This window comes from Lepisosteus platostomus, chromosome 5, assembly GCF_059453375.1.
Source record: "Lepisosteus platostomus isolate fLepPlt1 chromosome 5, fLepPlt1.hap1, whole genome shotgun sequence".
Lineage (NCBI taxonomy): Eukaryota > Metazoa > Chordata > Actinopteri > Semionotiformes > Lepisosteidae > Lepisosteus > Lepisosteus platostomus.
The window spans coordinates 19,921,762-19,992,866 of NC_142615.1; the positions used below are offsets into that span (position 1 = coordinate 19,921,762).

The 71,105-nt window shown below is 45.4% G+C and overlaps 1 protein-coding gene, 9 non-coding genes and 1 pseudogene across 10 annotated transcripts; 5 read left to right on the forward strand and 6 right to left on the reverse strand.

The window, feature by feature from the left end:
* The first annotated feature begins 5,285 nt into the window (after positions 1–5,285).
* trnal-uaa (transfer RNA leucine (anticodon UAA)) lies at positions 5,286–5,368 on the forward strand. Its single transcript has one exon. It is a non-coding gene; the product is annotated as a tRNA-Leu (tRNA).
* A 4,936-nt stretch (positions 5,369–10,304) lies between these two features.
* trnav-cac (transfer RNA valine (anticodon CAC)) lies at positions 10,305–10,377 on the forward strand. The gene has a single exon. It is a non-coding gene; the product is annotated as a tRNA-Val (tRNA).
* A 1,643-nt stretch (positions 10,378–12,020) lies between these two features.
* On the forward strand, positions 12,021–12,093 carry trnaf-gaa (transfer RNA phenylalanine (anticodon GAA)). Its single transcript has one exon. It is a non-coding gene; the product is annotated as a tRNA-Phe (tRNA).
* Positions 12,094–12,849: 756 nt separating this feature from the next.
* trnah-gug (transfer RNA histidin (anticodon GUG)) lies at positions 12,850–12,921 on the reverse strand. Its single transcript has one exon. It is a non-coding gene; the product is annotated as a tRNA-His (tRNA).
* A 1,345-nt stretch (positions 12,922–14,266) lies between these two features.
* On the reverse strand, positions 14,267–14,340 carry trnan-guu (transfer RNA asparagine (anticodon GUU)). The gene has a single exon. It is a non-coding gene; the product is annotated as a tRNA-Asn (tRNA).
* A 918-nt stretch (positions 14,341–15,258) lies between these two features.
* Positions 15,259–15,330, reverse strand: trnaw-cca (transfer RNA tryptophan (anticodon CCA)). The gene has a single exon. It is a non-coding gene; the product is annotated as a tRNA-Trp (tRNA).
* Positions 15,331–19,689: 4,359 nt separating this feature from the next.
* trnal-uag (transfer RNA leucine (anticodon UAG)) lies at positions 19,690–19,771 on the reverse strand. The gene has a single exon. It is a non-coding gene; the product is annotated as a tRNA-Leu (tRNA).
* A 3,676-nt stretch (positions 19,772–23,447) lies between these two features.
* On the reverse strand, positions 23,448–23,535 carry trnay-gua (transfer RNA tyrosine (anticodon GUA)). Its single transcript is given in 2 exon segments — positions 23,448–23,483; positions 23,499–23,535. It is a non-coding gene; the product is annotated as a tRNA-Tyr (tRNA).
* Positions 23,536–24,290: 755 nt separating this feature from the next.
* Positions 24,291–24,596, forward strand: LOC148664600 (histone H4-like; annotated as a pseudogene).
* A 306-nt stretch (positions 24,597–24,902) lies between these two features.
* LOC148664601 (U7 small nuclear RNA) lies at positions 24,903–24,958 on the reverse strand. Its single transcript, XR_015939036.1, has one exon. It is a non-coding gene; the product is annotated as a U7 small nuclear RNA (small nuclear RNA).
* Positions 24,959–51,269: 26,311 nt separating this feature from the next.
* Positions 51,270–60,420, forward strand: LOC148664602 (uncharacterized). The gene is made up of 4 exons (XM_088631511.1): positions 51,270–51,384; positions 51,989–54,319; positions 55,510–57,498; positions 59,471–60,420. Exons 1-4 carry the CDS (start codon positions 51,354–51,356, stop codon positions 59,869–59,871), a joined length of 4,752 nt encoding a protein of 1,583 aa, XP_088487637.1. The 5' UTR covers positions 51,270–51,353; the 3' UTR covers positions 59,872–60,420.
* Positions 60,421–71,105: the final 10,685 nt, after the last annotated feature.

Consider the following 71,105-nt stretch of genomic DNA (forward strand, 5'->3'; position numbering starts at 1 on the left):
CCACAGGAGCGGTGCTCCGAGCAGCCGCCTGATCCACCAGGTAAAGCAAACCCCATTCACATCCCTAAAGAGGAGCGGATCTCCCCACTTGGTGATGAAAAGGAGCTTTCCCTGTGCACCCTGGCACCCAAGAGGGGTCAGGACCACCACCCCGCAGGGGTGGAAGGGATCCAGATGGCAAGAGAGCAGGTTGGTGATGTAGCCCTCACCCTTAGCCCTGAGAGGTCCTCTATTAGTGAGGATCTGCTTGAGCAGCTGTCACAGGGCCACCGCCAGGTGCCCCTGGTGCAACATTCACAGGTTAGACAGGAGGTCCAGCTGCACACTGGGACTACTGCGCTGTAGCTTACCGCTGTGGATGCCGATTCCCTCTGCTGTGATCCAGGGAACCTGCAGTCAGGTAACATTATTTCTCACAACTACCAGGTAGTGAGAGAGACCGACCTGATTGTTCCTGCCTCAACGGCAGGGTTTCCAACACATCCAGTCCCCAAGAAGGGACAGGGAATGAAAGCCGAGCCGGTTTTCTTACAGCCACCAGCTCAGTCTGTCAGTCTGAGTCTCACCAACAGTGGTTCAGCCATACTGGAGCTGGATGCTCAAGCCACCTGCCTGCCAGCGCAGGACATCGCAAAGAGGGGTGTCAGAATCCCCGCCTGCACTGACATGGGCCTGGTGGGTGATAGCGAGTTCAAAGACAGTGAACTAGCTATCCCAGTGCTGGGGCAGCTCCCTGAACCCCTAGCGAGGGAAGGGGGGAGTGAGCAGGTGTCCTACACCCACGCCCAGCGAACGATTGTAAACATGCCGATAGAGGGATTCCTCAATCAGGAGGGGTGCAGGGTGGACCTGAACAGTGAGAATGGGGTAACAATCCCAGATCACTCAGGTGCTCCAGATGACCACTCAGCCGAGGGTCAGGCATGCTCCACCGCTGCACCGCCCCCTGCAACGTTCCTAGAGCACAGGCATGAACAAATCAAAAAAGCAGATGCCCTGGAAATGGAGGAGCAGCATCAGCAGCTGCGTCAGATCTCCCCAGATTTCCAGGATGTTGGTGCCCAGGATGCCACATGGCATACTGAGAAAGACACCATGTACACGCTGCGCCAGCTTAGAAAGGCGACAGTCACTCAGAAGGAGATGACTGGGATCAGCCACCCTTAAAAACTTTTGGGAGGACTGATTGCTGCCGCCACTGTTGTGCATTTGCTCTTTTTGATAGGTTTGTTTGTTACCGGCACTCTCACCCTGACTGCCCCAAGAAGGCAGGTGTCAGAAATGCCAGAGGGTAGTGAAAGACTATATCAACAGAAGCAGCGGCTGGAAAGCCTAGGGAAAACCTTACAGGGCACAATATTAGCAGTAAACCTTCATGCAGCAGTGTTAAATAACACCCTCCACACCGTGGGCAGGATTGTCGACGTGTTACAGTGGGATTATGCTTACGTGCAACAGGTCAGAATGCTGATGCAGGATTTGCTTAGGGAGCTTAGTGCCATGGTAACTAGCCTAGCCATGGGACAGATTCCAACCTACTTGGTTCCACTGTCCTTGGTAGAAGAAGTACTGAGGATCACCACTTCTGAGATGGTGCAGCCAGTGCAAGTACATCTTGCATACAGTCTAGGCAGTGCCATTCCCATACATGTCAACCCCGAAGCCAAGGAAATAGGTTTCCTGTTGAACCTTCCCATCGTGAGTAGCAAGGATATCTATAGACTCAAGTCTATATCGAACGTTGGCTTCTGGAGGGGGGACATGCATGTGAAGTTGACCACCCCATCGCTCGGAGCTTACCAGGAGGATGATCCAAATTTGTACCTTGTTCCAAACCTGGAACTGTGTATGTCAACCAAGGATATCCACTGGGTATGCCCAAGTAAGCCATTCCTTAGGGACACAACTCAGAGGTTGTGTGGTATCAGAAAGGGGGCTGCCACTGAAAAGTGTAAAGCCACAGTGACGAGCAAAAGTGAGGTTAATGAACCCCAGGTTGAGCAGGTGGGAAAGATATGGCTGGTCAGCACACCACAGTTAACTGTTACAAGAACCTATGACAGACATGACATAGCTACCGAAGTGCAGCTACCCAACCAAACAGTTTTTCTACAAGTTTCTGAAGGAGCTATAGTGCATCTCAACGATTTAGCACTATATCACCTGGAGTCAGAACTGTATGAAACGGAACTCGAGATTGAGGACGCTTTCAGAGGACACAGCGTTGACTTGGATGAGAGAATCCAAGAGACAGTAAGCCTTGAGGGTGTACAGTTACTCGAATTTGTTCTCAACAAACACAAACTTAAAAACTACTTTGGTAGGTCCCAAGCACAGTCGTTGTGGATCCCCTGGGGCGCTGGGAACAGTAAACACTGCTGCTGGGTAGCTGGATCATGGCTGGGGTAATGTGTTGGATGCTGTTCTCTTGTATCAAAGCCTTGCGGGGTAGTTTGAATGAGACAAAGGGAGCAATGGTGTATCACCGAAATCAGGTAACCACTCCCAAACGTCTGCCTGCTGCAGAGCTATCCGATACTGATAGTGAACTGCCGGAAGTTTAAGGTCTAGGGCTAATGATGACGCCCGATGCCTCATTTCTATGTACCTTATAACTGAGAGCAGGTATACGCAATGTTCTTTCCAACACTATTTCCTGTACAAATTCTCGAGAGGTAATGTGAATATTGGGTGGTAGAATCCACCGTGGTACAACAGACATCACTTAACTCTGTTTTTGTTTTGAAGGCAACAACGCCTCAGGACCTCGTGACCTTCAAAAAGGGGGGATATGTAGCAGCAATGCTTGTTAATAAGACAGCATTAAGCGTTGGTATGCTGTCCTAAAGGAGGCCCCATCTCACCCTCCATCTCTGTGGTGCTGCCACAGAGAAAGTATTTATGCAGGCTGATTTAAGATGTTTTCTTTTGATAAGGAACAAGTTCCCAGACGGGGATGCACTTAGCTAAGCCTGGCTATCATGATCAATGGTCATTCATTGGCGCCTATCAGTCTAGGGAGTGCCGAATGGACATCTGGACTGCATTCCTAAGTGTCAAGAGTAAGTGACTTATATCTCATCTTGACCAACCAATCAGGGACTGGCAGGGCGTGGTAATACCACGTGGGTCTCCAATGCCCGCCAAACTCTCAACCAATCAGCACACATCTGGGTCTTGGTCAAAAAGGGAGCGCAAGCTCAGATCGGGGCTCTCCTTGGCCATTTTCGCGCATCCTCAGAGACAATCACGTGACAACTGCTGTTGTCTGCAAAAGGACTTGGACTTTGTTCTAAGCGTGAGGCCGAGGATCCCGTACGTACTCAGAATTCTACCAACGTGAATGCTCCGCTTGATCAACGGCAGCCTACAGTTGGACCCTCGTCGACAACCTGAATAGCTTATTCAGAAGCAGCGCTGGACCGGGAACGAACCAGCTTCTTCCCAGGCAAAAGAGTGACTTGTGAGGACTCGCGGTCACACTCTGTGCATAGAGACTTTCTACTAGCCAGCAGGACTCCTGGTAGATCCCCTAGGAGCAACGACTTCCCTGCGCGCCGCAGACAGATTCCTCCGCCCGTCCTACTCCGAGCTGCACCTTGACTGGTTGGCCGGTAGCCAGAGGACGCCGACACAATGCCCATTGGACAACCGCTGCAACAGAGGCTGCAACAGAGCCTGTCAGCTGGTTTGGTGTTCATGCCGGGAGATTCCAAATCCATACACAGTGGATAAGTAAACCCCATGTTCTACATTGCGTCTCGAGAATTCAATTGTACCTCAACACAAGTTGTTATCAATTTAATTCATGAGTAATGTATTTACTTCCGAGTTTAGAGTAACAGTGGGTAATAACACTGGTTAGCGATTTGGTAACCGAACGATATATATTGACATATATTCTCTGTTGTGTATCTCTTTGTGTTTGCATCTCTTCGAGATTATATACCTTGTATATTGATAACCCTCACAGTAAGGTCTGCCGCTCGTATCCAGGCAGACTAGTATATCTTTGGTGCACAATTTATATTAATAAATGTATCTCGTGTATTGAACCCGTGTGTGTGCGTTGTTAGTTGTTCTGACGATTGATTTTCTAAAAGCTACAACGAACAACCTCGTGATTACTGTTACAATTAATAATTGTCTCAGTAAACCCATCAAACCACTACACTATTGAGCCATGAAGAAGACCCACCTGTCCCAGTGTATTATTACCTGTTGTGTTACTTTCAGAAAATCATAAAAAAATAAAGAAAGAGGCCACAGCCACAGCAATGTTGTATGAGGTTAGGGGCCCTGTCTGGTGTGTAAAACATATGGTTTCAGCAGTGTGGCTGTTGTATTTGAATTACTATTGAGCCATGAAAAAGACCCATCTATCCCAGTGTATACCTGTAGTGTTATCTTCAGAAATTCATAAAAAATAAAGGTTCCACAACCCAAAACAAAGCTGGGAAAAGTCAGAAGACCTGCTTAGTGTGCAAAACACTTACTTGCAGCATTGTGGGTGCTGTGATTTAAATGCTATTGGTTTGTGAACAGAATACCCCTATCCCAGTGCATTGTGCCATATTAAATAAAAGCATGAGAAAAAGAGATTCAGAACGCAAAGCTGTGTCAGTGTTCTGTGTAAAAAATCGGTTTGAACATCATGGGAGCTGTTTTTAATGAGCTGCTGAGTAAAGAATATTTTAATCTTCCTGCTGTCAGTAGTATTGTCAATATAGTTGACCCTTACCTGAATGAAAACAGGGCGTAAAGGAAGGGTTTCAGAAATCAAACAAAGCTTTATTCCTGTGCTTACAGTCTGGGTAATTGGAGACTGCGCTGTTCTGCTTCCTATGGTCATATACGGGTTATTCGCACAAAACCGTATTGAACAGTATTTCTCGCGTTGTGAACGTCTGTACACAGCGGTCCTCCGGGTTCCAGTAAGTGCGTAATTACGCATTGATGAAAAACCGGAGGTTTAAAAAAAGATAATTAGCCCACTGATAGTTTGATGTAGAGGCTGTGGAAATATCCACAAGTCTCGGTCTTTAAAATGCATTTGGTTTGACGGCGTTCTGTGCTTCCATTGTGAAGATATGGACAAAAGAATATTCGTGCTCGGTCAAAAAAATGTCATAAAAACTAAAAAGTAAAGGCTGAGAAAGCATTCACAATGTATTTTATACACAAAGGAAGTATTCTCGCAACTCTAAGAGGTTTCGTGGTTTATATTTTTTTTAATTGTTGAATCATATTTAAATGTTAAACAACTGAAGAGCCTATTGCTATAGACCAGGATGGCCGAGTGGTTAAGGCGTTGGACTTAAGATCCAATGGACAAATGTCCACGTGGGTTTAATCCCCACTCCTGGTAGTGTTGTAATAAGTTTTAAGTGACAGAACACTTTGATGATTTACACTCTATTTAAATATGAATTTACTAAATTTCAGTTCAGTTCTCTTCACTCCCACTCCCTGGCATAACTGAGCTCTCACTATCGCATACTGAAGGCTTTACATGCATTAGCTGTGATACAGCTCCCAATAAAGACGGAATCAAACAGTTTGTTCTGTCTCTCATGGTGATCCTCTTCTCGATCCAAATGAAATGTTTAATATGATGCCTCGAGAAAAAAAAGGAGTGAATTTCCGCCTGTAATTATTGATGCCCCATCAAATATTTTGTAACATCCCCGGAAGATTATACAGTAGAATCCTGGTTTGTGGCTTAAATTCAAGGTAAACAAGACTAAAGAAACGAGTTGGAAACTTGATGTCGAACTGGAATTTAAGTACCCGGAATATTTCACTACATTGGGCAATATGTGCCAGAGAGGAGCACTTGAAATCCCTTCGATAGCTCAGTTGGTAGCGCGGCTGACTGTATTAGAAACAGTTAGGAATCCTTAAGTCGCTGTTTCGACTACAGCTCGAAGAAAGGTGCTTTTGTGAACTTTAATTAAATAGTTAAAATAGCGAATCTTTTTCACTCAGACGTTGATCAAAAGCTCAATAAACGATGAAGCAGAGGCTCTTGTTCCGAATTCAGCTAACATCTGGTTGTCTTGTTTTGGCAAATATCTTATCTTTGAATTAAGGGACTATGCTGTCTGATTTGTAATTCAAAAGTAGATACAAATGTCACTGTTTTCAAAGGATAGGTACTTAATTGGCTTTATGATTTGGTATTGATTTTGTATCATTATATTATTACGTTTGTGCTTTCTGTGTTTTTTATCGTATTGTGAACTTATTTTTTAAACAAATGCTTACAAAGGCAAACACAGCACACATCTGTTTATACCAGCGGTGAATTGTACATTTTTATTAAGTACAATCTACTGTATTTTTAGAAATAAATGGCATACTGTGCACGATATGTTGCAGAAACACAACCTGATATTTTCATAATTATTATTTTAATCATTTGACAAGTATGAGGTCCCGGATCCAAATCTTCAGTTCTGATTTTTTTTAAAGTGATATCTTCTCTTCCTCTCGTGGAAATCACAAGATGTGAGCAAATGTTTTTTGTTCTTTTTTTTTCACGTTGCGATCCAAAGAGCCTCAGACGCACAGTCTGATAGTAACCAAACCAGAATGGATTCTGCTGGGAGCCGGACTGAGCTCATTCTCACTCCCTGTGCTGAAAACAGAATTATCTCTTCCCCGAACATCGTCTACAGCTGCTAGATATTGCTCTGTGTCCTACTGCTCCAGCAATTCCTTTGACCAAAGACAGATCACTTGTGTGCTTTTAAACTTCTTGCCACTACAGGCTCTTTGATGGCTCATGCTGATCGTCCTGTGGATCCAAAAGAAAATATTAAAGCTGATACTGATATTTTCGATTGTAATTTGCATCTAGCTACAACGCCCCTGGAAAAGATAATTTATTAGTTGCGTGCAATCGGAATCTTTTACTTTATGTATGGTAGTGGAAATAGTTTTAAAAATGTTTTCTAAAGAAGATTGTATTGCTAGGACCTGCCTTTAGCGCTCAGTAGCGATGACGCTGTTGATATAGATGGAGAAGAAATGTAAGATGAATTGATGATCTAAGCTAAAATAGCCCTAACACGCCTGCTGTAACAGTGTTTGTATTCATAGCAAGTAATATTCTTTTTCAAACCCGAACGTTCCTTTTGCATTGTGTTATGTAACCATTAGCGGTTTCTGTAGCTTCTGAAGAGCGCACTTTTCCAAACTGAAGCCTATAAGAACATTATTCAAGATGCACCATGGCCCAGAATCGTGCATCGGGACAAGGATTAACATCAATTGAAAGTACTCCCAAATAAAATATTTGACCGAAAAATTAAAAGAGTAGGCAAGTATTAAAAAAAAAACATAACTTCTTGACTTCCAATCTCTTTCCTGGTTCAGGCCATGTAAAATGACATATTCAGTGGACTCATGCCGAGGTTGTGAGTTTAAGCCTCACCTGCAGCAGCCTGGTTTTCTGTCTTGACAGGTAAACAGTGTTTTTTGTTATTTGCTAAATGGAGAGAGGATTCTGTGTTAATTGTGCTCCTCCTGGGAGAGGTCAAGATGAGACGTTCACGAGGCTGGTGGTAAATATCCTGTCCAGGAATATCGGGGCTGTAGGGGGTCAGATCTATAGATGTAGTAAACACATCAGTGGAGACGGTGTGTCTGCTCTCTGTGAGAGAGCCGGGCGGAAAGAATATTCTGTGGTCTGGGAAGAAGAGTCTCTCGTTGGAAGAGCAGCGCTCCTCACAGGAGAGAATGAAAAAAAATCTTTTTCAGGGATGCTGATTGTTCTCTTTGGGGGAATTAAAAGCACTTGTGGCGAGTGACCTCGTGGAGCAACGGTAGCGCGTCTGACTCCAGCTCAGAAGATTGCGTGTTCAAATCATGTCGAGGTCAGCTGATGTGTCTGCAGGTTCTGCTGGTGCTGAACCTTGTGATCACACCACATAGGTCATCTGAATGAAATAACAGAGGAATATAGAACATGCAGTCAGGAGCGTATGCAACGAATCACTTTGAGCACGACAAGAGAAAAGGCACACTGCACATCCGCAGAACATGACGTCCGACATTAGAGACAGTAACATCAGAGATTGGAAGTTCTTGGTGCAGGTTGGAGGGTTGCACCCATTCTGAGACTTGTTAGCTGGAATGGATGGGTTTGGGGGTGTTGATACCAGGAGGGGGGTGCAGGTGTCGCAGGGGCATTCTTGTTTTTCTATGAGTTCAGGTTGATTCTGTTGGTTCTGTCACGAATCTCCCTCATGCAAGCAAGCGCTCCCGCATTCCCTTGAGCTCTCCCCGTACCAAACGTGCACACGTCAATCAGTCCTCTACTTAAACCCTCATCTGTCCCCCGGTCATTGCTCACGATTGAGATTCTCTCCCGGAGCTTACCTACTAACTACGCCTTTGCCTTACTATGACTTCTCCCCTGGACCTCGACCCCGCTTTTCTGACTACCGCTTTAGCCACTCGATTTTGTACCTTCGCCTATTTTACGCTTTCTCGGATCCTGACCCCAGACTGTCTCTTCGTTTACGCCTCTGCCTTCTGAATCCACACCAACGCAACTTCTACGCCTTCCCAGACTCTGACCCCTGCCAGTCCCTCGACTACGCCTTCGCCTGTCGATTCTGTGCCTACACCTGTACTACACCTTCCCGGACTCGGACCCCTGCTTGTTTACTCTGACTACGCCTGCGTCTCGCGCCAACCCTACCAAGGGCACCACATTGGATCCCTATCCTCAGCATTCAGCCCCTGCGTGACAGGTTCTGAGTGTCTTGGTTACATCTGTTTGTGTGTATAGATGAAAAAGCTATTGAAGAGCACCCCCACACCCCCTACACATCTCGGTGGAAGTTGCCATGTTCAAAAAATCCTAAAAAGAGAATTAAAGTTTCACACAACAAAGCATGACTGTGAAAGATCAGAAGGCCTGCCTAGTGAGCACAACACTTGATTACAGTCAAAAAATCATTAAAAACTAAAGAAATGTTCTACAACTCAAAGTGAGGTTGTATAAGGTTAGGTGAAATGTCTGGTGTAAAACACCTGGTTGCAGCACTGTGGCTGTTGTGCTTGAAGAGCTATTGACTCGTGAATAGCACCCCCCTACCCCATGTACCGCCTGTCTAATGGTGCCATATTGAAAACATCATAAAAAAATAAAGAAAGGGGCCACAGCCACAGCAAGGTTGTATGAGGTTAGACGGCCTGTCTGGTGTGGAAAACACTTGGTTTCAGCAGTGTGGCTGTTGTATTTGAAATGCTATTGAGCCATGAAGACGACCCACCTATCCCAGTGTATTACCTGTAGTGTTATCTTCAAAAAATCATAAAAAATAAAGGTTCCACAACCCAAAACAAAGCTGGGAAAAGTCAGAGGACCTGCTTAGTGTGCAAAACACTTACTTGCAGCATTGTGGGTGCTGTGGTTTAAATGCTATTGGTTTGTGAACAGAATACCCCTATACCAGTGCATTGTGCCACATTAAATAAAAGCACGAGAAAAAGAGATTCAGAACACAAAGCAGTGTCAGTGTTCTGTGTAAAAAGTCGGTTTGAACATCATGGGAGCTGTTTTTAATAAGCTTCTGAGAAAAGAATATTTTAAACTTCCTGCTGTCAGTAGTATTGTCAATATAGTTGACCCACACCTGAATGAAAATAGAACGTAAAGGAAGGGTTTCAGAAATCAAACAAAGCTTTAATCCCGTGCTTATAGTCTGGGTAAATGGAGACTGCGCTGTTCTGCTTCCTATGGTCATATATGGGTTTCTCGCACGAAGCCATATTGAACAGTATTTCTCGCGTTGTGAACGTGTGCACACAGCGGTCCCCGGGTTGCAGTTAGTGTGTAATTACGCATGGATGAAAAACCGGAGGTTTAAAAAGAGATGATTAGCTCACTGATAGTTTGGTGTAAAGGCTGTGGAAATATCCACAAGTTGTGGTCTTTAAAATGTATTTGGTTTGAAGGCGTTCTGTGCTTCCATTGCAAAGATATGGACAAGAGAAAATTTGAGCATGGTCAAAAAAATTTCATAAAAATGACAAAGTGAAGGCTGAGAAAGCATTCACAATGTATTTTATACACAAAGCATGTGTTTTTGTAACTCTAAGAGATTTCGCGAAACGCTACAGGCATGCCAAAATCGTTTTCGAACTTCAAGCTATTTTTGCCGCGGTACAGGCGTGCTGGTCTCTGGAGAGAGAGCACGGTCCATCAGCGCACTCCAATAAAGGCACTGGAAGCAGCTGAATCGCATTGGCGAAGCTCAGCACTGGGCCGCTGGGCACATCTTACCACTGTTTCCGTAGTGTAGTGGTTATCACGTTCGCCTCACACGCGAAAGGTCCCCGGTTCGAAACCGGGCGGAAACAGACAGCTTTTGTCGCCAGGCACAAAAGGGGATTGGGGATTCGCCTAGCGCTGTTATCGAACAGACCCACTCACCTCTTAGTGTGGCGGGATCTGCACAGTGCATGTCACAGCGCATCCTGCTTTCACTTCAATGCGCGTCCTGATGTACCCCAGTCTCCCGCGTGACAGGTGGGGACAGGTGACAGGTCCTATACTAACGAGGAAGACATCGCTCTCTCCGACCCCCGGCATCGTGTCCCGACCCACCGTACTGGAAGCCGACGCGTGCTGTGATTCCTTTACGGAGCAGAAATGACAACCGAGGAGCCGAGAGATCATTTCGGCATTTCGCGTCTGAACGGAAAACACAAAGGACCAACTCGGAATGACTTGCCTTTGACGCTTCTCAAAGCGTTCTTTGTGCATCGAACAGACCCACTCACCTCTTATTGTGGCGGGATCTGCACAGTGCATGTCGCAGCGAGAGCAATGAAAAGGTGCACTACGCTGTGAAAGAAAACAGAGAAGTGAAAGGCAGTCATTTCTCTAAGGAGGTGAAAGAAAAGCTACTCCCCGTCTGGGAATCGAACCCCAGTCTCCCGCATGACAGGCAGGGATACTTGCCACTATACTAACGAGGAAGACATCGCTCTCTCCAACCCCCGGCATCGTGTCCCGACCCAGCATGCTGGAAGCCAACGCGTGCTGTGATCCCTTTACGGAGCAGAAATGACAACCGAGGAGCCGAGAGATCATTTCAGCATTTCGCGTCTGAACGGAAAACACAAACGACCAACTCGGAATGACTTGCCTTTGATGCTTTTCAAAGCGTTCTTTGTGCACGACGACTGCGCCGCCTAGCAGATACAGATGGGTTGTACAACTTTGAACTAGCAAATGGAAGAGGGCTAAGCCCCCTCTCTCTTAGCCCAGGTTCGATCTGTCTCCCAGAATCACCAGGGCGCACACACACACACCCGTGCCGTTGAAGTGCTCTGCTTCATTTCTAAGGGCAACTCAACATTCACTCCTACCCCGAGTGCAGAAAAGACAGCATCCACAGCAACAACAGCTCAGGTCTCTGCACAGGAGCTAAGCTGCCCCCATCTCCTCTGCTCTGCGGCTCCTGTGGAGTGGAGTCCTGCCTGGAGCCGTGTTTGCAGGCGGCGGCTCCCCGCGCCCTGTCTGTGCGTCGTGTCCAAGAGCTCCTGGGAGGAAGAGAGAGCCCTCCCACTCGGGGGCTTTTCCACGGTCTGTGTGAGGAGGGGCGGGTGTGTCCAGTAGCTTATCGAGCGGAAGCCTGGGGCGGCGGAGAGCTGTGATCGTGCAGACCTTGAGGTGTCACCTCTTTGTCTGCTTTCCCGCCCCCCCTCCGCCCAAGCTCTGCTCTAAAGTAGCCCGGCAACCCCTCACACCTGCACGTGTCACAACCTAAGGTGCGGTCATGAGACACCCATGGGGTGTCGTTCTGTTCTTGCTAATTGTTTCCTGCCCGTCGCAGGCAGGAGTCCATGCGAGGAAGATGCGCTGGACAGAGCTCAGAGGGCGCAGCTGGGTGGCTTTCCTTCTGAGTGACGTTCCTGCAACACTCTCCCGCTACTCTTGGTGCGCTCATGCCACAACACAGGAAGGCTGGAGCAGGTGGCTGTGGGCTTTGCGCACCGCCGAAATAGCTCAGTGGGGAGAGCGTTAGACTGAAGATCTAAAGGTCCCTGGTTCGATCCCGGGTTTCGGCATTTTGTTTCATCGCGCCCTTTGTTCCTCTCTCCAGCGCCCCCTGCCTAAAGTGACGCGTCCCTTTCTCAGCCCGAAACGCAAGCGAGACACCAGCAGCGGTCCCTGCAGGTTTCCGTAGTGTAGCGGCTATCACATTCGCCTAACACGCGAAAGGTCCCTGGTTCGAGATCGGGTGGAAACATCCTTGTTTCGCACGCTCCTGTACTTCACAGAGGTCTTGAGCGACCGGTCATTTGTTCCCAATGTATTTCCGGTGCCTTCGTGCACTCTTGTACCAAACGCACGTTCCTTCTATACGCGGAGCCGATCATTTGCAATTGGGCTGTGCCGACAGACCAGGACGAGCTCTGTCGGCTCAAAAGCAGCGCAGGACCTGCAAGAACAACAGAAAGATTAGCATCCAGCGGGAGCCTCTTAGTGAGCCCAAGAGCTCATCAAGAATCGGCTCCAGCAACAGGGCTGGGCGCATTGTTCCATTCTCCGCCCACTCTCGGTGTAAACAAGTCCCTCCTGGTCTCTGCTTGAATTGCACTTTCCTGCGTTTGCTTTGGTGTAACTGGCTTCCCCTGCATGGGTGAATGTGAAGAAGATCCTTAGTAAGTCATTGAAGAAAACCGAGAAGAGGTCGGAGTGGCCTCTGTCGTTCATCAACGATCCAGTCAGGCAGTACTCCTCTGTAAAGTGCCGTTCGTTCACATCGATTGGCTTTTTTTTGCCTTCATTCGTGCGAGTAGTAAAAGCAGACGCCCCTATTCTGCCGTGACCCGGATTCGAACCGGGGTTGTTGCGGCCACAACGCAAAGTACTGACCACTATACGATCACAGCGAGTTACCGAGACACACGCGGCAGGGCGGAAAGGGCTGTGCTCTCTTTGTGTGACATAATTCGGAAAAGTCCTGACGTTGCATTTCAACTGAGCCCCAGTATACATCGACCCTTCGACACTCTGAGTGACAACTATCTTGCGTGTTTTCTCATATTTATGTAGTTTGCTTGCATGATGCCGGTGAAGTGGAAATCTAATAAGTAAATTGATTCTTAAAAATGTAGAGAGCTTTGAAAAAATATATTGGTGCTTTTAGATAATATATTTCAAGGATGTAACTGCTGTGCTACAGTGCGTGCAGAATTTTAGAAAACAGTTCGTCAACAAAGTACACTGTTTAGGTTAGTTTAGAAGACAATGTACCAAAACAATATATGCTGTCTGGGTCATTAGAATTAGCTGAAAGTAACTGATAAGCTTTGAATAACAAATCTAGTTTTTCTTCTCTCGCTCTATGATGTAATCTGTTTTCTCTTAGAGAAAGGGGAAGTTTTAGAAGGGACCAAGTGCTGAACTTTTTACAGCGCAACGTCTTATAAAAACCCTGTACTGCTTGTAACAAATTGAGTCTCTGGTTGCACTTTGCAGGGCTCCCAATATTGCAATATTGAAATAAAAGACCTTACTCAGGTGAGAACTCTCTCTTGTGGCTTCCTTGATAGTTATATTTCCATGACAATTTGGGGGCTCGTCCGGGATCACAAACCTGAACGCGAACGGCTGCTGAAACTCCATCCGGACCCGGACAATTTTAGCAAATTGGACGAACCTCGGAGGATAAACTGTTTATCCTTCCAGAGACGCGTCTGGAGAATTGGCAGCTGTCTGACGTCAGTAAGTGATCCTTTAAAATTAATAGTTATATTTCCATGACAAGAGAAAAACCATCAACACCCCTACCACCTCCACCAATCCTAACCTTGTTTTTACTATACCCTCTGACCTTTCCCTTTCACCCTTTTGTATCCTCAGCTCAACATATTTTAAAATTACAATAGACTGTATAGTATTTATGTTTAAAATTAAGGTAAATATGTCAAAATATCAAAATCCAACTGCACAGTGCTATTGTAAGAATGCTTGTCAAGTTCTCAAACAAACCTGCATTGTATTTTTAAAATATTTCAGCAGAGGATTCAACTGGAGTATAAATGAAGATTCGACGATAATTTGTTTTGAGTGAATATGATTTTCTGGGGAGTTGCAATGTTGGGCATTATTGGACATTTCCCGGTGACCCTGACACGTGTTAAACACTCGCATTTCCTGCAAATATTAAAATGGTTAAGGTTTCGCTGAGAAATCCAATCGACTGAAGACAATGTTTATATCGCAAAAGAACCCAGTCCCTGGGTGGACTCGAACCACCAACCTTTCGGTTAACAGCCGAACGCGCTAACCGATTGCGCCACAGAGACTGACTGGTAAGGTCATTTCTCGAATCACAAGTTTTCGGATAAAAAAAAATCTCTTCCCGTTTATTTTGCCAGCCTGTAATATTTCTTCTGCACTGATAACCAATAATTGAATTTCATTTTTCGCAAGCTGTGTGAATTTCATCAAAAACAAGTTTTCCAGAAAGGAAATGAACACATGCATTTAACGAAATCAAGCCCTTTGTGATTGCCCGAAATGACACACATGTTTCTCACTTTGAAATTTTAGACGGAGCGGTGCATTACTAGTAGCGGCGCTGAGCACACTATGGGGGAATTCAGGTCATGTGAAATGCCAGCGGTTTAATAAACAACGCGTCTGATTTTGGATCATAAGATTGTAGGTTCGACTTCTACCTGGCTCGTGTAAATTTTATTCAAGCTCCTCAGTAATAGATGTATATTATGTAATGAACCGCACCTGAAAGCAAACGTTGGGTCTGTTTCCTTTGTTTTCCAGCATGAAATAGCAAATCGTTACAAAAAGCACCTGCTAATGTCCAATAGCGGGTTTTGTTTTCAAATTACAGTTTCAGGCTTCAGACACTTTTTAATAAAACAAAAGTGTCCGGAAACTCATTAACTTTCAGGTTTGCTTGAACCTGTATTAAAAAAAGTTATCTGAAACTTCCGGGATTCCATTATCTGATGTAGCTGTCTCTAAAGTTGGACGTGATGTTAAGCAGATGTGAACTGTGCCTTTTCTCTTAAAAAAAAAAAAACAAAGTTCTTTTTTCCCCTCCACTCCAATGCTGGAGACTGTAAGCCTGTGTGAGCTCCACACTGCGTGTCCTGTACTGCTCTATTTTGTTTTGATTATCTGTGTGGTGTACAGATAGAACTCAACTGCATGGGGTGAATTCCGTGTTCAGGACCAGCAGAACCTGAAAAAGTAACAGCTGACCTCGACATGATTTGAACACGCAGCCTTCTGATCTGGAGTCAGGCGCGCTACCGTTGCGCCACGAAGTCACGGTTGTCAGTGCTGTTGAATTTCCCAAAGGAGACAAATCAGCTTCACAAAAAAAAAAATCTCCTGTGAAGAGCGCAGCTCTCCGAAGAGAGTCTCTTCTTCCCAGACCACATTTTATTCTTCCTGCGCAGCTCTTGTGCAGGTGTTGTTCTCAATTACAGATCCAGGAACACTGATTTTTTTTCTATTTTTTTTTAATTAAGTACCCCATGGTGCAACGGTAGCACGTCTGACTCTAAATCCCCAAGTTCATTTTCAAAGTATATCGGAGTCAATTGATACTGATCAGGTTCTGCTGCTACTGAACCCACAGTCTTCACCTTAAGGTTCAATTCCGAAAGCCTTTTGACCTTATATGTCCATCCCTTCTCGTCAAAACTTGTATTTTCACAGAGTACCCTTCAGAAATCGCAGTATAGAATGAAAAAACTCCAGTAGATCTCGGCCGCTGTTGGTGATTTTCCTTTAAAAATAAATGAATCTCTGGAAATTTTACGGAGTGTATCACTTTCACTGAGACCGAGAAGTGTTAAGCTGTACAAGAGTCTTTGTGGTTCGGTTGTTAACCAAAAGGGTGGTGGTTTGAGCCCTCCCAGGGACACTATGAGCCTTTTAATGTACACACCCGTCTCACTTTATCTCCACGGCCGGTCTTGTACCGCAATCAAATACAGAGCCCGTAGGAGGCAGTAAGCTCGCATATATAGCTCACTGTGTATATAATGAAGAAGCAGAGGTTAGTTTCTCATCTGCGCGTTACAGAGCCTTACGCAACTCGTACTGTACCAACAGCTAGGGTTTGATCCCTGCACGGGCTATTAGTTGAAAAGCCATTGTAAATGACGTGTAAGAGATTTATAGATACTGTAGATCAGTGGTTCTCAATCTGTGGTACGCGTACCGGCAGTGGTACGTGGAGTGCCACCAGGTGGTACGCCAAATGACCCTGGAACTGTGTAGTGTGCACTGAAAAATCGGGACGGGTTTTCATATTTTGTTTTTTAAACGTGTCGAATACGCAGCCTACGTACTACGATACAGTGCGTGCTAATACTTCAGTGGACACAAGAGATACTCTGTAATTCTATACCACTCTATAGGAATGCGTGCTACGGATGCAAGTGACCAATTGTATTTAAAAAAAGCTATTGTATCTCCAGCAAATAGGGAGAAAGGAGAATGTGCGTGATTTTGGAACAATGCCAACATTGTAAACACAGGAATGCATAGAAATACGTGCTACGAACGCAGGCAATCTTGTGAGCACACGAAAGCGTGATAACAGAAAAATATTTAAGAACTGTTCTAATTGGAGAAAAATACACCAAGCGTCTCTGTGTTTCGCTCCCATGCGCATGAAATAAAAACTTTAAATAAATACGGAAATAAAAACAGAAACGCGGAAAAATGCAAGCTTGCGGATTGCTAAAGCAGGTAAGCTACACTATTTTTGAAGAACCTTATTTACCGTTGGCAAAAGAGCTGACACGTATTATGTGTGGAGAAAAAGCTGCTAAACAGCTCGACCTGCTGCCCCCCTCCCCCTGAAAGACACAGTCATTCAAAGAATTATTGAAATGAAGGATTATATCAAAAGTACACTGATAGAGCGCGTTAAGATGAGCAGATGTTTTTCACTGCAATTAGATGAGTCTGTAGTCGATTTGGCCAATTTGCTCGTTTACGTTAGATACGAGTTTGAGGGTATGTCCCATGAAGACTTTCTGTTCTGTAAACCGCTACCAACAGGAACTACAGGAGAGCACATATTTCAGCTTCTGAATGAATTTTTCGAAGAGAATGGCCTCGACTTGATAAAATGCGTCTGAGTTTGTACAGACAGTGCTAGAGCAATGACAAGCCGACATAACGGTGCAGTTGCACGAATTAGAGAGGTTGCTCCAGAAATTAATGTACGCATTACAACATCCACCGCAAGACCTTTGCCGTCAAGAAAATGCCTGACGATTTAATATCTGTTAGACTCTGTTGTGAATTGTATCAAGGCTCGAAAAATTAATTCACATCTCCTTTGCTCAACTAAATAGGCTCACCCCTCTCACTGAAATGGTGCTTTTTTATTAGTTGTTGTTAATGTTTTTTTTCTGTAAAATACTTTGAGAAGCCACCTTTAAAGGCGCTATATCAAATAAAGTTCATTATTATAATATTTATTTCTGGGGTTCCTATGAGATGATGACTTGTAGGTGGTACTTGGATGCTTTGGTTGGATTAGGGGTGGTACTTGGTCCAAAACGTTTGAGAACCACTGCTGTAGATACTTTATTGATCCCATGAGGGAAATTAATAAAGCTTACTCACATTAATAAAACTGACGTCACTCCTTTTTATTTAACCCAGATTGTGAAGACAACTCCACCCTATCAAAGGTAATAGTTGCACAAAAGTTGGAAAGCACACTCTGAATCCATTTGTACTGTATATTTGATTTCCGCGATCCGTTCAAGGCTGCTTGGTGCTTCGCAAGCAAGACATTTCAGGGAAGAAACTCCGTTTAGAGAACTACTGGTGCATTTTCACTCATTGAATTTGATCTTTGTACTCTCTTTTCATTCTCACCTATAATATTTCAAAATTACAGTTCGGATTTGTTGGAAAACTTCACAGGCATTATTAAGTTAGGACTGTACAATTGTATTTTAATATCTTGGTATATTTACCTTCATTTTAATATGGATGTAACCATAAATGTTGTACTTTTGTCGTACATTTTAACTGAGGACGCACGACGACTATTATACCTTGTGATACATGCAAGACATCTGTAAACGAAGATGTAATTACAGTCAAATTGGCAATTAACAGAAAACCACAATTGTATAATATTATTTCTCTATGTTGATGATCAGTTGAAGGATTTGAAGAAACTATATATTATTCCTCGATATCGATGATCAGTTGAAGGATTTGAAGAAACAGCAGCGATAGCAGGTGATTTTGGTTTTGAACCCATCTTTACACCTCAATAATCCATTTGTCCTCGAAAAAAGAAAAGACAGGCATGTTTTGAGTCTCATAATGATCATCTTCTCGATCCAAAGAAACATATAAATTTGATTCCTTCCGTAGTATTTGGGATTTTCTTACAAAGATCTCACGAAGTATTGCCAGGATCTATATTTAGCGTTCGGTAGTGATAACACTGCTGATATTGATTGAGTAGAAATCTATGATGTATTGACAACTTTATCTGAAGCGAGAAGTCCTAGAACGCTGCCTATGAAGTGTTAGGATTCATACCAAGATATACTTTTTGTTTTCAACCCAAAATGCTGCTATTGCATTAATCATTATATGAACTATACCAGTTTTGGTAGCTTCTCTGCATGATTTTTCAAAACTGAAACTAATTACAAAATTATTTAAGATCAACCATGACAAAAAATTATAAATCAGGACTAATATTAATATCAACTGATGTTACTACAGAAAAAAGATTTAACTGAAATATTAATAAGACTATTTGTGATTATGTCACTTCTCTGCTTCAGCAAGGTCAATATAAGACTCTGAAAGTAGTAAAGCAAAACTGAACTCAAAATCATATTAGGAATTCTGAGCGATATCTCCATACAGGTAATCCAACAGAACGTTGAAATATTTGAATATCATCTCTCTGTATATTGCACTGCTTTTAACCTAGAGTAAAACTATTGGATTGAAGGAATGCTAACCGCTGGGTTAAAATGTATAGTTGTTATTTGGAGAAATCTGTAAACTCGTGATCTTATATGTTTTAAAAGACAGCACAGGAAAAAACAGTGCTGATTATTTTCCGGAGACGGAGCACTGATGACCTATCTGAGCTAATCGATAAAACCCACCCAGTGGATACTCTAGCAGAACGTCAAAGAACATTCACCTTTGTATCCAAAGAAACCACAGGAACAACATCAGGTAGCACAATCAATTCCCCTTTTAAATCTTTCCTGTAAGGTATGCTATGTGAATTCATCAAGTTAATCCTCTGATCTCTTTTGAGCACGAACAAAGTATTTCTGATGGAGCGCTCTGTTCAAAGATAAGCTATTACCCCTGCCAACGATTCGGCGTGAAGAATTAAAAGTTTCACAGACAAAAGCAGCTCACCACCACAGCCAATATTAAATTTACTTGCCGGTACACTATCATGTGCACTGCCTCAAAAGTGATCTCGGCAGATGTTGTTCCCTACATAAAGCTGAACGTGCCAAAGAGAATTTTTGTTGAGAAAACAAAATATTTTTTCTGCCTTGATGTTAAGCCTGTCTTTTAGAAAGTCTATCTCTAAACACCTCCCGCAGCCTAACAAAAAGCACTTTTACTGATCGTATTGCAGGTCTTAAAACACTAACATTTGGCAGCGGTGGGATTTGAACCCACGCCCCCAGAGAGACTGGAGCCTAAATCCAGTGCCTTAGACTGCTCGGCCACGCTACCTTCCTCCATGCCCATCTTCCTCACATTCTTGGCTTGGAAAATGCCGGGGGCTTCAGCTCTTGTCGTCGGATCTAATGATATCATGACATGTGGAAGTGACTGCACCTTCATCTTCCGAGATGCTTTCAATAGCACAAATGCTACTTTCACCGGCACAAACATAGCAATAACGAAGGAGGTGGGTTTCATCCTTTGTGCTGTTTGTAGGGGCGCAACTCTACGTCGATCTACTGACTTGAAGAGCAAATATCAAAATCCTCTGCTATTACTGTTGCTTTTTTCATAGTTTCTTTAAATCCTTCATTTGAACATAGATTTTGAAGGATATTGATGATAATACCACATAAATTGTGGTTTTCTTGTGATCGCCATTTTTTTTCAAATACCAGCCTTTTTTACAGTTCCTTGCGTGTTTCACAAGGTATAATAGCCCCCCTCGCATCCTCAGCTAACATATTTTAAAATTACAATAGATTATACAGCATGCATGTTTACATTTATATTAAAATTAAAGTAAATACACCAGAATACATACAGTGCTAACCCAATAATTCTTGTCAGGTTCTCCAACAAATCTGCGTTGTTATTTTAACATGTTTCAGCTGAGGGTGCAACAGGAGTATAAATGAATTTTCCCGCCAGCCGTTCAAAGACCAAATTCCATGAGTGAACATTATTTTCTCAGAAGTTGCCGGTATTGGACTTTGCCGGTGGTAATGAATTATATCCACAACTGTTGTAGTAGTTCCTTCTTGAAATTCGACACGTGCAAAGCACTCGTAATATCATAGGTGTTAAAGTTCGCTGAGTCTATTCGAGTCATGGTGTGTATCCCTGCCTATCATTGGGAGACGGGTAGCTTTTTTACACTCAGATTCCAATCTTCAATGCTTTGTGTGAGAGCTTACATACAGTAACTTTCATTTTCTCACATTTTCTGACGACTGTTCCAAAGGGGCACCCTGTCAATTCCGAATACTTTTCAAAAATCTGCCTGCATGTTTGATTATTGTCATTTCATTTAGAAAAAGTTCAATATTGATCATAACTAAAGAAAATAATGATCACGAACAAAAAAGGGATAAAGATGCGAGTTGATCTTGAATCACAGCTGGGTGACACGGTCTTCTGTTCTGATATGGTTGTACGAGAAACAGGAGGAATCGCCAATCTCCTATAGAACATGAGTTGAATCAGGAGTGAGACATTTCGTATACTCGTGCATATGTCAACGTCTGACCTACATCGTAAAACTAACATTAAGTTGTCAGAGACATTCATTTATATACAAACAAGAGACAGACCAAGTAATAATTCTACATTAGTTCAGGTGGGTAAACCTGAACTAACTAACTAATAAGCCTATTAATAATTCTACATTAACGTGTCCTACACTGATCAGACTGATTGACATGGTCTGATTCAGAGCCTGTGCAGTTCGTGCTAATTACAACAAGGACAGTTCTGAACACTCATCACCGAACTGAGCACAAGTTCAGCTGTTCTCCAGTTTTGTTACGCATGGTTTTTCATTGCAATTGAGTTCAGAGCTGGAGCTGAACTCCAGACAGTACAGTGTTTTGGGTAAGTTGTCGAAATTCGCATGAGGCTGCAGACAACTTACCTAAAGTGTGTTCTATAGCTTTCAGGTGGAGTTCATTTATATAAAAGAATGTAAGTGGTATAAACGAAACAAGCCAGACGGCAGTCCAACCTACAGTATAATTTTCTGATGGAAGTCCTGACGTGTTATTCATTACGCCACTGACCCTGCTATTGTAGTGCTAAAATAAAACACGTTTTCTACATTTATATCTGTTTAAAAATCACTATCTAAAAAAGACAAAGGGTTTGTGTGTCAAGCTAAAATTCCGCTTCATTTCGAATGCAAATAAAAACCATTTTGTTCCAAGAAATCATAAATTTGTCACATCCTTCATACTACTAATAAGTATACGAATAAATACTCGGAAGAAGCCGCTCAGGTATTAGAGAGATTTAAAATCGGATCGGAGGATTTAGAGTCCAGACTGCAAACCAACAGCTGACACAGGTCTTTTATAGAACCGGTTTGATTTCCTCTACTTTGTCCCCGTGACGTCATTGTCCTGCTCACAGCCGAGCCCGACACACATCTGGTTTCTGTCGCTGGGCGCACACCCTGCGGTCCATGCGGGTCCTGATACCCCAGTACAATGACGGGGACACTAAACTGTAAACAGGTGCCGTCCTTCGGCTGAGATGTAAAACCGAGGTCCTGTGATCATTCAGGAGAATGGTGGTGGTGGAAGGGAGTCCCCATTACCTGTAAAGCGCATTGAGTGGAGTATCCAGAACAGCGCTATATAAGTGTAAGCAATGATGATGATGATGATGATGATGATGATTATTATTATAATGTAAAATGCAATAAAAAAAATCAAACTTTGATTCAAAATAGATTAATTTAAAAACTGATAAAGCTAATGCTTTTTTCAGGGCTATATCTACTTTTTTTTTTAAAAGCGAAGTCTGTCGCGATTGTGAAAGTTAGAGAATGTATTCCGGCGGGTGCTTTCATATCATGAGCGTCAGTCTCGCCCGTAGCTGCGAGAAGGTTAAAAGCGCACAAGTGATCTGTAGACGATGTTCGGGGAAGAAATAATTCTGTTTTCAGCACAGGGAGTGAGAATGAGCTCAGCCCGGCTCCCAGCAGAATCCATTCTGGTTTGGTTACTGTTAGACTGTGCGTCTGAGGCTCTTTGGATCGCAACGTAAAAAAAACAATTGCTCACATCGTGTGACTTTCACGACAGGAAGGAAAGATATCACTTTAAAAAATCAGAACTGAAGATTTGGATCCTGGGCCTCAACTTAAAAATAAACAGAGTTTAACGACAGGAAATTGATTCCAGTTGTCAGATCACGTATACGCATACCTTAGCTTTGTGCAACAACCTGAAACTTTCAGGTACCATAAATAATATTATTGCTAAACATATGCCATTCTAATCTGCAAACGACCAGAATATAGAATACAAATTTTTGTATAAAAATGCATTAAGTCCTGTTCTACACCTGCATGCTTTGGAAGCGCTGGCCTACCTGTATCAAAATATCAGATTGTGTTTCTGCAACATTTCGCGCATAGTACGCCATTTTATCTAAAACAGTCACAACGAGGGCTTTACATGCAGTCTGGGGTATTTTCCCCTTTTATATTTTTGCCACTTTATATCGAACCTGTTATACTCCCAGAAGTGCACAGTAGCTTGTACTTAATAAAAATGTACAATTCACCGCTGGTATAAACAGATGTGTGCCGTCTTTGCCTTTGTAAGCATTTGTTTAAAAAATAAGTTCACAATACGATAAAAACACAGAAAGCACAAACTTTATAATACAAGGATACAAAATCAATACCAAATCATTATGCCAATTAAGTAACTATCCTTTGAAAACAGAGAACACCTTTATATCTACAAAAACTTGACATTTGTATGTATTTTTGAATTACAAAGCAGACAGTGTAGTCCCTTAATTCAAAGATCAGATCTTGGCCAAAACAAGACAATCAGACGTGGGCTGAATTCGGAACAGGAGCCTTTGCTTAGTCGATTATTGAGCTTTTGATCAATGTCTGAATAAAACAGATTCACTTTTTTAACTCTTTGATTAAATTACACGAAAAGCACCTTCCTTCGAGCCGGAATCGAACCAGCGACCTAAGGATTCCCTGTTGACTCCACTACAGTCCTCCACTCTACCAACTGAGCTATCGAAGGGATGCTGTGGCATTGCTCTCTGGCGCATACTGCCCAATGAAGTAAAATGTGAAATGGGTGATTTAAATCCCACTTCGACATCAAGTTTCCAACTCGTTTCCTTAGTCTCATTAACTTGAATTTAAGCCACGAACCAGGATTCTACTGTATAAACTTCCAGGGATATTACAAAATGTTTGATGGGGCATCAATCATTCCAGGCGGAAATTGATTCCTTTTTTTTCTCGAGGGATCATATTAAACATTTCATTAGTCTCGAGAGGAGGATCACCATGAGACACAAAACAAACAGTTTCTTTCGGTCTTTATTAGAAAGTAGCGTTTGTGCTACATTAATAATATTTTCGTGGAAATAAAGAAGTTGTAAATTTTAAAAATTTATATTTGAATCGAAATGTGGTTTTGAGTTAAATATTAGCGTGTTCATGTAATTAGTTTGTGTTTGTCATTAATATATATATATATATTGCCATGTTACTAGAATTTGTAACTGAAGTTTACTAGTTGTGTTTTTTATAATGATTAGACATTTGAATACAATATTGTAAATAATGTATAATTTGAACTACATATTGTTAAGGTGTGAATAATTGTATATTTTAATAATACATTTCTAAAACAAAATATTGGCTTTATTTACTAGTTTCTACACCTATAAAAAACTTTCTTTGATGTATAATAGACATCAAAGAAAGATGTCTATTATACATCAAAGATGAGCAGTGTGTGTCGTGTTCACAGCTGATAACTAGAAGATGTCTGGAAGAGGCAAGGGCGGAAAGGGACTCGGGAAAGGAGGTGCTAAGCGTCACCGTAAGGTTCTCCGCGACAACATCCAGGGAATCACCAAGCCCGCAATCCGCCGCCTGGCTCGCCGTGGGGGAGTGAAGCGGATCTCCAGGCTGAACTACGAGGAGACCCGCGGGGTGCTGAAGGTGTTCCTGGAGAACGTCACCTACACCGAGCACGCCAAGCACGCCAAGAGGAAGACCGTCACCACCATGGACGTGGTGTACGCGCTGAAGCGCCAGGGCCGCACCCTGTAAGGCTTCGGAGGCTAAACAGGAGCGGAGCTTCACTACCGGACCCCGACGTATAAACCCAAGTGACCCAGTGACATTTGTCACTGCTGAGGTTGCTTTATGGGTCTATTTTCTATACTGTGCTGATCAATTGGAAATCAAATGGCAAAAAAGACCCGTTCCCGCACCTAAGGTCAAATATTAGGAATCAAAACTGCTCGAGTGTATGGAAGCACACAGCTTTTTCAAGATTTCCAAGTGCAAGATCTTTTTATTCATAAAAGACCCTATTTATGTTGTATGAGAAATATTAATATTAATACAGAATCCTTTTTCACCAAATAAATGGGGTTCCTGACTTCAGAAAGCCTTCTAGACAAATACTAAAAGAGCAAAAATTCAATTTGGTAAATGAAATGAAAACACATACCCTACCAAACCTTGAGTACAGGCCATTCAGGATGATAATACAAAACCATTTATAATTCAACAAATAAAACCTGTCAACTGGTAATCACCACTTATCATAAAAAAATAAGTAGCAATACACAGTAGGGGACTCTTGGGTGCAAGTTAAATCCATGCAAGAAGGGGTTTAGTGTTATATTTCCAAATCAGATATGCAAATGAGAGATCTGGCCCAGCCAATCTCAAAGCTCCCATGGTATGGAATGGAGCTGCTCCCCTCTTCTAGTTATTCACACTGGAGTTAGGTTACATATTAGCACATTTCATCTAACAGTTGCTCCAGAAACAAAAACGTAAACAAATGATCTGGAATGTGACCACACCTATGAGAATGTAGTTCAACAGATAACTTGTAAACCTTGTCATAAGATGTTTTTTGTTATACAAAATATACTTTATTCTGCAAAAAAAACATCTCAAAAGGAACATCTCACACATATTAACACTCCATGTAATAAAAAACAATGGCGGAACGGAGATTGATTGTCCGTTATCAATCTTTGCGAGTGGGGGCGGATTTGCGCAATTAAGAGAGTCCCTCCAAATCTACCACTTGCTATTGTCCTTTAATCTCTGTATAGGGCCCAAAGTCCATTCCAGCGCTCCCTCGCCGTGGGGAAACCCCATTTGGCGACGTGGTGCTTCGTCCTCCTCCTGAGGTCCGCCAGGATCCTCTCCTCCAGCTCCCTCGCCCCCCACTTTATGTTGTGCCGGATGAGAGTGTTCCTCGCCTTCCACAGTCCTTGTTTTGTGAGGGACAGTAGCAGCCCCCACAGGTCCTGTGTCCCCTTGTCCAGTCTGGTGGGTGCCAGCCCCCAGCAGAATGTACTGGTAACTGAGCACTGCATCCTTTCCCAGGAGTTGCATAATGTTGTCCATTCTGCCCCACACCACCTTGGCGAAGAGGCAGCTCCAGAACACGTGCTCCTGAGTCTCCTCGACAAAACACATGTTCCGGGGGCAATGCGGATTCCTGGTTAGCGAGTGTCTGTAGAGGACCTCTCTGGTAGCCAGTCTCTTGTGCACAGCCATCCAGTTGAGGTCCTTCAGTTGGTTGTCAAGTTCTTTGGGCTGTGTCCTTTCCCAGACTTGTCTGGGAACCTGCAGCCTTTCGTCAGCGACCAAATGCCCCCTCACCTCTTTGTACAGGGCTCTGTGGTTGGTGCAGAGCTCTGGCTGTCTCGTGGCCTCGTACCTCCTGCTCCACTTGACAGCGTGGGTGTAGAACTTCGGTCGCCTCTCTGCCTTGGGCCCAGTGTTTGACCACTGGACCAAGTGCCTCATCGGGACGGAGAGCCACAGCCTGACAAAGTACTGGTACTTGTGGCCAATGGGCTCCTGCAGCGCCCGACAGAGGTTGCAGTAGAAGATGCAGTCGAGTTTCAGGGGGAAATGTGGGACATCTCGAACCCCTTCCTCGACCGGCTGACACATCCGGTTTTCGAGTGATGTACTCGTACTTTCCGCCCCAGACGAGGCCGAAGATAATCCCTTGCAGCGCTCGTCTGAGTCTGGCCGGCAGCGGGTACACCACCGCCAGGTAAACCAAAGCCGGCAGGATGTCTGCTTTCAACACCATCACTTTCCCTGTGTAGGACAGCGACCGCGTTTTCCACAGACCCAGCTTCGCATTCACCTTGGCGATCCTCTTGGTCCAGTTGTTGGTCTCGTTGTCCTGGCTCTGGAAGGAAACCCCCAGTATTTTGAGGGGCTCCGTGCAGAGCTTGAGACCCTCCGGCGCTGTCGTCCTGTGCTTCCAGGGCCCGAAGAACTTCAGTTTTCTCTTTCGGCGGTTGAGTTTCGACCCCGAGGCTCTGGAGTATTGCTCCATGACCTGCAGGGCCCTCCTCAACCCCCTGTCCGACCTCAGGAACTGTGTTGTGTCGTCGGCGTACTGGGAGATCTTCAGGGTTTCCCCCGCGCCTCCCGGTATCTCCAGGCCGTAGATGACTGGGTCCCGTCTCACCGTCTCTGCTAAGGGCTCTTGAAGAGGAGATGATGCCCTCCCTCATGGTGTCTCAGAGTTTCCCCCGGCGGAAGATCCACTTCCACCAGATCTGCCGCCAGGGTGTCCCAGAAGCAGGTGTAGAATTCCTTGGGGAGTCCGTCCGGCCCTGGCACCTTGCCATTCTCCATGGACAAGAGCGCCGCCTTCAGCTCCTCGGCCGCGATCGGACCCTCCAAGTCCTCCCTCACCTCCTCCGGTACTCGTGCCTTCAGCTCTTCCAGAAAAGCATCGCCTGCCTCCACCTCTGTCTGCTTTTCTGAAAAGCGCTCCGTGTAGAAAGCGGTGGCCGCTTCTACCTTGTCGCTCTCGTCCAGCACTTCCTCTCCATCTCCTCGTCTCAGGCCGTGGATCACCCTCTTTTTCTGGGCTCCTCGGACCTGATTGAGTTTGCGGAGCCTCTCCTTCAGGTCCCGTGCCCGGGCTGAATTGAAGGCTCCTCCCCCGTTAGCCGAGCTGTACTCCTCCTCTAGTTGTCTCTGGAGTCGTGCAGCTTCCTTCCTCTCCCTGGCCGCCTTCCGTCTGCAGTACGTCTGCGCCAGGGTTCGGGTCCTGTCCTTCACCGACTCCCACCATTCCACCATGGAGCTGTAGCCGTCTCTCAGATCGACCCAGCTCGCGTAGTCTTTACGGAACAGTGCCTTGAAGTCGTCTTCCTCCAGTATCTCCTGGTTCAGCTTCCAGTACCCACGACCGAATGCCGGCAGGTTGGTGTTAGCCACCACCGTCAAGCGCTCGTGGCTGGAATACCACTCCGGGGACACCGTCGCCGACTCCAGGGAGCAGGTCGTGTGCAGAAAGATGTAGTCCAGGCGGCTGCACACTCCCCGGGAGTTTTTTCATGTCGTTCTGACGTCGTTAGGGCGGCACCGTCTGAAACCGTCTACCAGGGAGAACTGCTTGAGTAGCGACTCCAGCTCTGCCGAGCTAGCGTCGCTCCCCTTCTCCCGGTCGACGTTGAAGTCCCCGCCAAGCACCACCTGTCTGTTGGTGGTGCAGCAGCTGGCCAGGTCAGCAAACACTTCCTTCCGGATAGAGGGTTCTGTCGGAGCATAGACGTTAATTGCTCTCAACTTCTGCCCCCTCCAGTCGATGTCTGCGACCAGGATCCGGCCCTGCACCACCGAGAAGGAGGAAACCAGCGTCATCTCTGGGTTTCCGAGGAGGATTCCCACTCCGGAAGAGTGGACCCCTCCTACGCTCCAGCATGATTCTCCCTTCGTCCATTCCCTGGTGAATGTCAGCTTGTCGCTTTCATCCTTCAGGTGGACCTCCTGTAAGAAACAAACTGAGAAAGACTTTGATGCCAGACCATGAAAAACTACCCGTCTTTTCACCGGGTCTCTTAGCCCTCTCACGTTAGTTGTTAGAAAGGTAAGTTTCACAGTCATGATTAAACAAGTGAAAGTTGAACCTCCTCTCTTTGTGCTTACAGTGGAAAACTTGGGAGTCTACATCTGGGCTCCACTTCCTGGGCTGCCTCTTCCTGTTGTTCCTGGGCCTCAGGGGATGGGGATCCGACTTCCTGGGCTGCCACTTCCTGTTGTCCCTGGGCCTCGGGGGAGGGGGTTACCTCTTCCTGGGCTGCCTCCTCCTGTTGTCCGTGGGACTCGGGGGAGGGGGGTTCTGTTTCCTGGGCTGTCACTTCCTGTCGTCTTTGGGCCTCGGTGGGGAGGGTTTCCATTTCCTGGGCTGCCTCCTCCGGTTGTTCCTGTGCCTCGGAGGAAGAAAGTTCTCCCTTACCACTCTTTTCTTTTGTCCTTCCGAAGGTGGATCCGCCATGCATCTCTTCTCCCGCTTTCTCTTTCCCTTCTTGCTGGGAGTTATTAGGGCCCTTCCTCCGGTCAGCCATTTTGTCCGTCGTCCTGGCGGCCATCTTGTGGCACTGGTGCAGCTAGGGGTGTGGCCTCGGCAGTGTCGGTTCTCTGCGGGGGAGGTGCGGGTTCTTGTTCTCACCTCTCTCCCTTTGTCCACCACCTGCGCAAACGAAGGTTTGCTTACCTTGCATTGGTGAAGGAGGTGTCCCTCGGCGCCGCATCCGTCGCACTTTTTGGCTGCCCGGCAGAAGAAGACCCTCCCTGCCCGCCCACCACTCCCTCAACTTTACCATTTGTACTCCCGGAGAAGTATGACGGCAATCCTGCAGGCTGCAGGGGCTTTATTGCCCAGTGCTCCCTGGCTTTTCAGCTGCAGCCTGAGCGTTTTTCTACTTCTCGACAGAGGATCGGATTCGCACTTTCCTTGCTCACAGGCAAAGCATTGGATTGGGCTGCAGTATTGCTTGCTAGAGGAGATCAGCTGTTCTCTGACTTTCAGCTTTTTGCTGACCGTCTCCAGGCGCGTTTTTCTCAAAGCAACCCGGATTTGACTTGCCTTCGGCTTTCCTCTCTTCACCAGGGCGACAGACCACTGCAAGATTATGTGGCTGAATTCCAAGCTCTCGCCACGGAGTCTGCCTGGAACCCGGAAGCTTTGGTTTGCCTCTTCGCTAAGGGTCTCTCGGAGGATCTAAAGGACCACCTGGTGCTCATGTCCTTACCAACCTGGTCTCTAGAGGCGGCTATCGCTGCGGTAGTTGAATTGGACACTCACATTCGGCTGCGGAGAGCGGAGAGACACCCAGGAAGCAGACCTGTGCGCCCCATGGGTCCTCCCCTCGTGGCGCCCACCCTGCCACATGCACCCCTGTCCTTGGAGGAAAAGGAAAGGCGCCGTCAGGAGGGGCTGTGTCTGTACTGCTCTGCGTCGGGTCACCTGCTCGCTACTTGTCCTTTGAGACCCCCACATCCACCTCGAGCTCCCCCACTGCCTACTGTTAGTGTCAGTAGTGCTGTTTTTTCACAATCCTCTTCAGGGCCTTTATTCCCAGCTGAGATTTCCTGGATGGACACGCACCTTCCCCTTTCGGTTTTGGTGGATTCAGGGGCAGCTGGGAATTTTATGGATGCCTCTTTTGCTAAGAAGTGGGATATTCCTCTTGCTCCGCTTTCACCCCCTATCTGCATTCAAACGTTGGATGGGTCACCGATCGCTCCTGGACGTATTTCCTGGCAGACCATTCCCCTATCCCTTACTGTTGGTGCCACTCACGTGGAGGACATTTCACTCCTTCTCCTGGACTCCCCTGCTTACCCTGTGATCCTGGGCCTTCCCTGGCTCAAAAAGCATGATCCCCACATCTCCTGGGCCAAGAATGAGATCATTGCCTGGAGCCATGCCTGTCGTGATAACTGTTGTCGTCCTCCACTCAAGGTTGCTGCTTCAGTAAACCTCTTGGAAGAACACTCTATTATTCCCCCCCAATATGCACATTTGAAGCAAGCCTTTGACAAACAGAAAGCTCTATCGCTCCCCCCTCACCGCACCTATGACTGTGCAATAGATTTGCTTCCAGGAGCACTCCCACCCAAAGGACGGATCTACCCGCTCACTCAGACAGAGAATGAAGCCCTGCAGGATTATATCAAGGAGGCCCTGAATTCTGGTTTTATTCGTCCCTCCTCGTCCCCAGCCTGTGCTGGGTTCTTCTTCATAGGGAAGAAGGACGGCTCCTTGAGGCCGTGTATTGATTACAGAGGCCTGAACTCCATTACAGTCAAACATCCCTACCCCTTGCCTTTAATCCCAGCCGCTCTGGAGTCCCTACGTGGAGCCTCCATTTTCTCAAAACTAGATCTACGAGGGGCTTATAATTTAATCAGGATCCGTGAAGGGGATGAGTGGAAGACAGCCTTTATGACCATGCACGGCCACTATGAATATCAGGTGATGCCTTTTGGACTCGCTAATCCCCCGGCAGTCTTCCAATCCTTCATAAATGACATCTTCAGGGACATTATTGGAAAATTTGTCTTGGTATACTTGGATGACATCCTCATTTTTTCCACCGACCCTCAGGAACATGTCCATCACGTCCAGGAGGTCTTGTCCAGACTCATCGACAACCAGCTCTACGCCAAGCTTGAGAAATGCATTTTTCATGCTTCTAAGATTCACTTTCTGGGCTACATTATTTCTCCTCTTGGAGTCGAGATGGACTCAGCCAAGGTGGCAGCTATCAATGATTGGCCTGTGCCACATAATTTGAAGCAAATCCAACGCTTTTTAGGTTTTGCCAACTTCTACAGGCGATTCATCCGGAACTTTAGCTCCGTGGTGGCGCCCATTACGGCTCTGACCCGCAACCGTCCTAGTCGGGGTAAATGGAATCCGGAGGCTAACCAGGCATTCCTGTGCTTGAAACGTCTCTTCAGCTCCGCTCCTCTCCTACGGCATCCGGATCCCTCCCGGCCTTTCATTGTTGAAGTTGACGCCTCTGCCCATGGGGTTGGTGCAGTCCTCTCCCAGTGCCTCGAAGAGGATCGCCTCCCTCATCCATGTGCTTTCTTTTCCAAGAAGCTCTCTCCTGCTGAGGTTAACTATGATGTGGGCAATCGGGAACTCCTAGCTATCAAGCTGGCCCTCGAGGAATGGAGACACTGGCTGGAGGGGGCTCAGCACCCCTTTGTCATTATTACGGACCATAAGAACCTGTCCTATATTCAATCTGCCAAGCGCCTCAACTCGCGTCAGGCCCGTTGGTCACTTTTCTTTTCTCGTTTCAATTTTCTTATCACTTACACTCCTGGCTCGAAGAATGGGAGGGCTGATGCACTCTCTCGGCTCCATGACCCCCCAGACCTGGACGACACACCTGAACCAATCATCTCTCCTAACAGAATCGTGGCAGCGATTCATTGCTCCATTGAAGATCAGGTCAGGCGTGCCTTCAACGGAACTACAGTTCCTCTGTGCTGCCCCCCGGATAAGCTTTTCGTCCCGAACAACTTACGTTCTGCGGTTTTGCAGTGGGGACATGATTCCCGGTTTGCCGGCCACCCGGGATGCAGACGCACTCTGGACCTCCTCACCAGGGACTTTTGGTGGCCTTCCATGCGATCTGATGCAGCAGAGTACGTCCGGGCTTGCCCGGTCTGTGCCAGGAGCAAGACTCCGCGCTCTAGGAAGGCTGGCCTCCTTCACCCCCTTCCAATCCCACACCGCCCTTGGTCCCACATAGCTGTTGACTTCATTACGGACCTTCCTAACAGTCAGGGTCATACGGTAATCATGGTGGTCTCCGATCGTTTTTCCAAAGCAGCCCATTTTGTCCCCCTCCCAGCATTGCCCACAGCCCAGGAAATGGCATCTTTGTTTCTACAACAGGTCTTTAGGATACATGGTTTGCCTGATGACGTTGTCTCGGACAGGGGACCGCAATTTATCTCGGCCTTTTGGAAGGCTTTCTGTCAAACTCTAGGGACTCATGTATCTTTGACTTCTGGTTATCATCCTGAGGCCAATGGTCAGGTGGAAAGGACCAATCAAAGCCTCCTGACCTTTTTGAGAGCCTTCACCTCCAGCTCACAGGATGATTGGTCATCACTACTTCCCTGGGCAGAATATGCCCACAATTCTCTTACCTCCTCCTCCACAGGTCTCTCTCCCTTCCTTTGTTCTTTAGGTTATCAGCCCACTCTCATCCCTGTCACACCTCCACTCACGGCAGTGCCGTCCGTGCAACAATATATTGCCAAACTGCGAAGGACCTGGAAAATGGCGAGGACAGCTCTTATTAAGTCAACCCAGCGCCACGCCAAATTCGCCAACCGACACCGCAGACCAGCCCCTCGTTTTCGGAAAGGACAGTTTGTTTGGTTATCTACACGGAACCTACCTATACATCAGCCTTCCAAAAAGCTTGGGCCTAGATATATTGGTCCCTTCCGGATTCGTTCCCGGATCACCCCGGTTACCTTCCGTCTTGCTCTCCCCCCTACCCTCAGAATCCACCCCTCATTTCATGTCTCCCTCCTAAAACCTGTTTACCGCTCGCCCCTTGCGGCTCCCCAACATCGCCCGCCACCTCCTCGTCGCATTCAGGGGCGCCCGGCTTATACGGTCCACAAGATCATTGACTCCAGATGGAACCGCGGTACCCTGCAGTATTTTGTCGACTGGGAAGGTTTTGGTGCCGAGGAGAGATCTTGGGTTCCAGAGAAGGATATTTTGGACCCTACACTAATCAGTGACTTTCACAGGGACTATCCTAATCGGCCGTCTCGGGCGTCGGGAGCCGCCCGTGAAGGGGGGGGTACTGTCACGACCACCAGCCAGCGGAGATCAACACGTAAGCGAGCCAATCAGCACCAGCAGCGGATTACTACTAACAAGCGCCGCCGCACGAGTTAACACACCTGCAATTGCTCTACCGTGCGGCACGCCGGGTTATTTATACCATTCGTACCTGATTCCCGTTGCTCGGTATTGAGTTCTCTTCTTGTTGCTCAGCCTAGCGTTCTCACCCCTCTTTTGCCTTCCTGGAATTCTGCCTGCACCTTTTGCCTTCGGACTTCGGATCTCGTCTCGCCCTTTGGATTGTTTGCTATCATTGCCTGTTTTGGATTTGACCCTGTAGCTCTCTTTTCGACTACGATTCTGTCTCACGTTTTGGATTGTTCGCCACCAGTGCCTTTACCGGATCTCGACTTACCTTCGCCTTCGGACTACGGCTCAGCTCCTGGATTTGCTCGGTACGTTTACTTACCTCCCTGCGACTCCTGCATCTGCATCGGATCCTTTTCACCTCTACAGAGCATCGTTACAGCTGCTTCCTGTTGGAAAAGACACAACAACAATCACAGCACCAGAGCAAACCAGGATGAAGTGCTTTAAACCTAATGTGATTCAGGATTAGCCAGTTTTACTTCCCAACAACTTTGCAAAACCATCCTGCCTCTGTAAAACTGGGCTTCATAGGACTGACGGACCGCAGAGGCTTCTCAGAATTAACCAAGTCGTGAGCTAAGCAGATCAGCAAAAAAAGAAAACCGGAGCAAAAAAAAAAAAAGGCAGAACAATAGAAATTTCCCAAATCCCAGAGACAGGGCAGCAAACCCCTCGGGACTGACGAGCAGCAAGCGAAAGCGCGCAGCCCTGTCAACAGCACTCACCAGCGCCGGCACGCTGCCACGCACAGACACCCCGCCAACAGTCTCCGAGAGGGGAAGAGCAGGCAGGCTGGAGATAAGCCCCAGCCCGGGCTGGGCGGTGTCGGGTTACACCCCTCCGCTGTCAAACACTGCCTGCCGGCCCGATCTCTTCAATCCAGCCCTCCGCTCTGAACCTGCAAAACCTGTGTGTCAGGCCGGGGCCAGAAAACAACAAGGAAACGTGCGCTGCTTGCGACCGGGGAACCTGGCACGGCAGCGACTGCCCGGGCAGGACTGAGACAACTCCAGCGCCGGCACACGAAGCCACTTTTCTCATCTGCCCTTTGCGGCGCACATAAAAAAAAAAAAGTAACGCTTTCAGCTGACACGGGCACTGGGGATCTCCCTCCTGAGACTCACTTCACTACAGGACCGACCGCTACCACGTCCCCCAAAGCCCTGTGCTTACGAGCCACACTTCTCGCCATGACGACGACCAGAGCACCAGCGGGCGTCTGAGAAACCTGGAGGACGGGCTGGGAGAGGGAGAGGCTGCAGTTGAGGGGGGGGTGGGGAGGGAGATCAAGACAGGGCGACACCTCCGAAAGCAATCAGCAAAAAAACAAATAAATAAAGGCAAAAGAACTGCACTCGGGGAGATTCAGCAATGTACAGCCCCATCCCCTTCAAAAATATAAGAAATATATTCAGTGAACAAATATATTTAATGAACTGTGTAACACAGAGCTGGAAAGGTGAACTCAGGATGGCTGAGCAATTGATAAGTTGGAGTTGTCTTTTTATACGTGAATAATTGCAAATGTCTTGATCCGATTCATATTCAAATGTTAAACAAGCGAAAAACGCATCACTATAGACCAGGATGAACAAGTGGTTAAGGCGTCCACGTGGGTTCAAGCCCCCCTCCTGTAATAATTTTGAAGTGACAGAACACTTTGAAGATTTACATTCTATTTAAATATGAATTTACTAAATTTCAGTTCTTTTCACTCTCTGGGATAACTGAACTCTCACTATTGCATACTGAAGGCTTTACATGCATTAGTTCAGGTGGGTAGCTGCGTCAGCATGCGTAGTCTGCAAAAGAACAAGTAATAGGTTTATTCCATTCTGAAAAGAGAAGAAAGAAAAGATAATGTTTCAGCCGTGAAGCCTTCTTCAGAAACGTTGTGTTTCTTTCTTCTCTATTCAGCATGGAATAAATCTATTACTTGTGCCTTCAATGCCACCTGTCTGATCAAGAAAGCACAACAGCATCTGTACTGCCTAAGACGGTTGAAGAAGTCTAATATATGTCCCCAGATCCTTACTAACTTTTACAGATGCACCACAGAAACCACACTGACAGGTTGCATCACAGTGTGGTATGGCAACTACAGTATTGCTGACCACAAAGCCCTACAGTGGGTGGTGAAAACTGCTCAGTCCATCACTGGGGTTGCCCTCCTATCTATACAGGACATTTATGACAGACGGTGCTTGAGGAAAGCTCTAAGCATCATCAAAGACCCCACACAGCCCAGTTACAGACTGTATGACCCTCTACCATCTGGAAAACGGTACCGGAGCATTCGGGCCCAGACTACCAGACTCGGAGACAGTTTTTACCCCCGCACTATCAAACTATTAAACTCCCAGCCTCTCTCACTCTCACCTCTCAACTATGATCTGAACCTCACAGTGCCTTCTTTCTTACCAAAAACTCACACATTGAAATCTACCTCTAACTCACATGTCAAAAAGCTCACTCCCCATCATTTCTATCCCTTTATTTCATTCTGTTGATGCATGTTTTTGCACATCTGATGTTGTTTTTGCACATTACCTTTTACCTTTTCTTGTTTTGCACATTGCCTGTCTTTCTTTTATTCTACAATTGTATTGTTGTTGTTGTTGTTGTTTTTTTTTGTACTATGTATCGTCCAAAAGCTAGCTAAACAGCATTTCGTTATACCATATACCTGTATATGAGTATAATGACAATAAACTTGAACTTGAACTTGAACATTGGAGGTGTGTGGGATTATCGACCATGTCTTTATGTAACTTTGCATAAAAACAATTGTGCATTAATTATTAGGCATATTTTATTAGTATTATAAGTGATTAAGTGATAAAAGCTAAAAATCATATTCTCAGTCGTTAAAATGCATAATTTAGCAAAAGAGTTGTACATGATGATAAGACGTTCTCTAGCCAGCAGCCATATCACCCTGCAACTCACAACTGGCAACCCACTGAAACTAAGCAGGTGTGAGCCTGGTCAGTACCTGGATGGGAGACCTCCTGGGAAAAACTAAGGTTGCTGCTGGAAGAGGTGTTAGTGGGGCCAGCAGGGGGCGCTCACCCTGCAGTCTGTGTGGGTCCTAACGCCCCAGTATAGTGACGGGGACACTATACTGTAAACAGGCGCCGTCCTTCAGATGAGATGTAAAACCGAGGTCCTGACTCTCTGTGGTCATTAAAAAAAAAAAAAAAAAAAAATCCCAGGGCGCTTCTCGAAAAGAGTAGGGGTGTAACCCCGGTGTCCTGGCCAAATTTCCAATTGGCCCTTACTAATCATGGCCTCCTAATAATCCCCCTCTATGAATTGGCTACATTACTCTGCTCTCCTCCCCACTGATAGCTGATGTGTGGTGAGCGTTCTGGCGCACTATGGCTGCCGTCGCATCATCCAGGTGGGGGCTGTACATTGGTGGTGGTGGAGGAGAGACCCCATTACCTGTAAAGCGCTTTGAGTGGTGTGTCCAGAAAAGGGCTATCTAAGTGTAAGCAATTTATTAATTAACTACAGTATACTGTACTAGAACATACTCCAGTAAACTACAGTACATTGTACTATTTCACACTACAGTAAACTACAGTATACTGTTCATTCACCCTAAGTAGACACAGAGAGTGTGTGAGGTCTTTGTCCTCCAGTGTTGCTCACTCAGCTCCCAGCTGGGAGTTCACAGGTCTGGACTCACCTGGGGAAGCAGAGCTCTGAGTCAGCAGGAGTTCTGGTCCGGTCCGGTCCAGCTAGAGATGTCCTGTTATTCCAGAGCTCTGATCCACCTGCACTGACTCACCTGTGATCTGCCGCTATAACCTGGGTACAGACCGGACCCACAGCCCTCAAGAGTCACACCCTCGTAGCTGCTGGAGGACAGAGATACAGTATGTGGTTTGGTGACAATCCTGGGACAGCGCTTGATTCCTCCTGGGACATTCCTGGATTTTCAGATTCAGCAAGAGTGAGTAAGAGAGCAGTAACCACACCCCTCCTTCCTCAACACTAGAGCTATACACTACTGTAGCCCAGTACACCTCTACACAAACACACATTACTGTACCTCCCTACACCTGCAAACACACACACTACTGTATCCCCTACACTTGTACACACACACTACTGTACCCCTCTACACCTGTGCACACAGGGAGTCCCCATTACCTGTAAAGCGCTTTGAGTGGAGTGTCCAGAAAAGCGCTATATAAGTGTAAGCAATTATTATTATTATTATTATTATTCGCTTAAGGCCATCTTGATGCATTACACACAAACGCCCACTAGAGGGAAGTGTTTAAAAAAGAACAATCATTAACAATCATTAACTTCTGTATTAGCAACCACTGTACGTCCTATAATATGTAAATTGATCGGTTTAAGTAATTGTCCAGATGGAAAGATAAACCGTTAAGAAACTTTACTAGTTTAAACAGTTAAGACAGGAGTAATACACAGAGAATTGCTAAAGTAGTGCCCATTTACATAAGGGGTGACAAAACCGTCCCAAATAATTCTAGACCATTATGTTTGTCTTCTATTTATTTAAGTCTGAAGGGAGTGTCCCACACTGACAGGCTGCAGGAACTGAGTCTCTTTAGTCTGAAGGGAGTGCCCCACTCTGCCAGGCTGGAGGAACTTAGTCTCTTTAGTCCTGAACAGAGAAGACTATTAGGTAACCTGATAAGTTTCAAAGGCATTAATGACAAAGACAACCCAGAGGAAATTGGTGGAATAGAAGCACATTTAAAACAGAGAACGTGAGGTACTTATTTACACAGAGGGCAGTGGGAGTGGGGAACAAGCTGCCCAGCCTTGTGGTTAAAGCCGATACCCTGGCTTCTCTCCAGTCACAGCTGGGTGAGCTCCTGGGATCAATTAACGACCAGATGGCCTGAATGACCTCCTCTCATTTATAAACGTTTTTATGCTATTTTGTATAATTACTGCTTCATATACTGGTAAACAGTCTGTATGGACCCCTCATAATTGTGATCTAAACAGAAAATACCCTTGTCTATGACAAGATAACAATGACAGTAATACCTTAGTCAGTGTATTGTAGTTCAAATATCAGAGGAACTGAAATAGTTAAAACGTCGTTAGATGTGTAATAGTTGGGCCTCTGACCAATGAGAATCCAGGTAAAGTACAAAATAGGGTGAGAACTATCAGATCTTTTTTACAACAGCAACACAGAGGAAGACATGGACGCAACGCCCACCCTGCCTTTCTTCATCTGTGAGTGAGATGTTGGTGTTACCGGTTGAATCACCAACATGTAGGAATTCCTTGACTTCGTTAACGACCCTAAACGCTTGGTGGACTTCGTACTGATCATCCTTATTGTTAAATAAAATTATTTACAACTGGGGCACGTGCGAATATTCAGTTAAGCACGTTCTATGAATATCAAATCGATTGCTCAAACATTTATATCAATTACGCAAGTTAATAATATACTCCAATAGCCTCAGTTTGCAGTATGTAGTGTCTTTTTACATGATAGTTTTTTGTTTGATTGATGCAGCGGTTTCCTTTTTGTTATACAGTATGCTTGTGTGGGGCATTGCTGACCTTCTTCAGGTAAAAAAATAGAGGTCGTTAAAAGATTCATGTTATAGTTGGCATTTTCCACAACACGGCATTTTACGATACCAAATTAATGATTGCAAAACGCGAGTTTTAAAAAAATTGCGAGTATCCAACTTTGAATAATAACTTTCCTCGCGTTAGACTGAAATACCCCCATAGAGCCTCAGTTGGTAATTTTAGTATAATGGAAAAAAACATCTGTGAAATATTTAGAGCATGTCCACTCTACCTTCATTGTCTTCTGTTATTAATCCCCTGTTATTAGGTAAACTGCTTACTGCCTATCTTACAGTTCTTTTCTAGTTGGGAAAGATCACTGGAAAATGTAATATACACAGCATTTGCCTCTGTCGCGATATTTTTCTCTGATTCTCTAATCTAATATTTTTATTTTACAGTTGCTTTTATCTCACATATTGTTTTATCTTTGAGAAGCCCTTTAAGATAAAAGGCGCTCTCTTCCTAATAAAGTTTTTTTTTTCCATCAGTTTCGCTATGAAATCATTTAGGTCATATTTTCCTAGACCCGGACTTCACCATTTAAGGGTTAAATTAATTTTTAAAATTATATACATATACAGCAATTGTGACAATAATAATTCTTACCCCTAATTTTATTCTGGCAAAATATTTTAATTTTTACAGGAACAAAAGAAACACAGCATTTAATAAATTATAAAGACGTAAGTCAGGTTAGAGAACAGAAATTAACTGCTGACACAGGTAAAAATTGAATTTTAGAAAGATTTTAGGCTGAGAGAAAGATAGAAAGGAATATTGATATGGAGACTTAAATTAGGAATAATATTTTTCAGTATTGCAGAATGGAAAGATAGCAAGTGACAGCAAATGACATTTCCCCTTGTTTTTTTCCTTGATATTGAACCATTGGGTTGAATATGTCGATGCCTTTTTTTTTGGGGGGGGGGATTTTGAGTACTGGAATCATAGGTTTCTCTGCTCAAGACTGAAAATATTTACCTATTTCATCCCTTCAGTGTCGCCGGTGCCTGATGCTCACAATGATTTCCTGTTTAACTGTGGTTTGTTCCCTACAGGCAGTTGTTATTATCATTATAAATATTCACAAGATGCCTTTCCAAGTCCAAGAACGCTGTAATAATAATAATAATAATAATAATAATAATAATTTCTTTCTTCAACAGAGAATAATTCAATAGGTATCATATTATAAATATTATAAATATTACATTGTATCCTACAGTTACTGTAGTTAAATCCCAGTAGAGAGAGAGCTCTTCATGTATAATGATACAACCACTCTAATGATATAATAAATATATTGTCATTAATTTGTAAAGAAATGTAAATATATTATTATATCGAGAACCAAGCCCTCAAAATGTACTCATTTTTCATCAACAGAGGATACCCCAGCAGTGTTATTGACAGGGCCCTTGCCCGAGCCAAAAACACCCCTCGGACCATCAACACAATCAGGAACTCCTGCTGTAACAACCACATTCCATTGGTGCTTCCTTACCACCCCAACACACTTCCTATCCCCAGGACCATTAACCACAACTTTTCCTATCCTACAGAATGATCCCTCCATTGGGGCCCTCTTTTCTGATCGCCCCATCATCTCATATCACCGACCACCTAATCTGCACAACCTTCTTGTTCACAGCTCCCTTGACCGCCCTCAGCAACCATCCACACCAGGCACTTTCCCTTGCAACAGAGCTCACTGTATCACCTGCAAATACACATCAAACACCACACTCATTCAAGGCCCCTCAGGACAATTCTGGATCACCCAGATGGCATCCTGTACCTCCAGCAACCTTATTTACTGTATCTCTTGCAGTAAATGCCCAGCTGTCTACATTGGGGAAACAGGAAGGAGACTTGGAGACCGCTTTAGAGAACACGTCAGGGCTGTGAAGATTAAAGATCTCTCCAAGCCCATTGTTTCTCATTTCACCTCTGACGGCCACAACCACTCTAATCTCTCCGTCTGTGTTCTCAAAGACGGTTTTCCGAACTCATACATCAGAAAGACCACTGAAACTAAAATTATTCTGCAGCTAGGATCACACATTCTCCCTTCCCTTAACGACAGACTACTGTTCTTTTAAATTTTCTCCATTCATTGGAAGTTTCATTTCACACCTCTCTGCACCCATTCTGACTTCACACCTCTTGATTGGCCTCTCTTTCTGTCCCCTGCTCCCGCCTCTCACTCCTCCTCCCTCTCAACCTTTGTTCTCCCGCTACTTTACCTTTGCCTACTGCCCTGTCTCTCTCACACCTGAAGAAGGCTCCACGGCCGAAACGTTGTGTTCTCTTTCTTCTTTTTTTCAGCATGGAATAAACCTATAACTTGTTCCTATTTTAATCAAAATAATATTAAGACCTGTATGTATTCAAATAGTATTATCATTATTTATACTTACGATTGCTGAGAAAAACATGACAGTATTTAACCTAAATGGCAAACAACAAATATCAGCAATGCATTGTGGTATATAACCAGAAAAGATGCTGTGTTAGATATGTTTTCAATTTCAATTATATATGCATTTATTAATGCTGTCAATATTATTACGGTTGCAATGTAACCATGGTGAGAATCCCTGCCTGTCATACAGGAGAGTGGGGTTTGATTCTTGACAGGGAGCTAAGGAGCTTTTTCTATGACCTGTTTACAATTTAAACTGTAGTGTGAGATACCTTTCTTCTACAGATACACTCCTGGTACTGGGAGGGGTTTCAAATCTTCAATATATATCAATAATAATATATACAGGTACAATATAAATCTAGGGAATAGGGTTTGAGTTTATTTGGTGGGTTTAATGGCGCGCTCACTCGAAGGCTCCATGGTTCATGAAGAGTCTTTTCTGTGCCGTGACGCGCCCCCTCCTGGCGTGATCCTGCCCAATGCCCAGACAGGGATAGGAAAGCAACAGGTAAATACGGTCATTTCCATCATTAATTATTAAACAAAGGCACTTATTTTAAAAAGCAGGGCTTATTATTTTGTCAGAATCAGCCGGCAAAACTGCAGTGCCCTTCCAAGCGACTATACCACGACACCTAGAGTGGCCTTGAGGCGCTGTTGCCAGTGTAACCCGCTTCTCTGACAAGGCGCCGGCTTTAAGAACTACAACTCCCATCAAGCACCCCATGTGTCTTCCTGTGACATCAGAGTCCCGCTGCTGCGTTGCCATGGAGACACCCAGCAGGTAGTGGCGGCTGGTTGGCAGAAGGAGCTTGGATTGGATTCCAGGTTTTAAAAGTTTATTTTCTGAAAAACAACAGGAAACTACGGGATGGTTCCCAGAGATATTTACAAATCTCGAGAACGGCAAGCTGCTCCTGGGGATGATCTTCTCCCGTTTGAAACTCTACTACGACACATTTGAACACGACATGACATCACGACTTCTATCATGACTGTCGAAATACACGACCATTACAACACAGTGACACAGTGACGCAGCGCCTCAGCACATTTCGCTATCAGAGTCCTGCATTATAACACAGAAAACACTTTTAACACAAAGATACAACAAATACAAACGCCTGAGCCTCAACCTGCTGAGGCTCCTCGCACAGACACAGAAACCACAGACACTTAAAACCTTTTTAGTGCTGCAGGTTTCCTGCTCCTGCATTAAAGACAAGAAGAAGCCCCACTGGAGCCCAGCAGTGGGAGCCTGGTCAGTACCTGGAGGCGAGACACCTGGGAAAGCTGAGGCTGCTGCTGGGAGAGGTGTGAGTGGGGCCAGCAGGGGGCGCTCTCACCCTGCAGTCTGTGTGGGTCCTAATGCCCCAGGATAGTGACGGGGACACTGGACTGTAAACAGGCGCCGTCCTTCGGATGAGACATAAAACCAAGGTCCTGACTCTCTGTGGTCATTAACAATCCCAGGGTGTCTCTCAAAAAGAGTAGGGGTGTCCTGGCCTAATTACCCCCCTGGCCTTTACCCATCATGGCCTCCTCATAACCCCCCTCTCTGAACTGGCTTCATCCCTCTGCTCTACTCCCCACTGAGAGCTGGTTTGTTGGGAGAGGACTGGAGCATCATCCAGGTGGGGCTGCACACTGGTGGCAGCAGTGGGATCCCCAGGACCTGTAAAGAGCTCTGAGTGGAGTGACCAGAAAAGAGCTATAGAAGTGAATTATTATTATTATTATTATTATTATTATTATTATTATTATTATTATTATTATTATTGTTGTTATTTTCGATCATCTTATGTGGACCCCTCCAAGTGGCCAGGAACTTAGACTTGGAAGTAGGAACGAGCATCTTTTTCCTCTTTTGGATGGAACTGACGATGCCCCAATATCCCCTGGCAACCAGAGCAGCCACAGGTGTAGGAGGGTATAGTAGTGTGTGTGGAGGTGTAGGGGGTACAGTAGTGTGTGTGTGTACAGGTGTAGGGGGTACAGTAGTGTGTGTGTGTGTACAGGTGTAGGGGCGTACAGGAGTGTGTGTGGGGGTGTAGGGGGTACAGTAGTGTGTGTGTGTGTACAGGTGTAGGGGGTACAGTATTGTGTGTGGAGGTGTAGTGGGGTAGAGTAGTGTATGTGTGTACAGGTGTAGTGGGGTACAGTAGTGTGTGTGTGTACATGTGTAGGGGGGTACAGTAGTGTGTGGAGGTGTAGTGGGGTACAGTAGTGTGTGTGTACAGGTGTAGAGGAGTACAGTAGTGTGTGTGCAGGTGTAGGAGGTACAGTAGTGTGTGTGTGCAGGTGTAGGGGGTACAGTATTGTGTGTGGAGGTGTAGTGGGGTAGAGTAGTGTATGTGTGTACAGGTGTAGTGGGGTACAGTAGTGTGTGTGTGTACATGTGTAGGGGGGTACAGTAGTGTGTGGAGGTGTAGTGGGGTACAGTAGTGTGTGTGTACAGGTGTAGAGGAGTACAGTAGTGTGTGTGCAGGTGTAGGAGGTACAGTAGTGTGTGTGGAGGTGTAGTGGGGTAGAGTAGTGTATGTGTGTACAGGTGTAGTGGGGTACAGTAGTGTGTGTGTGTACATGTGTAGGGGGGTACAGTAGTGTGTGGAGGTGTAGTGGGGTACAGTAGTGTGTGTGTACAGGTGTAGAGGAGTACAGTAGTGTGTGTGCAGGTGTAGGAGGTACAGTAGTGTGTGTGTGCAGGTGTAGTGGGGTACAGTAGTGTGTGTACAGGTGTAGGGGGTATAGTAGTGTGTGTGCGCGTGTGTGTACAGGTGTTGGGGGTTACAGTAGTGTGTGTACAGGTGTAGGGGGCTACAGTAGTGTGTGTACAGGTGTAGAGGGTACAGTAGTGTGTGTACAGGTGTAGGGGATACAGTAATGTGTGTGGAGGTGTAGGGGGTACAGTTGTGTGTGTGCAGGTGTAGTGGGGTACAGTAGTGTATGTCTGTACAGGTGTAGTGGGGTACAGGAGTGTGTGTGCAGGTGTAGGGGGGTACAGGAGTGTGTGTACAGGTGTAGAGGGTACAGTAGTGTGTGTGTGTACAGGTGTAGGGGATACAGTAATGTGTGTGGAGGTGTAGGGGGTACAGTTGTGTGTGTGCAGGTGTAGTGGGGTACAGTAGTGTATCTCTGTACAGGTGTAGTGGGGAACAGTAGTGTGTGTACAGGTGTAGGGGGCTACAGTAGTGTGTGTACAGGTGTAGAGGGTACAGTAGTGTGTGTACAGGTGTAGAGGGTACAGTAGTGTGTGTGTGTACAGGTGTAGGGGATACAGTAATGTGTGTGGAGGTGTAGGGGGTACAGTTGTGTGTGTGCAGGTGTAGTGGGGTACAGTAGTGTGTGTGTGTACAGGTGTAGGGGATACAGTAATGTGTGTGGAGGTGTAGGGGGTACAGTTGTGTGTGTGCAGGTGTAGTGGGGTACAGTAGTGTATGTCTGTACAGGTGTAGTGGGGTACAGGAGTGTGTGTGCAGGTGTAGGGGGGTACAGGAGTGTGTGTACAGGTGTAGTGGGGAACAGTAGTGTGTGTGTACAGGTGTAGAGGGGTACAGTAGTGTGTGTGTACAAGTGTAGGGGATACAGTAGTGTGTGTGTTTGCAGGTGTAGGGAGGTACAGTAGTGTGTGTTTGTGTAGAGGTGTACTGGGCTACAGTAGTGTATAGCTCTAGTGTTGAGGAAGGAGGGGTGTGGTTACTGCTCTCTTACTCACTCTTGCTGAATCTGAAAATCCAGGAATGTCCCAGGAGGAATCAAGCGCTGTCCCAGGATTGTCACCAAACCACATACTGTATCTCTGTCCTCCAGCAGCTACGAGGGTGTGACTCTTGAGGGCTGTGGGTCCGGTCTGTACCCAGGTTATAGCGGCAGATCACAGGTGAGTCAGTGCAGGTGGATCAGAGCTCTGGAATAACAGGACATCTCTAGCTGGACCGGACCGGACCAGAACTCCTGCTGACTCAGAGCTCTGCTTCCCCAGGTGAGTCCAGACCTGTGAACTCCCAGCTGGGAGCTGAGTGAGCAACACTGGAGGACAAAGACCTCACACACTCTCTGTGTCTACTTAGGGTGAATGAACAGTATACTGTAGTTTACTGTAGTGTGAAACAGTACAGCATACTGTAGTTTACTGCAGTGTGAAACAGTACAGTATACCATAGTTTACTGCAGTTTGAAACAGTACAATGTACTGTAGTTTACTGGAGTATGTTCTAGTACAGTATACTGTAGTTAATTAATAAATTGCTTACACTTAGATAGCCCTTTTCTGGACACACCACTCAAAGCACCTTACAGGTAATGACAGGGACTCTCCTCCACCACCACCAATGTGCAGCATCCACCTGGATGATGCGACGGCAGCCATAGTGCACCAGAACGTTCACCACACATCAGCTATCAGTGGGGAGAAGAACAGAGCAATGAAGCCAGTTTATAGAGGGGGATTATTAGGAGGCCATGATGGGTAAGGGCCAATGGGAAATTTGGCCAGGATGCTGGGGCTACACCCCTACTCTTTTCGAGAAACGCCCTGGGATTTTTAATGACCAAAGAGAGTCAGGACCTCGGTTTTACGTCTCATCCGAAGGACGGCGCCTGTTTACAGTCCAGTGTCCCTGTCACTATACTGGAGCATTAAGACCCACATGGACAGCAGGGTGAGCACTCCTTACTGGCCCCACTAACAGCTCTCCCAGCAGCAACCTTAGTTTTTCCCAGGAGGTCTCCCATCCAGGTACTGACCAGGCTCGCACCTGCTTAGCTTCAGTGGGTTGCCTTTTGTGAGTTGCAGGGTATACAGTAAACAGTACACAGTATACAGTACTACACTACACTGTCCAGTAACACAACACTGCAGTGCGAAACAGTACAGTATACCGTAGTTTTCTGCAGTTTGAAACAGTACAGTATACTGTAGTTTACTGCAGTGTGAAACAGTACAGTATTCTGTAGTAGTGTATTATGTGTTGTGGTACTGGACAGTGTAGTATAGTACTGTACACCGTGTTGTGTTACAGGACAGTGTAGTGTAGTAGTGTATACTGTGTTGTGTTACAGGACAGTGTAGTGTAGTAGTGTACACTGTGTTGTGTTACAGGACAGTATACTGTAGTAGTGTATACTGTGTTGTGTTACTGGACAGTGTAGTGTAATAGTGTATACAGTGTTGCATTGCTGGACAGTATACTGTAGTAGTGTATACTGTGTTGCGTTGCTGGACAGTGTTGTGTAGTAGTGTATACTGTGTTGTGTTACTGGACAGTGTAGTGTAGTGTTGCATACTGTGTTGTGTTACAGTATACTGTAGTCGTGTATACTGATTTGTGTTACTGGACAGTGTAGTGTAGTAGTGTATACTGTGTTGTGTTGCTGGACAGTGTAGTGTAGTAATGTATACTGTGTTGTGTTACTGTGAAGTGTACTGTAGTAGTGTATACTGTGTTGTGTTACAGTATACTGTAGTTATGTATACTGTGTTGTGTTACTGGGCAGTGTACTGTAGTAGTGTATATTGTGTTGCATTGCTGGACAGTGTAATGTAGTAGCGTATACTGTGTTGTGTTACTGGACAGTGTAGTGGTGCATACTGTGTTGTGTTACAGTATACTGTAGTCGTGTATACTGTGTTGTGTTACTGGACAGTGTAGTGTAGTAGTGTATACTGTGTTGCGTTGCTGGACAGTGTAGTAGTGTATACTGTGTTGTGTTACTGGACAGTATACTGTAGTAGTGTATACTGTGTTGTGTTCCTGGACAGTATACTGCAGTAGTGTATACTGTGTTGTGTTACAGTATACTGTAGTCGTGTATACTGTGTTGTGTTGCTGGACAGTATACTGTAGTAGTGTATACTGTGTTGCGTTGCTGGACAGTATACTGTAGTAGTGTATACTGTGTTGCGTTGCTGGACAGTGTAGTAGTGTATACTGTGTTGTGTTACTGGACAGTATACTGTAGTAGTGTATACTGTGTTGCGTTGCTGGACAGTGTAGTAGTGTATACTGTGTTGTGTTGCTGGACAGTATACTGCAGTAGTGCATACTGTGTTGTGTTACAGTATACTGTAGTAGTGTATACTGTGTTGTGTTGCTGGACAGTATACTGTAGTAGTGTATACTGTGTTGTGTTGCTGGACAGTATACTGCAGTAGTGTATACTGTGTTGTGTTACAGTATACTGTAGTCGTGTATACTGTGTTGTGTTGCTGGACAGTATACTGTAGTAGTGTATACTGTGTTGCGTTGCTGGACAGTATACTGTAGTAGTGTATACTGTGTTGCGTTGCTGGACAGTGTAGTAGTGTATACTGTGTTGTGTTACTGGACAGTATACTGTAGTAGTGTATACTGTGTTGCGTTGCTGGACAGTGTAGTAGTGTATACTGTGTTGTGTTGCTGGACAGTATACTGCAGTAGTGCATACTGTGTTGTGTTACAGTATACTGTAGTCGTGTATACTGTGTTGTGTTACTGGACAGTATACTGTAGTAGTGTATACTGTGTTGTGTTGCTGGACAGTATACTGTAGTAGTGTATACTGTGTTGTGTTGCTGGACAGTATACTGTAGTAGTGTATACTGTGTTGTGTTACAGTATACTGTAGTAGTGTATACTGTGTTGTGTTGCTAGACAGTATACTGCATTAGTGTATAATGTTTTGTGTTACAGTATACTGTAGTAGTGTATACTGTGTTGCATTACTGGACAGTGTAGTGTAGTGTTTCACTGCTCACAGGGTCTAAGACACCACCCAGTGCAGGAGTGGAAGTAAGGAGATCAGCTACAGGAGACAAATAACCAAACAAGAGCCACATGTGTGAGCTCCTACCCAACAGGATCTCTTTCCATAGTCCTGCCTGAGACTGTCTTCAGAGCACAGACCTGTAGAGACACTTCTGGAGACAAATTTTTTGTGAATTTTTTGAAGCTTGTTTGCTTTGATGATATTTAGTTTGTAGTTGAATTCTAATCTTAACTAATTTCTCATCTATTTTTCTAATGAAGGTGAAGATGGAGTGATTTTCATCTATCAGATAGGAGGGGTCATCGCAGTAAAATAAAAAAAATGTTAAAAATATAGAACAGCATTTTAAGACGGGGGAAGAAAATGGGAATTTTTATCAGCAACTTCAGTTGGCAGTTTACCAAGTTAGTCAAATGCTGAGGTTAAAATAGCTTTTCTGTCTTGTCTTGTCTTGTTCTCTCAGTGTTTATGGGAATTCATTTCTGCTCTGTCCCATTTCCATTGCCTGAGGCGAGAGCTGTTTTTATATGAACAGACACGTGTGTTGTCAGACTGGAGAGTCGTTATGTAACTACTCTTCTGTTTGTGCTCAACTGCTCATTTTAGTGGTTTCTGTCAGACCTGTAGCCAGTGTAGTTCAGTTGGCACAGTATTCAGCATGTCTACCAGTAATAATTGTGTTTCCTCTTCAGAGACGTCCTGATCAAAACACTGTATCCCATCAACTCCAGCCGTGAGAGGAACTGTGTATAGTGTATATTTTATTAAAAATCTTGTTATGCTTGAAACATAAATAATTGTATTGTAAAAAGCAAGTATTAAAATCTCATTATAACTGAGATATTTATACGTTTGTTCTAAATCAATTATTAATTTAATATAGTTCTTTTAAATTTTCCTGAAGTGGAGAAATGGAAAATATGAGTAAATATGTTTCCTGTTGTGTTCTGCTATATGAGTGTGCTCTGATCTGCCTGCTGTTTTTAAACCTGTCAGTGTGAGACACTCCCTTTAGACTGAAGAGACTCGGTTCCTCCAGCCTGTCAGTGTGGAACACTGCCTTCAGACTAAAGAGACTCAGTTCCCTCAGCCTGACAGTGTGGGAAATTCCCCATAATTGACCTGATTGCTCTTCTCCAGAGTTGCAATATCTTTTCTGTCATCAAAATTTTACACAGTATCCCAGACAAGGCCTTCTTATTGTTATAGAATTTATGTTTAAATGAACACACTGTGATTGTAAATTCTACACTCTAACATTATGCTTTAATCTTTTCCTTTGCCTTTTAATGGTTCCTCTGAAAATGAAACTGACCAAGCTGAGAATCTGAACCATTGGTAGATGTGCTGTTTGGATTGATGTCTCTGGAGATCCTGCTGGAAACATGGACTCTGAGCGTCAGAGGTGAGAGCAGTCTCGGACTATAACATAATATTTTTCCAGTTCGGTGAAAAAGTTTGAAATTTTTAGGCATGGCATCTAGATATTTATTTATATTTATCTCAGTCTTCCAGAGGGTTTGTAGCTTTGAGCTCATTCAAAGGGAAACATTCCTGACCTGCAGTCCTATTGTAATTCTCTTTTCTCTTTATAAACACTTCTCAACTAACCCAGAGCCCTACTGACACACCCAATAAGAGCCAAGAAGAGAAAATGATATCCCTGCCTTAGCAGAACCGGAACCAGAAATACAAAGATCCTTCCTTCATTGCAATTATTGCTGGTTTTGTTTATTTTTTTCTTCATTTTCATTTTCCAGTGAATAAGGCCATTTTTGCCCTACTTCTGCTGAAAGACTTGATCTTTATTCACACAATATGAGTTGTCTGTGATGTGAAAACTCTCTGACAACACAAATGATCTCCAGAAAGAGAGTCAGAAAGCTGTGATGAGTCCTTTTCTGTCTCTTCACAGAGTCCGTCAGCAGAAGACAGTGAATCAGCTGAAGGGGAGCACATCACAGAGATAGGGTTTCCCCTAGCACTCAAGACATGCTCCCTGGACTGAAGTTATACTTTCCTTTATATACATTAAAAGTAGGCAAGACTAACATATCAAAGGAACATACAGGGAAAGGGGCAGTGTCTGAAGTCAAACACACAGGACAGGGAGATGCCATTTGGCATCCTACAATCTGTTTCATTTCTCTCTGGTTGAATGGGTGTGAGGAATCACAGGCTTTAGTTTGCACCTAAGACAGTGGTCTTAGGTGCGAACAGAAAACCTTTCCTGCGCACAGTCACTGTCCTGACCTTTTGACTCGGTCTTCCACACTATTATAGTGCACTTTATGATATACTATATATATTAATATTATATAATACTTTATTATTACAGTGCACTTCTTCTAATATAAGAACAGAAGAACAGTTACAGGTGAGAGGAGCTCATGTGGTCGTTAATGGTTAACAGACCATTCTCTCTCTGTCCCATTTCCATTGGCTGAGGCGAGAGCTGTTTTTACATGAACAAACACATTTGGTGTCAGACTGGTTAGGTGAGATTCGTTATGTACAGTGGATATAAAAAGTCTACACACCCTTATGCAATTGCAGGTTTTTGTGATGTAAACCCAAGAATCAAGATAAATCATGTCATACATTTTTCCTGACCTGTAGCCTGTAGCCAGTGTAGTTTAGTTTGAACCTGCAGTATATATCACGCCTACCTGTAATAATTGTGTTTCCCTCTTCAGAGACATCTTGATCAAAACACTGTATCCCATCAACTCCAGCTGTGACAGGATATAGTGTATAGTGTTTATTTTATTAAAAATCTTGTTATGCTTGAAACATAAATAATTGTATTGTAAAAATCTCATTATTACTTAATACTTGTAAACTTCTGTTAGTACAGACAGATACTTTAGGGAAGATATTTATAGGTTTGTTCTAAATCCATTATGAAGTTAATATAGTTTGTATTAGTACAGTATAGCACTTTAAAACTCCCCTGAAGTGGAGAAATGGAAAATATGAGTAAATATGTTTCTTGTTGTGTTCTGCTATATGTCTGACTGCTGTAAAGACACAAAGTTTTTAAACCTGTCAGTGTGGGTCACTCCCTTCAGACTAAAGAGACTCACTTCCTTCAGACTAAACAGACTCTGATCACCTTAATCTGCCACTGTGTGTCATTAATTTTCTAGCCAATTTATTAAGTTTTATTTTTACTGAACCACCAGGTGGTGCCAGGGCAGAGTCTTCATCCCCCAGTTGAGCTCACCTTTACCTGAAGAGAACAGGATCTCCTCCCCCTCAGTTCACCAGGAAGAGAGAAGGAGAGAGAGAGATGGCGTCTGAGAGCTCAGCGCTCAGCCCTGGTGAGTTTTCTCTTGTTCTACCTGTGAGAGTGTCGGTAAGGGAGTCACTGAGGGTCTCTTCTGTGTCACAGAGCACAGCAGCAGCTGGAGAAGTTTCTTCCTGTCTGCTGAGAGTTTGTTCTGTCTGTCAAACACTCAGGGTCTGAATTAGAGAGACAGGAGCTGATTTACTTTCACTTTCTCCTGTCAGGGATCAAAGATCTTCTTATCAAACACAAATTCTGGGATAAGAGTAATATATTTAGGGAGGAATGTTTCTCTAATCCCAGAGTATCTGTCACAGTAGGAAGTGCACCTCTGTCTCTATTTCTCCCCGCTGGCAGTGGGAGCACAGCCTGTCCTCTCTGGCCAGCCAGGTCTGCCTGTGTCATCCAGTTTCTATGTCCAGGCTGTGGTCACTGATCCTGTACTTCGTCAGGGTCCATTTCTTTTTGCTGTTTCTTATCTTGGTTTCATATTCGGGTAGCGTGTATTGTCTGTTTAGGGGTCTGTAGCAGTTTATGTCATGTTTGTGTGTTCTATTGTGTAAGGTTGTGTTGTTTGTGTTATAATTTGGTTGACTCTCTGGGCAGTGATAAATAATCTGTACTCTTTCTCTCTTCAGGAAGAGAACAGAGACACTGTGATTTACAGCATCTCTCAGAGATCAGGATTGTGTTGCTGGATGAGCAGTGGTCTAGTAACACCTCAGCAGGAAACACCATCCTGGGCAGAGAGGACTTTGAGGCTGAGGAAGTAACTGAGGAGTGTGTGAAGAGACAGGGCGAAGTGGACAGGTGGCAGGTCACTGTAGTCAACACACAAGCATGGGATTTGTGGAAATTGATGTTGTGGACTGATCCACAGCACATCAGGCAGGGGGTTATGCATAGTGTGTCTCTGTGTCCCCCAGGACCCCACACTCTCCTCCTCGTGATTCCTGTAGACACATCGTTCACAGAAAGAGACAGGACATCAGTGGAGAAACATCTGGAGCTTCTCAGTGAGAGAGTGTGGAGACACACAATAGTACTGTTCACCTGGGGGGACACACTGAGAGACACAACCATTGAACAGCACATTGAGAGAGGAGGGAAGGAGCTCCAGTGGCTGGTGGAAAAATGTGGGAACAGGTATCATGTTCTCAACAACAAGAACAGGGGCGACTGCACTCAGGTCACAGAGCTGCTGGAGAAGATAGAGGACATGGTAGCAGAAAACTATGGGTGGCACTTTACCACTGAGATATACAGAGAGACAGCAGAAAGGATCAGACTGAAGGAACAAGAGACAGAGGAGCTGAGACAGAGGTTGGAGGAGAAACAGAGAGAGACAGAGGAGCTGAGACAGAGGGAGGAGGAGAGAGAGAGAGACAGAGGAGATGAGAAAGAGGGAGGAGGAGAGACAGAGAGAGACAGAGGAGCTGAGAAAGAGGGAGGAGGAGAGACGGAGAGAGATAGAGGAGCTCAGACAGAGGTAGGAGGAGAGACAGAGGAGCTCGGACAGAAGGAGGAGGAGAGACAGAGAGAGATAGAGGAGCTCAGACAGAGGGAGGAGGAGAGACAGAGAGAGACAAAGGAGCTGAGACAGAGGGAGGAGGGGAGACAGAGAGAGACAGAGGAGCTGAGACAGAGGTTGGAGGAGAGACAGAGAGAGACAGAGGAGCTGAGACAAAGGATTGAGGAGAGACAGAGAGAGACAGAGGAGCTGAGACAGAGGGAGGAGGAGAGACAGAGAGAGATAGAGGAGCTGAGACAGAGGGAGGAGGAGAGACAGCGAGAGATAGAGGAGCTGAGACAGAGGTTGGAGGAGAGACAGAGAGAGACAGAGGAGCTGAGACAAAGGATTGAGGAGAGACAGAGAGAGACAGAGGAGCTGAGACATAGGGAGGAGGAGAGACAGAGAGAGACAGAGGAGCTGAGACAAAGGATTGAGGAGAGACAGAGAGAGACAGAGGAGCTGAGACAGAGGGAGGAGGAGAGACAGAGAGAGACAGAGGAGCTGAGACAGAGGGAGGAGGAGAGACAGAGAGAGACAGAGGAGCTGAGACAGAAGGAGGAGGAGAGACAGAGAGAGACAGAGGAGCTGAGACAGAGGGAGGAGGAGAGACAGAGAGAGACAGAGGAGCTGAGACAGAGGGAGGAGGAGCGACAGAGAGAGACAGAGGAGCTGAGACAGAGGGAGGAGGGGAGACGGAGAGAGACAGAAGAGCTGAGACAGAGGTTGGAGGAGAGACAGAGAGAGACAGAGGAGCTGAGACAAAGGATTGAGGAGAGACAGAGAGAGACAGAGGAGCTGAGACAGAAGGAGGAGGAGAGACAGAGAGAGACAGAGAAGCTGAGACAGAGGGAGGAGGAGAGACAGAGAGAGATAGAGGAGCTGAGACAGAGGGAGGAGGAGAGACAGAGAGAGACAGAGGAGCTGAGACAGAGGGAGGAGGAGAGACAGAGAGAGACAGAGGAGCTGAGACAGAAGGAGGAGGAGAGACAGAGAGAGACAGAGGAGCTGAGACAGAGGGAGGAGGAGAGACAGAGAGAGATAGAGGAGCTGAGACAGAGGGAGGAGGGGAGACGGAGAGAGACAGAGGAGCTGAGACAAAGGATTGAGGAGAGACAGAGAGAGACAGAGGAGCTGAGACAGAAGGAGGAGGAGAGACAGAGAGAGACAGAGAAGCTGAGACAGAGGGAGGAGGAGAGACAGAGAGAGATAGAGGAGCTGAGACAGAGGGAGGAGGAGAGACAGAGAGAGATAGAGGAGCTAAGACAGAAGTATGAAAGAAGGGAGAGAGAGAGAGAAGAGGAGCTCAGACAGAAATTGGAGGAGGGGTGGAGCAGGAGAGCAGAGGAGCTGAAGGAGAAAATGAGAAAGACACTGAAGGAAGAGGAGCAGGAGAAAGAGACAGAGGAGCCCAGACTGCCTGTCAAGAGGAGAAACAGTATGAGCGAGCCTCCCAACAGTGAGTGTGACTGATGTTGTATTACTGAGTCACTGATCTTACTGGTCATTAAACTCAGAGATTCAACCATCTTGTGTCCTAGTAGGAATTATAATAATACAGTGTTCCACTCTACTGTATGACTAGCACACTAACACACTAATATATACCAACTTAAATTGGTCCTCTGTGCTGTAATTGAACTTTTTTCTATCAGTGAGATTAGATTTAATCCATCACAGAGAAGTTCAGTCACACCAACAACCTCTCTGAAATCTGTTCCTCAAGACTGTCTGACCAGTAGGTACAAAGGGAGCTCTGAAGTCCTGCAGGACAGTGGATGAAAGAGCCCATCAGCAGATTATTAGAAACCCTAACAAGAGCTGTTTCTGTACATCAGTCTGAAAGACTCATCACAGCTTGTCTGCAGATCAGTGAGTCTGTGACTGAACAGCAGCAGCCTCTTGTAGAATCTGTGTCAAACAGGGTGAGATGGAGAATTACTGAACAGCCTGGAGTCTGAATTTTGCTTTTTTAACAAAGTGGTCACGACTGCAGGTCTCAGTGTTGAAGGGACAGTTCCCGACCAACTGACACTGACAATGAGGAAGAGAATCACTGCAGCTCAGCCCAGCCGTGGGGATGTGGTACCAGGAACATGAGGTTGAGTTTATTCCACTGACAGGTGCTGAGAAGCATTAAGTCTGTTTCTCTCTTCTCATCCTCTGAAGTAAAGACACAGTGGACTCTGACTCTGGGGGTGATCAGTTTCAGAGTGAAATACCAGAAGGATGGATTGCACTGGACTGCACACTCTTCTAGAGTGATTTTCTTAACTGGATTGAAGAGATTATCTCTCCTTCTTCAATTAACGTCCTTATACACTCTGCCCCTGTAACAGTACAGTACTACAGCATGACTGTTGTTGCTTGAGGCCAGTATATGAACACAGATTCTTCAGATGAAATTTGAGTTACTTTGGGAAAACAAAGTTCTGACACAGGTTCTGACAAAAGAACAAAAGTTCAAACACAAAATCATGAACATTGGGTAAAACTTTGTAGTTAGTTGATGCCAAAGACTATAAGTTTGTTTTATAATGACTTTTAAGGTCTGACCCTTGAGCAAATTGGTCTCCTTTTATCTGTGGAAAGGTTGGTCTCCTCTCATGTCTAACCTAACTGATGATCCTGTCTCTCCCCCTGTTGCAGTGAGTGAAGGAGACCCTGCAGTCAAACCCAGACTCCAGCCCCGCACCTCTGAGCTGAGACTGGTGCTGCTGGGCAGGACTGGTGCTGGGAAGAGCACAGCAGGAAACACCCTCCTGGGCAGCACACTGTTCCCCTCCTGGCCCAGCCTGTTCGCAGTCACACAGACCTGCGAGAGACGCAGAGGGGAAGCTGCTGGGAGGCAGGTCTCCATCATCGACACGCCAGACCTCCTGGACTCCAGGGGGCGCCAGAGGGATGTGTGTCTGGAGGTCAGGAGGTGCCTGCTGCTGTCCTCTCCAGGACCCCATGCTTTCCTGCTGGTGCTGCGGGCCAGACGCTTCACGGACGAGGAGAAAGGAGCCCAGCTGACCATGACCGAGGTGTTTGGGGAGGCTGTCCTGAATCACACTGTCGTCCTCTTCACCCACGGGGACAGTCTGGGACAGGATACAGTGCAGCAGTACATTGACACACAGGGAAGAGACCTGCAGCAGCTCTTAGAGAAGTGTGGGAACAGGTATCATGTTCTCAACAATAAGGACACGGGAAACCGCACTCAGGTCACAGAGCTGCTGGAGAAGATAGAGGATATGGTGGCAGGAAACAATCTGGGCTTCTTTGTGGACCAGGATGCAGAGGAGAGGCTGAGAGAAAGAGAGAACAGATACAGAGAGGAGGAGGAGGAGGGCAGGAAGGAGAGGGAGGAGTTTCTGAAGAAAGTGCAGGAGCTGAGAGAGGAGTACGAGGCAGAACTGCATCAGAAGACGGAGGAGCTGAGACGCAGGAGTGAGGAAGAGCAGAGGCGCCAACTGGAGGAGCTGAGACACAGGCAGGGAGAGGAGCAGTGCAGGCAGCTGGAGGCTCTCAAGAGAGAGCAGGAGGAGACACTGCGCAGGAAGGAGCAGGAGCTGCAGCTGCAGTACCAGGAACAGAGGCAGAGGCTGGAGCAGGAGCAGCACGAGAAGACAGAGGAGATCAAACTCCGCTACAGGATGCAGCACCAGGAGCTCCTGCGCAGGTACGAGGAGGAGCAGTGCAGCAGAACTGAGCAAATGGAGCTCAGATACCAGGAGCAGCAGAGGAGGGTGCAGGAGACCATCCTGAAACTCACTGAGGAGCAGCTGAGGAAGGTGGAGGAGACCAGGACCCAGTGTGCAGAGAGACTGAGGGAGAGGATGGAGGCAGTGAAGAGGGAGCTTGAAGAAGAGCAGGAGAGGAAGATAGAGGAGCTGAGGCAGCAGCACAGAGTCCAAGACCGTGGGGAGGCCCAGCAGAGGTGTGAAGCAGAGCTGTGGAGGAAGGTGGAAGAGATCAAGCAGCTGTATGAAGAGAGACTGCAGAGGAGAATTCAGGAGCTGGAGCAGCAGCAGCAGAGGGAGATGGAGGAGAAGAGGAAGGAGCAGGAGGAGGAGCAGAGGAAGAGAGAGGAGGAGCTGAGGAGGCAGCTGGAGGAGGATCACAGGCAGAGGGAGCAGGAGCTGGAGTTGAGGAGGGCTGAGGAGCTCAGAAGAGTGGAGGAGCTAGAGCAGAGATATGCACAGGAGGAGCAGACCAGACTGGCAGAGCTCAGACTCCACTACGAGGAGAGGATGAGAGAGCAGGGCAGGCAGAAGCTGCAGAGGCAGATGGAGGAGCTGAAACTGAGGCAGCAGCAGAGGGAGGTAGAGCTGAGGCAGGAACTGGAGGACGAGCAGAGGAGGAGGGCGGAGGAGCTGAGGCAGCAGTTAGAGAGGGAGTGCCATCAGAAAGAGCAGGAGCTAGAGAAGAGATACAGAGAGCAGCAGCGAGAGGCACAGGAGGAGAGGAGCAGGATGGAGGAACTGAGGAGGCAGTGGGAGGAAGGGCTGAGAGAGGAGTACGACAGGAGGCTGCAGAGAAAGGAGGTGGAGATCCAGGAGAGGTGGGAAGGAGAGCTGCAGAGGAAAGTGAAGGAGCTGCAGGAGTCCTCCCAGCCTCAGAGGAGAAGGCAGAGCCTAGAGCCGGGTCAGAGTAAGTACCCCAGCAGTGGTAGATGCCCAGTCAGGGTGGGGTAAAGTCTGCGGGGCAACTTCCAGAGAGACAGATCTGCCCAAAAAACTCCAGATCTTTCTCCTGACTCAGGAGTGAATCAGTTTAGTATTGGGACCATGAAGGGCAATATGTGCTTTTTGCTGCGTACTGTTGGAATTTGCTTTTGACACAAATGTACAGAATATGATTGCATATTAAATATGAGTCTATAGTACAGACAGCCAGCATTTCCACATTTAAACTTTGTCAAACAAGACTTTCTGTGTTAAGTTTCAGGTCAGCAGCAGTAAAGTAAATCAAATGGATGTATTTATCTAGCAGAGTTATTTGGTCACACGTCTGTTACACGACTTCCAGTCTCCTATTCCTCGACATCCCCAGACCCTTGATATGATCCTGTGAGATGCTTTCTCAAGGTTTGACTGCAGCCACTTTCAGCTGCTGTTTGCCTGTGGGTGTTTCTGAGTTTCATTTCCTCTGCAGCAAGTAAAATGCAGCTCAAAGGGATTCAAACGTTCAGGAGTTTCCACTTCTTCTCCCTGATAACAGCTGATGAGAGTTTTGCATCTTGCACTGTTGCCCTTGTAGGTCTCCTCTCTAGGTCTCTGGCATATTGAATTGAGGTATTTTCACCTAAGACCTGTGGAGGTTGTCTGCAGTCTGATCACTTTTTATTTCAGTTTCTTCACTGCTCTTCACTTCTTTCAGGATTTTTCTGCCGTTGGCTGATTTCATCTGTCTTGAACTACTGCCGATTTCCGATTGCTGACTCCTCCAGTAGTGTCTTTTTCAAGACATTACATATTGTTGACATTGTGATGCCCGATCTCTCTCCAGTGGTTACAATTCCAGCTGGACTTTAATGGGCTCTTATCTTCACAGTTGCTTGCTCTTCTGTCTCAGACAGCTCTCTGGTCTTCATCCTAACTCAACAGCCAGATCCAAACAATAAAGACTGGAACCAAATCTGCACTTTCACAGCTCTTGTTTTCACAGTTAATACAACATAAACACCTGAGCAACTAGAGTCACCTGTCAGCCATTTGCCCGATAAATTCTGTTCACCTGAAACTGGGGATTGAACACAACAAATGACATTGTTGTAACATAACTAATCATGTCTAGAAAATATATCCACAGATAGATGCTCCAATTCTGTACTTTTGCTAAAAGTTAATCCTTTGATCTGAAATACAAATTTCAATAATACACATCAAAATATACATCACATTTAATTTTGTACAAATCAAAAATGACTAATTTTACTTATAGCTGGTCCAGTGGTGCAGGTCCAGTCTTGTTACACCAGGAGGACAGCTGGTCCAGTGGTGCAGGTCCAGTCTTGTTACACCAGGAGGACAGCTGGTCCAGTGGTTCAGGATCAGTCTTGTTACACCTGGAGGACAGCTGGTCCAGTGGTTAAGGTTCAGCCTTGTTAGACCAGGAGGACAGCTGATCCAGTCATGTTGGAGGACAGCAGGTGCAGGGATGCTGTACCAGGAGAACAGTGTTGAAGTACTGTGATTTTACAGACATGATGTTCTTTCGTTAGAGGTTTTGCTGCAGCAGGTGTTGGTGCCAAACTGTATTGACTGTGTTTCAGTCCCACCAATGAACTGCAGAGTCTCACTGTGAGCTGTTACAGAAGCCCCTGTCTATACGGAGGAGAAAGACAACTTCTACCAAGAATGAAGAATATGTCAAGTTTATATAGTTGTAGCAGTTGTACATTTCAGGACTGAGCACATGAAGTTCTGTTTTACCCAGAGTGGTGGGTGTCTTGTACAAACTGCTCTGCTGTACTGTTGAAATTTTTTTATCTTTCAAAAATCAGCTGGATAAAGAAATGAGATTCATCATCTACAGACTGTCGTTGATCTCTAGCTTGTTTGGTAGTGAGTAGTAAATGGATCACTTGTAACTTCCCTTCCTGTCTCTCCTCCTGTTGCAGTGAGTGAAGGGGACCCTGCAGTCGAACCCAGACTCCAGCCCCGCTCCTCTGAGCTGAGACTGGTGCAGCTTGGAGCCGGACTGGGGGCAGCAATAGGGGCCCTAGCAGGAGCCCTGAGGGGCCCAACAGGCGCAGCAGCAGGAACAGTGATAGGAGCTGCAGCAGGAGCTCAGATAGGAGCTTTACTGGGAGGAGAAACCAGAGCAGCACAGACTCACACACAAGAGCACACACAGCCCACAGACACACAATTACACACACAGCCCACAGACACAGAAGAGCACACACAGCCCGCAGACACACAAGAGCACACGCAGCCCACAGACACACAAGAGCACACACAGCCCACAGACACACAAGAGCACACACAGTCTGCAGACACACAAGAGCACACACAGTAGTCACAACATTGTCTTACACACAACCTGAAGGCACTCAAGAATACACAACCGTCAGACACACCCACAGCCTGCAGACACAATGAGCAGACACACACAGCCCGCAGATAGGAGAGAGAAACAGAAAGGAGATCGAGGAGCTGAGAGAGAGCTGAAGACACTGAGACAGGAGCAGGAGAGGGAGAGGAGGAGCTCAGGCAGTGTTATCGAAGTGACAAAGAGATACAGAGAGATACAGAGAGACACTGCCGCAGGTCAGTCACTGATCCACACAGTCTTTCCTAGCGGGAGAGGAAGACTGGATACTTCCTGGACACAGAGTGAGGACTTTCCACTGAAACATTGATCTCTTCCTTGTAAGAGATCTGATTCACTGAAAACCCGCCTTTAGTTTCCCATGTAAGAAAACTAATTTTAAATTAATGTTCTATTTTTATCATGTTTGTATTTTGGTATGCTTTGTATGTATATATAAATGTCATGAATACTTTTTGGATATAATTCTACCTTTGTACATATTTAACAGAATACATAACTTTTATTGTAACAGTAAAACAGTGAGTTTTTATCCACTTGTGGTTCTTGCGGTATAAGGACGTTCAGCAAATCGTTATAAGAACACAATGTCACTGATCGGGACTCTGAAGTTGGAAAGTGACCGATTTTGGGCCTCCTGTTTTCCATCATGGGCTGATTGTGGCCGAGATTGCGAAATGCCTGTGCCAGGCATTTTGGACAAGGACAACCGTGAGGCGACCGGGCTTTGTCTACGATCACAGGGGGAGCTTGTGCCTCATTTTCACAGTTTTTCTAGTGTTTTTCTAGTGTTTGTTTCGTAGGTGCTGTTCATTCTGGGGTCTTAAGGAAGAGACAAAGGTCTTAAGGAAGAGACAAAGGTGCTTTGGCATAATGGTCAACAACACTGAGAGCTTGGACAAACAGACCTTTCTGGAAGAAAAGAGTGTTTTTACCTCCTTCCAGCCGAAGTACAGCTGTAGAAACATATCGCTCGCTTGTTTAAAATGATGTTGAAACGCTGTTGGAAAACAAATGTGATGATGAAAGAAGTCATTTAACTGGCCGCTTCTGGCTCGTCTGGGCGCTCGAGCTCCTCTCAGGGCTGTTTTATTCCCAGGTTAGGAGCTGCGTTTTTCCTGGAAATCCCAGGAATGACTAGGAATCCCCCGGCAGCTCCTTCCAGCAGGAATCTCCTGTGGGCTGGGAGGGATGGCGGAGGCTCTTCCCTGGTGTTTCTGCAGACGAGGGGAGTCCTGGTGTCCGTGTGGCGGCGCAGCTGGTGAAAACGCTCCCTGTACTGTGTGTGTTGTGGGCTGCCAGTGTTTCTGAGAGAAACGGGCTGTTTGTGTGGGAAGATGCTCTTTCCTCAGGAGGGGAAAAGTCCATCTGGGGCTCAGCTGGAAGAACCAAGCAGGAAGGAAAGTTCTGGAAGTGCACGTCTCCTCTCCGTCTGCTTCAGTTCCAGTTACTGCGACACCGGGACAGGACAGGAGTGACGAGCGAGTCTTCTTTCCTACACGGGGTATTAGTGGGTTTTTTTAGGAATCAGGAGAGATAGAAAAGGACACCAGTGGGAGAGAGTCCCCAAACTGCTTGATTAATCTCTCAGGTCTTGTCTTGATCCCGGTTGTACCCAGTCCCAGTTTAAACTGGTGTAAAATGTGAGACTTCTGCCCTGACACAACCCCACATGTGTCTCCACACGAGACGGCAGTCCTGTAACGTGTTTTTAGACAGAAACCGCCAGAACAGACACTTTAGAAGTGACCTGGAGGAGAGGTCAGAGCGGGGAGAGTCTCTGGATGAGTAGAAAAAACGGGAACTTCGCTTTTTACTGCAACACTTTCTGATTAAAGTGTCCCATTCCTTCACTCCCAAGACAACAAGTTAAAATCACACTTAATATTTCTGGAAATGGATTAGTATGGTCTAGTCCCAATTTACCCTAAAGTATTTGATCTCCTAACTGTCTGTTATTCTCCCCAATATAATCCTTTCAGTCTTGTATGAAATACCACCTACTGTCAGTCAGCTCTGTTACAACAGACAGGATCCCTTTAGTCCTACAGGACTTGATTCTGATTTTTATTCAACTACTTCTTTCATAATCACATTTGTTTTCCAACAACGTTTCTATATTATTCTAAAGAAGCAAACAATGTTTCTACTGCTGTACTTCGACTGGAAGGAGGTAAAAACACAGTTTCCTGTTTCTCTTCAATACCTGGTCCTCTAGACTGGTCTTCTGTCACATCAGCTAAAACGTCACTTTTTACGTTGGGTGGTGATATAGATAATAGACTCACAAAAAAATCATAAGGATACTTCAATTTGTCAGTCGAACTGGACATCCTCTTCCTTCTCTTTAAAAAAGAATTAAAAAGTATCAGATGCCAATTCAAAACATTTCACCTTAAATGTATATTTCACTTTTTTTATATCAACAGTATCCCAGTTAATTTTTTAGCCTTGGAAAGAGGTTCAGACACAGTGACCCTTTCCCTGATCCTGCTGGTGGATCTCAAGAGATCAAGGGATTCAGTCACTGTCTGGGACCTTTGCCCATCAGTCAAACACAAAATCACAAGTAATAATAATAATTAAAAAAAAAACTTTATTTTATATAGCGCCTTTTAAGGTGGCTTCTCAAAGCGCCTTACAGAATGACAACAACAATAAAACAAGTTTATACACAAGATTAAACACAATTACAATGTACAGAGGAGACTGTGGATGGTGGAACTAAGAAAAGCAGAGTGGTGAAGAATGGAACCAGTTCAGTAAAGGCTTTTCTGAAGAAGAGGGTTTGGAGTCTGGAGTTTGAAGGAGTTTAGAGAAGGTGACTCTCTGATATCCTTGGAGAGAGAGTTCCAGAGCTTGGGGGCATAACAGGAGAAGGCCCTGTCACCCCTAGAGTATAGACGGGCTTGGGGGACAATTAGGAGACCAGAATTAGAAGAGCGAAGGTTGCGAGGTGGGGAGTAGGGTGTAGTGGCGAGGCTTAATAATAAGGCAGAATTAAGTGTTTCTGAGATTCCCAAATGAGGCCCCATTTCTCTGTTCATCTCTGTGGTGCAGCCACAGAGAAACTATTCATGCAAGATGTTTTCTTTTGATAAGGACAGCTCCCACAGGGGGATGCACTTAGCTAAGCCTGGCTATCATGATCAATGGTCATCCATTGGCGCCTATCTGTTTAGGGAGTGCCAGTTGGACATCTGGACTGCATTACTAAGTGTCAGGAGTAAGTGACTCATATCTCACCTTGATCAACCAATCAGGGACTGGTAGGGCCGAGTAACCCACGTGGGACTCTGATGCCCATGGAACTTTCAGCCAATCAATGAGCTAAAGTTCCTCCAGGTAAAAACAGGCAACACAGAGAGCCTGGGAGATTCAGATAGAGATTCAGATTCAGATTCAGATTCAGATTCAACAATTCTAATGGGAATTCAAAGGAGAATCCCAAGGGCAGGACATTCTCGCAGCGCGCCTCCTGACCATCCTGATACTCAGCCCGGACAACCACGGAACGGCCAGTGTGTCCGAGTGCGAGAACTTTCCTTTGTTCTAAGAGTCTAGAGTGGAGGTTGCCAGAGAGTAACCAGCAGCAGGCCTCGTGAACAGGTCGGAACTGTGGACAGCTGAATTACTATTCAGAACTAGCTCTTCATCAGGAACGAACCGGTCCTCTTCCTGACTTGCTGGGACCCACAGTCATCTTTTCTCCTGTGCACAAACTTTGCTAGTTAAAGCCAACAATGAGCATCAGCAGCGCACCGTCGCAAGCCGCACAGCACAGCCTGGCACCGAGCCAGAGAGCGCGGATTGGACAGCAACAGTCTGCAACTGTTTCTTTGTGCCAGCAGGAGATCTGAATCCCCAGAGATTGGATGAGTATTCAACTTCAATGCATTACAGCTCGAGAATTCAATTGTTATCCAACCAGTTGATATTAATTTAATTCCTAAGAGTTATGTACTTGTTTGAGTATCTAATGTAGAAGTTATAACCAAGTTCACTTTACGAAACGGTCTTAATGAATGATATACTGAACGTATGTCCTCTTGATATGTGTAACTCTTTGTAACTGATTGAATATATATCTTTTGTATTCTGATAACCCTCTCGATAAGATCTGTTAGGTTTACATGCATATTCTATGTATTAATAAATGTATCCTCGTGTATTAGTACCTGTGTGTGCGCGTTGTTTGAGTTATGTCGCATGGTTGGATTCTAAAGCCATCAAAAGAATCAACTTTGTGATTTACTGCTACAATTAATAATTGTCTCAGTAAATGCCCAAACCCTACAGAACTGGTGCCTTCAGAGAGCCACTATGATTACATATTTGGCGTCCCTGAACCGGTTTTCCCTACATTATTTGGCGTCCCTGGGCCGGCTTAATCTACAAGGGCGATAATAGTTCAGACAGGTACTGAGGTGCCAAGCCATGCAGAGCCTTATAGGTGAGCATGAGGATTTTTAAGTCCGCACGGAATTTGACCGGAAGCCAGTGCAAGAATCCAGGACAGGAGTGATGTGATCTCCTGCACTAGAGCTGGTCAGGATCCTGGCTGCTGAATTTTGGACATACTGCAGTTTGTTCCAAGTAGATTTAGATACCCCAGCGAGTAGAGCATTACAGTAGTCAATTCGAGAGAACACAAATGTGTTGATCAGCTTTTCAGCCACAGTTAGTGATAGCATAGTGCGTAGTCTAGCGGTATTTCTGAGGTGAAAAAAGATATTTTGACAGTATGCTGCACATGTGGGTCGAATGTTAAGCCAGAATCAAATATCACCCCAAAGTTTTTTGATTAGACTAATAATTTAGACTTTAATAAAGAACTGGGGTGCTGTTCAAGGCAGCCCCAATACAGATAGAACAGGAAAAAAAGCACACCCCAAAATTACAGGGGTGCTGTCTGGAGAAAAGCCATTTTGTGTTCGCGGGCTGTCTGTGCTCTTGTCTCAGTTATCTTCTGTGACCTTCTTCTCAATGCGCTGCTTGTGGTCCTCAATCACACTCCTGTACCTCCTGTGTGTCTCTGATGCCACACAGTAAATCTGTCCACCACTGTGTTCAGTCTCTCTATTGTCTCTCTCAGCTCCTCTATCTGCCTCCTGCAGCTCCTGTGCTCCTGTCCTGCTGGAGTGAACTGTGTTTTCGACACACTGACCTGCTGGAGAGTCTCTCTGTGTCTCTCTGCCTCCTCTTTGGCCTTTTCCTCATAGTGTTGCCTGAGCTCTTCCATCTCCCTCCTGTGTGTCTCCTCCATTTCTCTCCTCTCCCTCTCCTGCTCCTCTCTCACTTCCTGCTTCTCTCTCTCTCCTCTCTCTCTCCTCCAGCTCTCTCCTCCTCCCCTCATCCCTCTCCTCCAGCTCTGCTATCTGCTCCTCCAGTGCTCTGATCTTCTCCTCTCATGTCTGGATCTCCTCCTCCATCCTGCAGAGGTGGTTCTGCAGCTCCTTCTGCTGCTTCTCCCTCAGTCTCTCCTCCTCCCTCTGTCTCCTCTCCTCTCTGTCCCTCAGGATCTGCAGTTGCCTCTGTCTGATTAGGGACTCGGCCTCCTGGTACATCTCAGTGCTGTAGTAGCTGCCCTTGTTTCCTGCTACCAGCTCCTCTATCTTCTCCAGCAGGTCTGTGACCTGAGTGCCACCCCTGTCCTTGTTGTTGAGGGCGTGATATCTGTTCCCACACTTCTCCAGCAGCCACTGGAGCTCCCTGCTGCCTGTCTGCACAAACTCCTCTAGGGTCCTGCTGGTCAGCTCATCAGCATTGGTGAACAGGATCATGGTGTGTCCCAGGGCCCTCTCCCCAAATATCTCCAAGACTGTCTACAGTGTCCTCCTCTCCTCCCCTGAGGATCGGCCCAGCGGGGTCACCAGGAAGAAGGCGTGGGGTCCCGGGGCAGACAGGTTAACACAGAGCCCCACATCCCGTATCCTGTCCCCCTGAGACAGTCCAGTGTGGAGCCAGTCTGGAGCGTTCACTACAGTCACCCGTCTACCGGACACATGTCCTGTCCTCCCAGCTCTCCTGAGTGACCTCGGAGCTGCTGGCTTCAGAGAGAAACTCCTCTGAGCCCAGGATGGTGTTTCCTGCTGCGCTCTTCCCAGCAACAGTCCTGCCCAGCAGCACCAGTCTCAGCTCAGAGGGGCGGGGCTGGAGTCTGGGTTCGACTGCAGGGTCTCCTTCACTCACTGTAACAGGAGGAGAGACAGGAGCATCAGGGAGGATTCACATGAGAGGAGACCAACCTTTCCACAGGTAAGAGGAGTTCAGTTTGCTCAAGACATTTTTTAATAAATGTGACTTTAAAGTCATTATGAAATAAATTTACAGACATAAACATCTGGGAATTAGTCTTGAGCATCAACTAACTAAATTGTTTAACCGCATGTTCATGATGATTCACTTGTGTCAGATATTTTTTTCCAAAGTGACTCAAATTTCATCTTAAAAATCTGTGTTCATTTACTGGCCTTCAAGCAACAACAGTAATGCTGTAGTACTGGGGTGTTTCCCGAATGCATCGTAGTGCTAAGATCACCTTAAACTCGATCTTAAGATCGATCGTTAATTTAAGGGTGTTTCCCAAAATCCATCGTAACTAAAGTAGCACATTAAATCATTCGCAATCTACGTGGTCCCCGACCCACTCATTAATCACTAAGTGCTTCTTGCACCAACCTTAGCGGCAGAGATCGCCAGGCAGAGCATATTAAATTCACGTCATGACAATTCTCTGGAAATTTAGAATACAAATATTTTATATTAAGGATTTTGATATTTTGTTGTACCATGTAAGAGGAAATTTGGAAAAAGAACATTTATTTATACAGTAATGAATTTATAAGTCTGCCTGGGTGAATTTCATATTCATAAGTCAAATGGTCCAATAATACTCCCTCCTTTAGTACCTTTGAGGTGAAGTTTTAATTGTATTTAAATTCCATAAAGAACGTGCTAAATGTTAAAGCTTAAGCTAAAGCAAGGAACACATTTGATATATGTAAACATATAACTTGGTTACATAGATATTTACCTCATTACCGCTGGCAGTTAATTGTTTTTTTGTTCTGTTTATGTTTTCTTTCTTTTATCTGTATTTTCTCTTCTACTTGTATTTGTATGGGAGCGGCGAGGGTGCATGCCCAGAGATCCCCAATCCGTTACAATGCACACACAAAAAAAAGTTAAGTTTTATACTTGACAAGATGATATGATTTTCATGAAGAAATGCAGTAATGCATTAAGTTAAATCATTGGGCCTAACATGTATTTATAATGTAGCGCCACGCAGGGCGCTTTAGCATGCGCACGCAAGGCGGGCTGAGAACAGCACCTGGGGACTACCGGACGCTATATAGTGGGACAGAGGCAGGGATAGTCTCTCACCCCTTCGTGTGTGTGTATGTTAGTGTAGGTGCAGTGCTGTAACCCCTGTCCCTGTGTGTGTACCTTTCACGAATACATGTGTTGTTCAACCCCATTCCCTGAGTCCCACGCCTGCTCCATTCCCTACCGAAACCCGCAGTCGATACAATATTTCAAGTTCGAATACCGTTTTATGTTCTGTCGTGGTTGTTGACGGTAAAGTTTAGACCTACTTGTTTTAAAATGTTATTATAGGTCCTGTATTTGTTGAGTGACACATGCCAAGCTTTGTAGTTAATTTTTTCAGATGTCATGTTAATAAGGAGTTCCAATAGTATTTTTCTCATGAAACACTGAAACACTTAACAATGGCAGCGCGCCAAAAATATTGCTTTAAATCAAAGATGTCGTGCAGGACGCATAAACTGTCCACGCAGTCAATCTTGGTTTTGTTTTATGGCATGTCAGTAATATATTTTATTTTCTCTTAGAAACAATGTGTCCCATTTTGTGCCTGTCTATACGCTTTCGCTTACGGTAAATGGTTGTTAAATTATGATGTCATGTTGACTTCATATTCCTTTTCACAACTCAATTTCATCCCACTGAAGGACCAAAACCGACACCATATAATGAAAGTATTGTCAATCGATTGTTTTTATCGACTTGTGATGCTTTTTGCTAAGCGACTTCACGGGCGGGGTTAGCAAAGAAGTACTTTATACTCGCTCGTAAAATGACCGATTAAGAGGGGTTTGGGAAACGCAAGAAAAAGTAGCACGTACGTTACGTACGTACATCGTAAAGTTGCTCGTTAGTGTCTAAGATTAATCATTTTCGGGAAACTCACAACAGTCCAGTTCACGGTCAGCTGCCCAAGTGCAATGAAAGGCTTATGCGCATGTAGGCTCCAGGACAGAGACATTGAGGAAACACCAGAAACATAAACAGCAGCAGCAACAACGAGTTAAATAACACACATCTTTAAAAAGAGAGCATCAGTGTGAGCTGGTGGTGGGGGTAGAGTTCAGAACTTGAGTAACGTGTCAGAAAACACAGAAACGTGCAAGTAAAAAAAAAGATAAAATCGCTTTTATAATTGTAAACATTAAAATAAGCCCCATGTAGGACCAGCAGTAGTGAGGTACAACATCAAAATAATACATCAATTTAATAAACTAAGGGGGTCTCTTTAATTCAAGACTCCAACCCAGCCTGCACTCCGTCTCTTCTCGGCTCGGGGACAAGGAACATTTCGGAAGCTTTGAGTCCCAGTTTTCCCGTCTCTCTGGGTGGGAGCCCGAGAGCCGCTGTCACTTCAGATCCGGACAGCAGCTCTCGGGCTTGCACCCAGAGAGACCGGGAAACTGGGACTCAAAGCTTCCGAAATAAGAACACCTTCCGAAGACAAAGGACAAACAAGCCCATTGTGTCTGATTCTTTTATTGATAAAATAAATCTTTTACAACAAGTGTTCCAAACCAAACTGGTGTTTGTAAGTGATAAAAGTACAGGTCTATGTTATCTTCTGAAAGAAGACCGTTCCAGTTATCGTGCCCAGCCTCAGGTTTGGGAACAAATATCTGAAATATCACAGCAGCAGTATTGCATGATCTGGAACATATTTTAAGTGCCTGCTGTGTGATAAAAAATTACAACTTGGCTCATTCCATCTTCTTCTCCTCTGAATCTCTGATTAAGTCTCAATATTAAAGCAACATTCAAGTGTGTTTGTTTTGTCTCAGAGACTAGGACATGGCCTCCTGTAACAGTAACAGTTCCCTCATACTGCCAGCACCCAACACAAAGACGGCACTTGAAGAATAAAAGTAAAGCCAGCAACAGGAAGAGGATATTGGTAGTTAATGGCTCATTAATGATTCTTTGGCAAGGATTCGCTTCAACAACAGGGCTGGGCAGCTTGTTCCCCACCCCCACCACCCTTTGTGTAAAGAAGAGCATCCTGCCCTGACTTCTCTGCAGCTGTGTCTGGAGAAAAGCCAGGGTATCGGCTTCAACCACATGGCTGGGCAGTTTTGCTTCCCACTCCCACTGCCCACACAATAACCTTTTATGTACCTTGGGTGTGCAATGAATAACACTCACATACAGTACATGGCACATGTATTGAAGCCATTCCAGTGGGGAGCCTGTACAGGCTCCACAGGAAAAGGTAAAGGTTCATTCCACAGCTCAGGGCAAGCAGCAGATCAATAAGGCACAGGAGAACAGCAGGAGCCGGGAGGAGAAGGGCATTCAGCAGGCGGGAATGAGCCCCACTCAGAGAGAAGAGGAAAGGTCTGGAAAGCCAAAACCTGCAAAGGAACTGAACAAACTCCTACTGAACGAAGCCACAAGTGAATCTGCAGGTTTCGGCTTTCCACTCCTCCCCGAGACTGGACGACAACAGATCTGCTGCATACCCTGTCTCTCCCTGGCACCTGGAGACGAGATCACAGACCCCCCACAGACAAGCTGCAGCATGAACCTTGACCTGCTTTTATAAACAGGCCTAGTCAAAGCCCAGATCTGAAATCTCAAAACTGACAAGAAAACTTCATGTAAATACTGCACAAACCCAGAGAGCTAAAATCCCTCTGGTTCATATGGCTCCAATAGACACATCTCACAATTAACAACATTACATAAATCTATACAAAGAAAAATTCACAAATACATAGATAAAAAAAAACGTCTAGACAGCTGAAGGTCAGATTTGAACCCATGCCAGATTTGAAAGCCACATGTATCTGACACTTCAAAACACCCCAAACCCCTCAGTACAAACCCCATACATCCGTTCATTCCAGCTGTCAACACTGAACATTTTCCACACTCAGTTTGTACAGCAGCAACTGTATCAGTGTGGATGTGACACCCCATAGACAAAAATCCCATCAACGCAAAACCACAAAACCATGAAATTCCTATGAAAGCTCAACCACAGGGCACAAGACATGAAGAAATGTACCGAACATATAAAATTACAAAAAACCTAGTACGTACACATCTAATGGGTACTTTTTTACCACACTACAGGGGAAATCACATCATGGCTTGTAATCTGTTGGCAGCTACACTGGAAACACTGCCACTTGATTATTGACATTCAGCAACACCGTGTATCTTCTAGTCCAGTGGTTCTCAAACTGTGGTACTCGGACCGGCAGTGGTACGCGGCGTGCCGCCAGGTGGTACGCCAAATGACCCTGGAACTGTGTCCTGTGCTGTGAAAAATCGGGACGGGTTTTCATATTTTGTATTTTAATACGTGTCGAATACGCAGCCTACGTACTACGATACAGTGCGCGCTAATACTTCAGTGGACACAAGAGATACTCTGTAATTCTATACCACTCTATAGGAATGCGTGCTACGGACGCAAGTGACCAACTGTATTTAAAAAATGCTACTGTATCTCCAGCAAATAGGGAGAAAGGAGAATGTGCGTGATTTTGGAACAATGCCAACGTTGTAAACACAGGAATGCATAGAAATGCGTTGCTACGAACGGTGGTGATCTTGTGAGCACAGGAAAGTGTGATAGATAACAGAAAAATATTTAAGAATTGTTCTAAGTTAATTTGAGAAAAATACACCGAGCGTCTCTGTGTTTCGCTCCCATGCACATGAAATAAAAACTTAAAATAAATACGGAAATAAATACGTAAAAGCGGAAAAATGCAAGCTTGCAGATTGCTAAAGCGCTATTTTTGAAGAACCTTATTTGCCATTGGCAAAAGAGCTGACACGTATTATGTGTGGAGAAAAAGCTGCTAAACAGCTCGACCTGCTGCCCCCTCTGAAAGACAGTCACTCACAGAATTATTGAA

Coding starts and splice junctions, on each gene's coding strand:
- LOC148664602 (XM_088631511.1), top strand. CDS start 51,354: ATGGCGTCTGAGAGCTCAGCGCTCAGCCCTG. Junction 54,320..55,509: donor TATGAGCGAGCCTCCCAACA/GTGAGTGTGACT, acceptor CCCCTGTTGCAG/TGAGTGAAGGAGACCCTGCA. Junction 57,499..59,470: donor GAGCCTAGAGCCGGGTCAGA/GTAAGTACCCCA, acceptor CTCCTGTTGCAG/TGAGTGAAGGGGACCCTGCA.